Source organism: Melozone crissalis, unplaced genomic scaffold (genome assembly GCF_028551555.1).
Source record: "Melozone crissalis strain CALT ecotype California unplaced genomic scaffold, PUWL_Pcris_2 ptg000081l_1, whole genome shotgun sequence".
Lineage (NCBI taxonomy): Eukaryota > Metazoa > Chordata > Aves > Passeriformes > Passerellidae > Melozone > Melozone crissalis.
Genome location: NW_026535858.1, coordinates 4264152 through 4335024, shown reverse-complemented (window position 1 = coordinate 4335024; position 70873 = coordinate 4264152). Strand labels below are relative to the sequence as shown.

The window sequence follows — 70873 nt, the reverse complement described above, 5'->3', positions numbered from 1 at the left end:
TTCTAATAATCACAAGTTATAAAACCCTCTAATGTCCATACCCAACCTACTTAATGGGGCCAAATTTGTGGCCTGTCAAAACTTGGTAGGATGGAAGAGCCGACAGGAATTGACTTGAAACAAGATTGCTTTTATAGCTGGAGAGAAAAACATTCATTTCACAAGACCCCTGCAAATTTTCCATACTTCATATTTAACAGGCAGCACACACAGCAAACCAAAATGATTTAATGACATTTTAAAGTCAACCCAGTTTTGGAATGCTGAGGTATAGATCTGCTTCCTAGGACTTGAAATTCATCTGGAATGGCCTTTTTCTGGCTGTGGTGCTCCTTATCCATATGTTCCTAGCATACTGCACAGTGCACATAGCCCTTCTCTGATGTTAGTACTCTGCAGGCTCCTCTGCTGTGAGGGTAACATTTACCTTGGCTGCATTATTGCTCCTTTACTTGCCTTGGGAACACATTTACAGAGAGCTTCTTTATAGATTTTCTGCCACCTATTAGAATAGGGAATGTGAGTCCATTTTCTTTATGCAGATTGTCCCTCTCATTTGGATTCAGGTGCCCTTCACTCTGAAAGAGTAGGGTCAGCTCTTTAACACAGAGAAAGTGCAAGGCTGTACTTCTCAATCCAGACTGGATGAGATCTGGGCTGCACCAGGGGAGGTTTCCATTGGATATCGGGGAAAATTTCATCACTGAAAGGGTTGTCAAGCGCTGAACAGGCTGCCCTGGAATGGTGGATTCACCATCCCTGGAGGGATTTGACCCTGTAAATGTGGAGTTCTGGGATGTGGTTTAGCAGTGAACTTGGCAGTGCTGTGGAAATGGTCAGACTTGACGATCTTAAGGGTCTTTTCCAACCTAAATGATTCTGTGATTCTATTCTGTGTGAACAAGGGGATGGACTGGGATAGATCATTAGAGCTTAATGACCCCTTGATTAATTTGTTGTTGACATTTACTCAGAGGAAGCAGCAGAACAGAGAAGAGAGCCATAATCAAGGGGAAGGGAGTCTCTGGAGACTGTCTGGGGCTTGGTGTGCATAAACAAAGTTAGTCCAAGCTTTCAATGGTTACGCTAAACAGCTGCTTCATTATTTATGTAAAAGTAGTAGCGTATGACGACTCGGATTCTTGGAAGGAAATCTTTTTTCTTTTCCTAAAGACATGCCTCTGGATTCCTGCAAGTCATATTTATATCCTTAAGGGATTTCCTCAAATGCCTTCCCATGGCAATCTACTTTCCATAAAGGCTCGATCTGATGAACCACTCAATTACAGTGGGTCACTGTAGTGATGTAATGACAATATCAGGCACAGACACTTACACGAGGCAGTTTCATCTCAGACAAGTAGAAAAATTATAGTCATATGAGCTGAATTTCCAGTTATTTCAGTCACAGTGCTTAATTCTGGAGTCTCTTTTATCCTCTTGGTGAAATTTTCTAGGTGGAGCTTGACACAGTTGCAAACAGTGCAGTCAACACCAGGGTCTGTGCACCACTGGTAGAGCTGCTGGAAAGTTCCCTGCACTACTGAAGAATTCCAAGATGGTCTAAACAACATCTGCTTCCCAAATTTGTCTGTTGCCAATGCCAGCAGTAAGCCCCTTCCTACCCAACCCACTGTGGGTACCCCCCAGGCTACTCTGTGACCATGGCTGCAAGGTGAACAATACAAAGCCTTGAGCATCTGCTCCCTGTCTCTGCCCCTGGCCAGGAGAGAGTTTTGTAATCCACACACTCGTGGTGATGCCTCTTGGGATTTGGGCACAGTCTGTGAAACTACATCAAGATCTTTGCTTCCTTGCTGCCAACTCTCCCCATTCTCATCTTCTCATCTTTGGGAATGTTGCTGCCATTTGGACTCTTTTCTGAGTATCTGACTGCTCAAGTCCCCTTTGACCTCACACATCAAACATTTCTGCTTCATTCCTGCACTTCAGAATGTATGGGAGAACTCAAAGAATTGTCCAGAGTGCCAGAATTATGGACAGAGAGCCACAGAATGGCCATCACAGCTTCTTACTGACTCTCAAACACATGGCAGTGTCTAAAGAAACATTCACACAACTTTCTCCTGCTCAGTAATTCCATGGCAAGGTGGCCTCAGAGTTAATAACTGCTTTGCTTTTCCATGGGAGCAAAATTCATTAGCATAAAAAAAAGACTGCCAGACAAACAGCCCCTCAACACTTACTGCCCCGGCACTAAATTTTGTAGTTCATTCATTAGCAGGTACACATGAGTCACGAATCCAGAATGCAGAGATTGTCTGTGAGGTGCTGCACAAAAAAAGTAACAGAAAGGTGTCTTCTACTGCCCTGAAACATCCCTGCCTAGTGATCACAAACTACATTCCAAAAAGCTGACACTTCCTCCTCCACGTTTCTGCTGTGTTTGCTCTAGGAAAGATCCAGCCCTCACAAAGACCTGGGGATGCCACCATAACATACATCTGTTATTAGTGCAGATGAAAGCAATCAGGAAAAATGTAAATTGTTATAAAAGTGCCAGACATTCAATAACAAACTGTTACAGCACTCAAATGACAGGAAAGCTCTGGCCTCAAGCAATCTGATTGAGCTTTGAAGGCTAATAAAGCTTCAGAACTGGTCCTGCTTTGTGTACTGGTGTTGGAACAGATGACCTCAAGAGATTTTTCTTGGCCTAACTTACACAATTTTATGAAATTGTAGTTAGCAAAGTGAAATACAAATAGTCTTGAACTTTTACACAGTATTAATTTACTCCTTTGAACTGTTACTTGTATATATGATACAATTAATTCCATGAGCAATGTAAAAGCCTTCATTAGATGTGCTGCATCACAAAAATTTATGTATCATCTAAGGAATCAAATCCCCAGTAAAGAAATTAATATAGCCCATTACACCCTAATGCACAAAGAAATCAGATATTTCATCCAAAATCTTTATAACCACAGTCTTTTTATCATCATGTGCAACTCACAGACTCTCCTGTCTGGAGATGGCGGTTTAATAGTACTTCTTGGATCTGGACCTGTTCTTGCTTCTCTGGACCTTGCTTTCTTCTGAACTAGGGATGCATCTCCACCAGTATTTGGGTTATACCTTCAAAACAAAGCTCCTGATTGTCTCCCTTACCATGCTTTGGTTTGTGGTACAAACAAGTTGTGGAGCAGCAGAAGTAACTCCATTTGGAGTGAGTGAAGCCATGTGAATATTGGAGTGAACATATCTAGAAAGGCATTTCCTGGTGAGTTCTAGAACACTGATGCTGTAGAGCTGAGCTGTCTTTTTCAATATTGCACATCAAGCAGTACTGAAAAATAATCCTGTGCTTTACCTAAAGGGTGAGTAAATCTGATCCATACAATACTGAGGATGGGCAGAGAAGCTGAATGTCTTGGCCCACCCAGCTAACAGCAGAGCACTGGCACAGCAGCTGACAGAAAGCCCAACTCCCTCCTCCCCTCCCTCCTTAGGCATCAAGATGGAACTGGAATGTCAGTGAATGAGAACTAATGCAAGCTCCTGCTCAGGAGGACACGAGTTCTCTGAGTGCCCCAGCACGGAAGGAAGAATTTATGGCTTTCTTACAACCTCTGACACCCTATCTGCAACTTTGAGAGATGACTGCTGTAGCTTGTCCTAATGCCCACCCCCTGGCTTGCTCAGGAATTCACAGTTTCACTGCTGGGTCTATATAATACCTTAAATATTGGCAATCCAGTCTCCATCCAGCAGTTAAAGCAAGTCTGGAGTGTACTGTAGTAAAGCAAACAGCTGCACCCTACACAGAACAGTCCAGGCCTGGAAATGAAGCACTGAAATGAATCTCTCCAGTGCATCTTTACTGCACAGGGAGATGGCTCCAGGAAGACTCAATACACAAAAGCATTATTTTTTGATGGAAGGATATTACTCAGCATTTAGAAAAGCAGTGCTAACTGGTTTTCCTGTGCTCCACCACTTGTAAGCACCATGGGCCCAGCTGTCCCTCCCACACAGCTTTATGTAGCATTCTATGTATTATTTATCCTTGGAAGATGCAGAGTCACACAGAAGTCAAAACTTATTTGCATTTCAGTTATGGAATAAGCTATTGATTCTATTGCATCAAAGTTATTTCTGTTTTTTCAGCAGTACTATGATCCGCACACAATGAAAATAAATTTTAAAAATAAAAAATGAAGTTCCAATTAAAATAGAGTTAAGATAGCTCCCCCAAAATGTATCAGAGTTCTGTATTGATTTCATGGCCTGTTACTTTTAAAGTGACTGCTTTTAAAACTTTTGCACACAGTTGCCTCAGCATTACAAAAGCACTGCCAAGTGTAGAAGCATGGAATTAGTGTACTTATGCTAAAGAAAATTAAGGCAGAATGCCCATCTTCTTAACTTTATGTTTCTTTAACAGACACTCATTCTTTATATTTCCCTTTCAAATGTAAGAAAGCTTGAAAGACTTAAACCAGGTTTCATTTAATAAGAGAAAATAAGAAGCCTGCCACACAGAAAATTACCAAATTACGCTCAGTTTAGGGGTTCCACTCTTCTCTTTTGCCTCAGGCTTTTGGGACATTAAGGCCATGAGATAAATCCTGGTCAGTGCTTTTTTCTAAGTAGCAGAAATGAGAGTTTATTAGCATCACAGTGGTTGCCTCAATAATGACAAAACAGTTGCTCATTACTGCTCATTAGATTCATATTAGATTCATTTGCAATAGCAATACATCTTCTATTCATACTGGATGGCAAAACAACAGATATGATTTGACACCTGCTGTAGTACAGAATTCATTAGAAAGTAATAATACAAATAGGATTTCAATGGATGGACTTAGTCTTATGTCTCTGATGGGTCTAAAATTTGTCATTTAATGTAGAATTTATATAGGATAAATATCACAGCAGGCAGTCAGCTTCTCCAAATCATGTGCTCCAATAAAATATCACACACAGAAGCAGAGAAGCAAAGAGCAGACAGACACACAAACAAGCAAATTAACAGTGCCATATGCAGGAACAGACATTAACTGTTTCTTTTGATATCCCTAATAGATAAATGTAGTTACTAATTTCTAGAGTCACAGAGAAGTGCAGAAAGCTGCATTTTCATCAAAAGATTAAGTCAACAAGTAAACAAGTTCGATTTTCCCTTGAAAACTTCTGGGACAAACAGCCCAGGATGCTCCTGAAACACTTGTTAAGTGCCATTGTCTTAATTTACTTGCATAGTGCAAAACCATTATTGTGTCTCTATGCCTTGGAAGCACCAAACTAATAACAGTGTTTAAATGAGCTGAAAATCTCTTCTTTTTCCTAGAAAATCCTATCAGGAAAAGACAAAATTATCTCCAAACTCATCAGTTCTTGCCTCCTTTTTTTCCTGTGCAAGGGATGAAAGTACATGGAAGTAAAAGGTCTCCACATCATAAAGCAGAGAGAGACAGGCTGATTGCACAATGTAGCCCTGCATATCATAAAATAATTCATATTATAATAAATTCAGCCTCATTATTACCTTTCCTGGTATTTCTGAAGGTACAAAACAAATATCCTGCTTTTGTCCTCTGCCCAGCTCTTAATTCAACTATCAAGTTAATTAATTCCCTACTATTTACAGCTTATGCAAAGGAGTGTGTTCCTATCCCCCAGCACACCTAACATCTGAAAAAACCATAATTTTGCTTATTCTGCCTCTGGCAAGAAACTTCTTCACAACTCCTTATCAAATCTGTTTCTTACATGAACTGCTTCCCAGCAGATGGGCTCCTTTTCCACTCAATCTAGCTCTGCTCTCCACAGAAAAACTGGGTATGGCCATTGCTCTCTGCATTGTTTGACATAAATCTCATTATTTAACCCTCAAGGACTGTAAAGATGAATTCTCAATTGAAGGCTACCACATAGGTATTGTGAATTTCATAATAAAACACTTCATCTGATACAATCTAGAATCAGACCTGCCCTTTCTACCCTTCTAAAATCACAGTACCAGCCCATGGTCCTCCTGTGCTTCTCCTCTTTTTCCTCCTAACCAGCAGTTTTCAAAGACACAGACTTATATTTTATACCCTAAAATTCTGTTTTATTTCTCTAACCAATACCACAGTACCTCACAACTTCATATTCTTCAGTAAATTGTTTAAGGACAGTTCTCTTTTAGTTTTGTTGCTCATTAAATTGGTAATACTGAATTAAACAGGGTTTCAATAGGTCCAGTTTTCTCAGGAGCTGTAGAAAATGTACAGTACTATTTAAAGGTTATTTCAATGTGTAACCTCCTATCCCTGCTCCTTATAAAGCAGAATTTATGGAAAATTCACCTACAATTACTGTGAGGAGTATTAAAAACTAACAGACTTGTCTTGGTTCAGCCAACCATCAGAACAGCAGTTCCAAGCCTGGACTTTCAAGAGCCACTATAAACACAAAAGAGAAGGAGGGAAAAATAAATAAAGTCACACACGTAGGGTAAACCTCACTTGAATAAAGCAACTGCTTTTAAAAATCAGCTGCTAAGAAAATGACCAGCCTGATTATTGAAATGAGAGCCACAAACCATCAAATGATCCCATTTCTCCTCCCAGAACGGTGATTCTGCACAAGGAGTTTACAGCGTGCAGTGGGAAGTGGAGCATGGTGAGGCTCAGACAGTGCCCATCCCATCCCATCCCATCCCATCCCATCCCATCCCATCCCATCCCATCCCATCCCAGTTTTGTCAGATCTTTCATACACTCTGTTTGTCACTTCACCACTGGTTTTAATTTTTTAATTGAAAAAGACCCCAAAACACACCTCAAACCAAAAAACCAGAACACAACAACATATAGAAAAGAGTCTCAACAATCAGGAAAGCCAATGGCTCCTTGATTTCTCCTGGGAAAGAAGGCATTGGCACCTTGCCTCTTTTTTCTGGTTGGGATTTGAGAAATAACAATGCAAATATATTAATATTGCATGGTCAGGGCTACTTTCTATTAATATGCCATTAATATAACCAAACCTTTGCACTACATTTAAAGATCATGAAGATCAATATTTATACTGAGGTCAGGGAAAAAATCAATCTTGCAGTAAAATGAGTCATATTTAATATATCCTATCAGCATAATTAAGTTTATATATAAAAAGTAGCATTGATATGTGAATAAAGAATGCCATGACAGATGAGTTTCCCTTCTTGAACAACTTCATGTGGATAATCTCAGAAATGGAAAGATTTCCATGGATAAAATGAAAGAAATAGGAAATTATTCCTATAAGGTTAGGCAGTGGCCAAACCAGGATTAGGATCCCAGGAATTACTCCCAGGAGGGGAATCTTCCTGATCCCCTTCTCTGCTCTGAGCACTAGACAGTCTGCTCTCCCTGCAAACACAACCCATTCCCACAACACCAATAAACTTACATTACCTCTTCACACATTTCTGAAAGAAAATAAAAATGGGTAAGAAAACACTTTTTCTTCAGTGCTCAGCAATAATTGCTTTCTAAAGGCACGAGCAATAAAACCTCTGACATCCAAGAGATGAGAACATGCCCAGGCTCTGACCACCTTTGCAGTTCTAGTGACAGGAACAGGGAGTAGCAGCTCATCCCAACAGCCGTGAAAATGATGAGAGAGCAGCATTTTAAAATTAAAATAATTCCTCAGTGAGAAGAATCCTGACCCTGACTGGGCACATTCTGTGGCTCATTCAAGAGCCAGGCATTCCTTCTTACCTTTTTCAGGGCTTTTGGGTGCTTTTGTTGCCAGGAAGTTTGCCTTCCTTGTAATGGTTTCCTGTTCTGGTGTGTTCAGGGTGTAGAACTGAGTTCAGGGTGTAGAACTGAGTTCAGGGTGTAGAACTGGCTCACAACTCCATGGGATGGGTAGCAAGGGGAGTGCTAAAGGAAGGTGAGTTCCAGAGGCTGAAGTGGCCCCTCTTGAAATGTGGGAGTCATTCATTCAGGCTACTTTACACTAAAGCGAATGTCACCTATTGCCACTGTCATTGTACTTTAATAGCACTTCTCAAATAATCTTTGTTTATTTCAAATGAAAGTTCCCAGATCTCCAATCTTTTGTATTTTCTTTAAAGAGAGAACTAATTTCTTACCTGCCTTTTTCAAGTCTCTCCTTCTTTCTTCTGATCTTCTGAACACATAAACACCTCTAATAGGTTGGACTTACCGTGAGATGCAAAGTACAAGAACTGTCTGAATGAAAAGCCTTAATCAGTCATGGGTTTGGTAAATGATGTCTCCATGCCATCCATATTGAGTGTCCATTACTGCTGGACATAGCACATTAACTGACTCATTAGCTATTGCAAACCATATGGACATAGGTTTGGGTGGGTTGCTCTGAGGTGAGCTTGCTAATTATTGTAATTACGTGATCTCAATCACGGGGTCAGCCACACAAAATAGAGTCAGGAGGCTCTGAAATGGGTGTCAGTGCACCCAGCAATGACTGAGCTGAGCAACACGGCCCCTGGGTGCTGGAGCTGCCTGGATACTGCAAGAAGGAATTACTCCCAAAGTTCTGAGGAGCTGGCAGGGAGCAGCAGCAATGGAGCGAGCCCGGCAGGAGCCCGGGATCTGCACAGGGACACAAATAGATCTCCCAGCACAAACTGGGAAGCACTTCTGAAACGTGATGCCTCCTTGTCAATGCTCTTAATACCGAGATGTTACATCTCTGGAGTAAATTTAGCCATGATATTTTAAGCATCAGTGAGATCTGGAGCAAAGCAGGGGAATTGAATGTGGGAGTGCCAAAATGTCAGTGTTAAATACCACAAAAGCATCACAATGCAGTGGTGAGAGAAGCTACAAGTGCTCACCTACTGTAGGAAACTTAAGGGGCTTTGTGCATGTGACACTGCAAGATTTCATATAATTGACTGCAATCTTTTGTATTCAAGCTTAGGTTTGAGCAAGGAGTAGAAAAAATTAAAATAAATGGAAGATGGACCAAATGTTTAATTTACGGTGCTTTAAGACAAAGACAGAAAGAAATACAGCTTCAGGACAGGTTTGCTGTCTTATTAAACACTTAAAACACTGCCTCCCTGAGAATCTTTAAATGAAGCCCATGATAAGCCAGCACAGCTGATTGTTACTCTCCAGAACATGTGCTTGAAAGACTTTGATATTGGTGGGATTTGTGCATTTTTACTCTTATTATTCATTCACATTTTACTCTTATTATTCATTCACATTCCTCCTACCAGGATTTTTGAATTTGGCAGGAGTGGTAGCTGTACCACCTTGAAGGGAAATTGCTTCCATGATAATTAGGCTTTCCTGAAAAACCCAAACCCCCACATCTGTAGTTGTTATGGTCATTCATCCCCTTTATCACATCTCCAAACTGCTAATTTGTAGCAAATGTGAAGAGGGCACTCGGCTTTATTTGATCAGCCGAAATGAAGAACAGTTTGGGAAGGTTTCTAATTGGTTGATTACAAGCAGGGGGAAAGAAAAAAGCCCCACCTCCATTTCAGTCCAACAGGAAAAGAGGATTTCTTAGGCCCACCCACAAAACACGTGCGTGTGCTATTTAACAGGGCCAAAGGGGCTAAGCAGATTAGAGCTTGTCTCAGTAAAGTCTTTAGTCTTTATTAATTTTTAAAACTATGTATGTATCAATTTAATTTTGAAGTGTCTGAAAGCAAACTATCAAAGCTTTGCTGGTAACACACACCTTTTTGTGGGCCTGCTGGTTATGGCTGTTTATTAACATAGATCTGGATTTAAAATAGAAGCTCATTCTTCAGGAATGGCCTGGTATGTGCAGGAACTTTTCTTTTAATATTTTCTTTTTAAATATGAGTCATATGACTAGTTTCTATTACATTCCTGTGTGGTTGTCTTTGAATGATTTTAACTTTTTGTGACTGATGAAAGCTTGAAAATCTTTAACTTTGCATCTATTCTCTCATTAAAAAAAGAAAAACCCAAACAAAACAAAAACCAAAAAACAAACAACCACACAAGCCCTCAGGTATTTCTCACAACTTGTAGGATAAATACCTTAAACCCTCTTATACCACACGTTAACATTGAATTGCACAAGTTGTGATAGAGCTCTAAGTTATTAAAGATGGTTCACTGTTCCTCAGAACTCCATGAATTATTCATACTTAACTTGTTTGGTTTTGTTTTTTTCCTCTACCTCATCTGACTTCTTTCACTTTCTTATGAAACTTTGTCACTTTCTAGGGAAACTTTGTGGGCAGGGAGAACCTGGAAGCAGGAAGCCCTTTGATAATGCTTTCATTTCACTTTAATCATGTGGATACCTCTTTGCAACAGATGAGCAAAGACGTTTTCTCCTTAAACAGAGATTTGTCCTCTGATTCCCAGGCAACTATTTTGAGGTAATTTTCTTCTGGGAAGATCCTTTACCCAGGTAACACATAACTCTGATAATGGTGATGGTTTCTTTGATGCTGAATTGGGCATCTGTGGTTGCTTTTTTAAATGAGCCAAACAACCCCAACACCACCCTCCTACAGTCTGTTTTGGCAATTGTTGCAAAGGGGAAAAACTCCACAAAATGCTTTATGAAAATTTTTAATTTGTTCCCTTTATGGCTGAGCTTGCTGCTGGTGATTCTTCAGCTGGTCTTTTTAGTTATGATAAAACCACAGAGCCTGCAAGACTGATGAAGCCAAAAGGCTTAATTATGTTACATAAAAGCTTAATTTACTGATGGCAATGCAGGCTTTGCAGTTGTAATATGTGTTACTACTTTTAAGTTTACTTGCAAATTATGTGGTTGCTGAAGTTTTGGATTTTGATTGTTCTTTTTAAGAAGACACGGGTCTTTTAAAAAAAAAGGCTTAAACTTTCAAGTTTTGTACCCTTTTTTTCTGGAAAAGGACTAGTAGTCGTGGTGTGGCGTTTCCCCCTCAGGTCTGCCTAGGTGGTGCGCACCTGGGTGAAGGGACCCTATCAATAAAGCAAAACTTGCACAAAATGGTGGCTTATGATCAAAGCTATGCCCTGGGATCTTGGGGATTTAAAACTCACCTCACTCACAGTGTCCTTTACTGCAATTTACAAGGGGATGGGCCTGATGGATTCCTGGCTCAGCAGCATCTCTCGTCTGTCCCTGCCTGGAACCAGCCTGAGGTGGCCATTACCTCTTCCACTGCGCTGTTCTGGGTGAGTAGGTGTGTTTTAGGTGGAAATGGTTACCCCTGACCGCTGCCAGGAAGATCCTGAGGGAAAACCGACGTGGCCTGAGGGAAGCATGGGACCGCGACAGTTCTGTGACTCCGCTGCACCTCCCCAACGCGCCTGGAGAACAGTTCGGCGGGTTTTTTTACTCCAAATCGTGGCAGCTGAGATTTTCTTTTTTTACCTCAGGCAGGAGACGGTCTGATCTCCTACTTCTCAGTGCACGAAATAATTTTTTATAAGTTCCTCCCTCGCGAAGCGCAGCCTCAGAAGCGGGAGAGCGGGAACGCCTGGGGCTGATGGCAGCGGACGCCATCTCCCTCACGATCTCCCTGCTCCATCTCTCTCCTTCTCCGTTCCCCTTAACGTCCCTGCTCCTCCGCGTCTCTTCTCCCGGAGCGAGTAGCCGGAACTCCCGGGACACACCGACTTTTCGGTCACCATCTCCCCGCTCCGTGCCCCCGAGGGGAGGCGGTGGCTGTGGCGCCGCCTCAGGGCGGGGCTGAGGGGAGGCGGGAATGGCGCGCGCCCCGCCCCGCCGCGCTGAGGGCCGTGAGGGGGCGGCTGCGGGAGTCCCCGGCCCGGCCGGGGCTGCCCCGGCCCTGCCCCGGGTTTCCCCGCCTCGGGTTTCTCGGCGGGAAGACGGCGTCCCGCCAGCCATTCCTCCTCCTCCGGCTGCTGCGGAAGTGCCCGGCTGGGAAGTTTGCGGCCGGCGGCGAGGGGAGGCCGGGGGGGTTCTGTGGAGGTGGGTGAAGGGGAGCGGGCTGAGAGACATCGCCCCCCGTCCCTGCTCCGTGCTGGCGGGCAGAGCGCATCGAGGGATGTTGTTACCACCTTCTGGCAGCAATCTTTCAACAAGCTTTCTCTTTCGTTTTCCCCTCCCTCAAGGTACCATGCCGCCCAAAGGTCCCGGCAAAGGCAAGCTGCCAGTCCCGCTCCCTAAAGACATGATCCTGAAAGACACCGAAGGAAAAACCTGGAGGCTGGGCAATCAGATCGGCCAGGGAGGATTTGGCCTGATCTATTTAGGTAAAATACTGCTGGTAATTAAGAGCGTGACTTGCAAATTTTTTTGTAACTTCTTGAACTGGAAAAGGCAGTAATTTTAAAAAGCGTGGTTTACATGCTGTTGGTGATCCTTGTTCAGGTGTGGTTTTCTGAGCTGTTGCTCCTGCTCCATTCCTGCTCGTGATGCAGAGTGTTCTCCATGGCCTGTCCAGCTCGTTTTGCTGGATGCTAACACGATTTTGTATGGATCTTGAGTGGGGTAACCCACGTGCCGCTGTGTCAAAGCACCGCCAGGTGATGTTTTTCAAAGTAAAAGTGCTTTTCTTAGGCACGGTTTTGGCCTTATGTCGCCTCATGCTCTGTAGCCCTCTTTCAGTTTCTGCTTGGGAAGTGTTATTTTCTGGCCAAGAGTAAATTAGTTTGGATCCAGGAAATGAAACAGTAACAATACTTAGCTGGGTGCTGCCTCTGAATTCACATCTTTTCAGCAGAGGTGGAAACAGTGTTCTGTATTTGCTCTGGCCTAGATAAGTTTCTGTGACTCCTTCAGAAGAAGCTACTGCATTTCAGTTTGTGCTCTGTGAGGAGTGAATAGCTCTGAAAGGCAGTTTGTAAAGCATTCTGGGTCACTGCAGAGGGTGTAATGTATGTTGCTGTTGCTAGTCTCTGAAAAAGAACAAATCCTGTGTCCAAGGCAGTTATTATGAGCTTGGTTTTTCTTTTTTTTCATGGCAGCATATAGAAACTAGTTCACAGTGTCTGTTTGGAGCTAAGTTGAGCTTGTATAGAGCAGTGAGGAATCACCTAGAAGCAGTTTACTGCATTGTCCCTGAAGCCTGTAACTATTTGAGTTACAATAATATTAACTATATTTGGAATATTGAGGCTTAAAACTTATTAAGCAAGTCACTCCTATACACAATCCAGCTTCCTTTTATGCAGAAATCAACTACAGATACAGTAGTAGTACATCCAAGAGGTTCCTGTGGTGAAGTTTCTGGTTTGGTTTCCTCTGGAATTTCTATAGTTCACACTGTTCCTCACTGCTCTCTGCTGACAGAGCCAGTGGGAATGACAGAGGTTTCAGGTAACAGAGTTGTCAAAGGGTAGGGCACTTGTTGAAGTATTTTCTTTTTCCTTTTGGTACATCTTACTACCTTGTTATGACCACCTTTGAAGCATTAGTTGGTTACATTTGAGAGGTGCTGTGAGCTGGGCATGTGAGAGAGGTTGCCATGAGAAAATGGACCTTAGCATGGGCTAAGAAGTAAAGGTGTCTCTGGGACCTTCCATTCCAAGATAAAGGACAGGGAGATGGGAACCTGCAGAAGTCTCCCACAGACAGAAAGGTGTAATGCTGTGTTCCTGAATCCCTCAGAATGTGGCTCTGTCATTCCCTGCTGCAGCCAAATCACACTGGACCTTGAGGGTGGCTTAGCACGTGGGATTCAGACAGTTCCAGACAGATTTGAGTTTTCTGCCTGATCACAGAGCCCACCAAGGTGGTTTCTTATACTAAGGTGTTTGTTTGTTGCAGTTTGGCTCCCACTGAACTGAGGGGGAGAGCAGTCAGTGGATTAGAATGAGAGTCAGGGACTCTTGGTTTTACTATTCTGTTTTTTGTAAGTGACAGCATGGCTGAGGAAATGCAGCTGCCACTTTTGTAATGGTATTTGTGTTCATTTAATCCCTTCTTTCAGCAGGAACAGTGAATGCTACCTGCAGCACTGCACTGAAGGCTCAGTTCCCCTTGTAGCTCATCAATTAAAGAGAAAATGGACATTCATCCCTAAGTATTGACACTGAAGCTTTCTCTTTTTGTTGTCCACCTCTTGATCTCTGATGTGTTTATATTAAAGTTTACCATTCAGCAGCTTCTTGATGCTACAAAATTCAGCTGTCTTTGAGAACCAGGGGGAGTGACAAGTTTTTGTGGTTAAGATACAGGTGTTTGAAGACACCCCCTTTGCTCTGTGCTGTTCAGACCTGTTTCAGAACTTCCACAGCAAGGTGTGAGAGCACCACTGACTTTGAGAGAAGGAGCTGTAGAGAGGTGGGGGACAGGAGGTTCGATTGCCTGCCAGGTATGAAGAGCACAGCCCTTTTACTAAAGTAAAGGTTAACTTTGCCAGCTATATCTTTTAATAAGTACTTTTACAGTAGCAGTGTAAAGATTTTGATGTGGTTGTTACAGCTTAATTTCCCATTAAGGGTATTCCATACTCCATTAATCTATAACAACGTTCTTGAGAAATTTTACAGTATCTCTGCAAAATCTATTTATTGAGGGTGCATTTTGTGGAAGAAGGTTCTGTTCACTAAATCAAAGCTGCTGAAAGCCATTTACTGACCCTGAGTCCCAGATGCAAATGTAGAGCTTCAGAACTTCTAATTGTGTGCATGAAAGTTACCATGATCTTCAGGTTCTGCCCTGTCTCACATATGCTTTCCCTTGTTTTCTGATTATTCTGACTCTTTCAAATCTGTTCCAAATTTTTGTGTTGCTGGTGCTAATTTGCTCTCAGGTAGAGCTGTTCCCCCTTTGGTAAGGGGAGCAGAATGAAGAGCACCTGTGGAAGGCTGGGACATTGGTGCTTTCACAACTCTGGTTTGTAGCCCTGTGGAGAGCAGTGGAAAATGAACCAAGAGCTGAGGAGCTTTACATTCTCTCATTTATCTCTCTGATCACAGCCAGTAATTAACACCAATCTTTGTATAAATCATTCTCTAGTCCTGCTGCAAGCACTCTATTAATGCACAATTTGGACTGAAAATTTAAGTGCAGAAAGGTCACACAGTGTTTTGTTAAGGTTCCTCTGTCACGTGGAGCCTGCTGCATCCAGTGCTATCTACTTGCAGGCTTCTTTCTCATTGAAAGGGATGGTTCTGATAAACAAAAATATTTTTTAAAATTTATGTACAAATGTTTGTTAGATGGTGGTTTTTATGTCAGAACTTACCACATTGTAAATGTGTTTTAATTTTATGAAGCTCAGGAAAGTAAGTATTGATAAAGTCATCATTGAACTGTACCCTGCTTGGAGATCAGTGTAGCCAGTGCACTTTCCTTTCCTTTTGAGGTTTTTTTCTCACATTTTCAAGGAAGAGAAAAATTTTTTTCCTGAGCAGTGATTAAATGAGTGAATATTGTCTTTTAATACCAGCAGTACAGGGAGCCCTGCTACTGGAGGAGGTAAGGAAGATGTCTGCTAGGTCCTGTTCTTTTAAGCTGGGGTCATAGTGCAGTCTAACTGCAGATATTCTGGGAATCAGGCTGAGGTGGGAAAGAGAGTTTGTTTCTGTTTCAGACTAATTTCCATGGATAATTTGTATAGTTGTGAGCAGGGATGTACCTGTGTCAAGGAAGAGAAGCATCGATGGAAGCACACTTGGTCCTGTTGTTCATTCCTTTGTTTGCTTGGGAAGCTGCTTTAGTAACTGCTTCTGGAGAAACAAAGTCCTTCAGCAGTTGCCTAAATTAAAATAATTCAGCAAATTAATTAAAAATGCAGTAAAATTATACCAAAAGATAAATTCAGCATGGCTTTTATTAGCTCAATGGAAGGACAGATCATAATAGCAAAGCCCTGCAATTAAAAGCACTAGCAGGTAACTCAGGTTAGGGATGGATTTTTCTCAACTTCAAGGTGAAAAAATAGCTGCAGGTGTGAAAATAAATTTGTTAGTAGACAAACACCACTTCAGGTAGGGTCTTTTTGTCTAGTCACTAATAATAACTATACAAATAGAGATACTGCAAGTGCCCTGTGTGTAGACAGACTAAATCATAAACTTAGTATGATTTTGCTACTCAGAGGCTACTTAGGGCTGCCTGACCTGCACTATCTCAAAAAGAGAAAATATTCCTTACCTTTACTAGTTCTTGCTGGTGAGTCCTTCCTCTGGAATCTTCCCCATTTCTTTTTTTCTTTTGGTCCCCTGTAAGCTGAAAGTCTTCACTTGGAATGTGTAACTCATTTTTGCACAGTAGTGGAGAGCTGTTACAAAGCCTGCAGAGGTCATTGCTCTTACACTGCAGTGTTCTGCCACATCATGTGTTGGGAACCTTCTTCCATATGCTGAGTAATGCTGGGAGGTCAGGAGAGCAGTTTTGATGGAATTTATTTATTATTTACCTTCAGTGGGGGATGGAGGAGGAGCTTTGGAGGACAGCTCAGGTACCTGTTGCCTCACAGAGGGCACTCCTTCCGTTGTCTTTGGCACCTGTACCCTGCTGAAACTGGCATTGTATCTTCTGAGTGGGCACCATGTCAGACCAGCAGATGGGCTGCAGCAGAATCTTGCCAGAAAACAGTTTGTGCATCAAGTTTTAAATATTGGAGGCCTGGGCTCCCATCTGAGAGTTCTGTAAGAGCAGGCCATGCAAAGCTTTTCTGCCTGGGGTTAAAGGATGTGTCATCCCTATTCCAGCTTGAAGTAATTAACTTTGAAAGTCAAACAATTGGCTTCCATTAATGTGGCATACAGAAACTCTGGTGAGTCAGGATTAGGCTTTCACAGAAACACAAGTAAGAAATGTTGTGAAATTGCCTTACCAGTACTGAATGCTCTTAACTTGGAGGCATTTGGAGTTACCTGCAAAACAGTAGAGCAGTTGAACATTATTTTGTCCCAAAATCAGTTTAGTTAGGTCCTGCAGAAGGTGGGTCTAGTGGAGGGTTATGTATCTGTAATCTGTATAAAACCTCTCTACACACTTAAAGCTAAAGGAATAAGAATCTTGAGTAAAACCTGGTCAAAACCCTGCTCAGCAAAGTGTCTGTCCAGGAAAAGATGCTGCTTCTATAAAGTAACAGAGAAGCAGATCTTCCTTAGGCTGCAATGAAAGCAGGGTGTAAACACCCTTCAAACATGGAATGTTTCAATTTTTGGGAGATATTGGATATTGTAGTGTCAGGGAGGGGGAGGCAATGTGCTTTGTTTGCCTTGGCACCTTCCCTATGTAGGAAATAGATGAAGTTGTATCTAATTGCAAATGCTGTTTTTTATTGTGTACATTTTGTTTTTAGTAATTCTAGTGCTGCAGCTTGGGTCTTTTTTATCATAAGATGCTCTGAGCAACACTCCTTCCCTGCTCTTACCCAGTGAATTTAACAGCTCTTGGCTTGAACAGAGTCAGAACTTCTCCAGCTTTTTTATAGGTAGCCTGTAACTTGAGAAATGTGATATTTTTGAGATTGGTTTCAATTTCTGCAAAAACTAAGCTGATATATCACTCCTCAGGATTAGCTAATGAATGAGACAAAGCAAAAATAAAATAGTAGCAACTAGAGAACTTCTGAAAATACTTTTATTTGTGTTTCCCAAACAAATCCATCCTCAAAATATCCAACAGTGGCAAAGACACCAGCTGTGGACAGGAGCAGGGCTGTTTCTCCAAACTGCCAAATCAATGCTGTTTTCTTTTCCACTGTGTAAACTTTGTCAACAAAAGTGGTTCTGTGAGAGCCATTGAAAATATTTCACCATATTCCAAATGTGACTGCCACAAATTAACTGCTGAAACTACAGCAAGCACGTTTGAACTGGCAGAGGGAATTGGCACGTTCCTCTGTCAGGCTGCAATTGTGCTGTGTGCTCGTCGGAAATGGCAGTTCAGCCACAAACACCCTTTTGTTACCATTGCTGGTGACCATTTAGAGAGTGCCATTAATTAAGGATGTGGCACTCAGCACCAAAAAGGATGAAATTCATGGTTAAGGTGGATGGTAAGGCCATAACTGCTGTGCTGGGTGAAACCAGGGAATCCTGGGCATGGGTTAATTCCAGGCGAGGTTTATGTGCAGGCACAGCAGTTGGGAATCATGGCTGGGATGTGAATCTTCCTGCCCTGCTTTATTTCAGAGGGCATTTTAAAGCTGTGTGCCCCACTCTGGTGTGCTGGCTGTGACTGGATTGAAGGGGAGGGAGGAAAAGCAGAGCTGTGTCCTTTGCCCTCTGCAAATGTTTTGTGAGACTCCTCTTGGCATGAGGTGAAAGCAGCCCCAGCCTCCTTCACAGCTACATCCTGCACCAGTGCTCCCAGTCATGCAGACAATGGTTTGGGGGGTGTGTGTCTGCAGCAACACCCCCTCCCCAAATGTCAGGGGTTGTGCATCTCTGGTTGGCAAAAGCAGCAGAAGCTGGGAACTTGTGCACTTGTTATGCTATTTTAAGGGCTTTTTTGCAAACATAATCTCACCATATAGTGCTCCTGGTACCCTCTGTGAGTGCTTATCTGCCATCAGGGACCTCCTGCCTATCAGCACTGCTCTCCTGCAGAGTCTCTGCTCACTGTCCTGCAGTCTGCATTTACTGATTGTAATATTATAAATAGCCATGTGCTACCACACAGAACGAGGCTAGCACATGGCTAATTATGAGTGTACAGTAATTAACTATGAGCTAAACTCGCAGGAGAGTATGTGGTGCTGGTCTATGAGGTATGTAATCAGACTGTTTGTTAAACCTTGGGAGCCTTTCCAGTCTGTTAAATAACTATACATAGTAATGAGACAATTTTTAAAAAAACATTTATGTTTATTTATGGACAAAAAAATAGTCTGTCTTTTTTCTGAGCTGTGACTGGAGTATTGCTGGTTGGCATCTGAAAGGGTAATTAAAGTGGAGTAACAAAAGGTGCACCTACAACTTCTGCTCACCTGTATGGGTGAGACTGATTGTCCCAGCATTGTCTGTGTCAGAGCTTTAGTGCTATTTGTGGGGACTGTAGTGCCTTGTTCCATGCATGTGCAGTAAAAATACCTTTTCTCCTTTTGTACACTTGAATGGAACTCATTTTGTGGGGCACCTGTTCCAGTGTCCTGTTGAGCTATGACTTTTCTCCCTTTTCACTTTGTAACCATTGCTGGTTGTGTTTGGGTGTGTTTTCCTTCAGGATGTGTGACTTTCAGTGTGACTCCAGAAGCATCCAAGCCAGCACAGTGTAAGAACCACGGGGGTGAAGCCCTTTTGCTGGGCTACCTCCTGTTAATTGCTCCTCTTCATTACCCTGACAGCTGTTACTCTGTTCCAGATTACCATGAACGAGGCCTCTTTTATAAAATGTCAAGAAGTCTTCAGGGAAGTTAGATCAGCCTCTTTCAAATACATTTAAATTTGATACTTGCCTGCACCTATCAAACCTCTGTTAAGTAACTTGGTATTGAATTACATTTTCTTATCCAGAGGTTCTTTTCTGATCTGTGCCAGTAAAATGAGCACATCAGATTCTGTTTGGGTGATGTGATGTTGTTGAATGCAGTGATAACATATGGGATGTGCTCCTTTTACTAATGTCTTCTATGAACATATATTCTATATGTGGCAGAGAAAAAGGAAAGATATAAATGCCTGTGCCTTAATTCCCACTTCAGTACAAAAATATGGTAAGAGCAAAGTGTACCAAAACTTCCCTTCTAGTAGATTTAATGTGTGTTCTGGATGTGACTGTTACTTGTGTGAGTCTATGGACAGTTCACACCTTCCAATGCTACTGTTTTAATATTTGAATTTTATTTTAATGTGTTATTAGCACAGCAGCATTCACATGGGGAAGTGTCAGTGGGGAGCCTGTGGGTGTTTGGGGTGTGTACCCTGCCAGATTCATCCCAGATGCTGAATAGAACTGAAGGAAGATGGCAGCTGAAGGAAGCTGTTCATTGTAGAAGTGTTTTTATGCCTTGACCATCAAAAACAGTAAGCTTGGATGGTTTGATTAGATCCAAGTTTACTAGATTTTTATTATGCGGATAAAAGGGCTCTATTTTTGTGTGTGCTCATGGTTGAAGTGTTTCACACCTGGACTGTTGTTGGCATTTGATCATTATCAGAAGTTTGAAAGGGACACTTATTTCCTAGGAATTGTATTCTTTTTGCCTTTCTTCAGTGATGATTCTAAAAGATGATTTAGTCTCATTAAATTTTAATCCCAGTGTAGCTCTATGTAGCCTCAGTAGTATCAGAGAGAGCTGATAGTTCTCTCAGGGTCAGAAGAAAATGGGATTGCATTGTCTGTGCACAGAGGTTCTGTCTCCTGGGCTGTAATTGGCACATGTGGTCAATTATTGTTTTGAAATCTCTACTTGCACTGAGAGGCACAATCCCTCAGCTCCCCTTTAGGCAGATGGTGGCTGTGCTATCCCCAACTTAGGCCAGTGTCTAAATAATGCCAGAATAGAAATCAAGGTTCTAGGGCCAAATTAATTTGTGTTGGAGGAAAGCAGACAATCCTGTCTAGAGGCATAATGTAGGTCAGAACTTTAAAGTGGTGTCTTTGTCACGACAGCAGATTGACAGCAGCCCAATACAGTGGTTTTCCAATTGGCTGGAATGGCTTAAACAGGGTTCTGTCCTAATGGAATGGCTCATTGTGGTGCCAATGTGCACTGAGGACATCCTGCTTACTCCTTAATTAACATCCAGGGGACACTTCTGAGAACAGGGCTTCAAATTGCTTCTCTACTTGTTGATTAAAACTTCTCTCTGTGTGTTGGTTTTGTTTTGTATTTCTTTGAACTTGGCAAAGCTCTGACCTTTAAAAGCAGGAATTCAGACTATCTTTTGGTGTGTATTTTTGGTTGCCTGACTCGGTGTTAGCACAGTCTTTATTTGCAATTACATTTTGTTGCATACAGCTTGATCTCCATATCTTTGTTCCTTTACAGCATCCCCTCAAATTCAGGTTCCTGTAGAAGATGATGCAGTGCATGTCATTAAAGTGGTAACGTGCAGATCTCATTTCTAAATTATTAACTTGCATGCAGTTCTTTCTCTTAATTATCCACCCTTATTTTCAGCATTTGGTCTTTATTGCATGCTTGTTGCTTTTGGTGCTCTGGGTTTTTTATATCCTTTGCCTGCTTGGGGATATATTTGGCATTTCCATGACACACAGTATTTCCTTGACTTGATTTTTTTCCTTGATTACAACCCTTCAACAGTTTAGTAAGGAAAATTAGACTATGATCTCAAACACACCTGATCTCAAATATTTCTGAAAATAGTGTCTTAAATAATATCTAAAAGAATCTGTGTTGTTTATGAAAATGCATTGCCAAGCAACTTTTCTTTTTAGCTACCTAAATTAAATTTCAGGTGCCATGGGATCTGGGAGATAAAAGGGGTTTCATTCTCTTGGTATTTCTTATATGCTTCTCTTAAGAAACTGTTGTCTTTCTAAGGCCTTTTATGGTACTAACTTTATTTGTTTCTCAACAGGAATATCTTGAAAATGGCCCCTTGTTTTCTGAGCTGAAGTTTTACCAGAGGGCAGCAAAACAAGAGCATAGTAAGTAATGTCTGAGGTAGAGGTAAGGACAAGTCTGGGTTTAACTACCTTTGTTAAGAACTGTTGCTTTAGAGCTTGAAAGCCAGAACCAGTGGCAGCTCATGCTGTGCTAGTTCTGGATTGCTGTAGGTTTTGTTATTTGGGTCTTGGTCTTGTCCTTTCTGGTCAGAGGAGAGAACAGAAGCCAAGCAGCCAGAACAGGGCCACATTTATTGTCTGTACACCAAGGAATGGACTCCAGAGACAGGCCAGCCCTAGGACAGAGAAAACACCCCACACCTGGAGTTCTCAGCTGCCTTTAACTCAATGTTATGTTCTTCTTGTTATTGCAGTAAGAAAATGGATGAATCTCAAAAAAATAAGATGTTTAGGAATTCCAGTGTTTTGGGGATCAGGCCTGGCTGAGTACAAGGGAAAAAGGTAATGAGATAAATGGTAATTAAGCCTCAGATTGGCTGATGACCCATTTTCAAAAATGGAGATTTAGTCCTTTCAATCTAACTCAAACTTGCAGTCATGTCTGAAAGGATTCCTCCCTTTTCTGTGTTTTCTCATAGCTACAGGTTCATGGTCATGGAGAGACTGGGGCAAGACCTCCAAAGAATCTTTGAAGATTGTGGCAGCAGGTTTAAGAAGGAGATTGTTCTGCAGCTTGGGGCACGGATGGTAGGCACAGAGAGAGGAAATTGCTGTGTCTCAAATTTGCTGAGTTCAACTAGAGAATTGTCTTGCTCATACAGCTCCTTTAGGTGGCTGCTGAGTTTAGAATTAAATGTGTAAATGCTATGTATTTTCTTATTTCTCTGGGGTTTTTTAGGGAAAAAGGTACTTAGTAGAAAATCAAGACTCCCCTACAGACTGAAATTTGGTCAAACCAATTTTTTTTCTAATGGGTTAAAACACAGACCATCCACTTCAACCTGTGTGTCTAGACCGAGATGTGTAAGCCTATTCTCGTGTTTCAGCATGTATTGATTTTTTTTCAGTGTCTGAAGGGTATTGTATTAGACATCCATATTTGTCAAAGTTCACAATTGCATGCCTGAATGCCAAATTTTCACTGTGTTTGCTGAACACACTGATCATACAGGCCAGGATTTGGCCAGTCTGCAAATACCAGTTTTGTTCTCAGATGGGTGTCACTGGCACATTCCAGAAAGTTACATATGTGACAGAAAGTTACATAAGTGCTCCTTTGTAACATAATTTGTGTTGTGAAATACTGTGAATACTGCTATGGCTGAGCAGAGGTGGACAGAAAATGGAGTAGAGGCAATGGTCTCAAGTTAGAGAAGAGGAACTCTTAGACTGGATGCATCCAAAGCATCTCTTTAACCTAAATAGAATATTTTTAAAAAAATTGAAGGCCTTTCATAGTCACATAATTCATAAACTTGTAACACTCCAAAACTCAGGATTGGCTTGTCCTTTGGATGAGTTGCCAAGTGCAAATGGGTTTTTTAATAATTAGAGGAGCTGGAGGTGTTGATGCAGGGGGCTGTGACATGAGATGCTGGTCATGTCATAGCTGGCAGGATCAAATGTATGCCAGACCTTTAGAGCTGATGGAATGTGATCTTTGCAAGAGCTTGGTGTTCTCAGCATCTCCTCTGGTGTTTGTAAAGTACTGGGTTCATTCTGGCTCTGTGATTTAGGAGCTGGTACTCAGGGAGTTCCATAGGGATATCTCAAGCAGAGTATGGCTTGTTTCTGCTTTGCCATCATTAGTCCCAGCAAAATTTGTCAGCTCAGTCTATGCAGCTCCTGGTTCCCCTGTCTAAGTAAGATCTATTTGGGGGCAGAGTGAAGAAGATGATGATGATGATGTTCTCTCTGTTCTGAACTCTTTCCTAGTTGGATACTTTGGAGTACATACATGAAAATGAGTATGTCCATGGGGACATTAAAGCAGCAAATCTTCTGCTGGGCTACAGCAATCCACACAAGGTGAGCATGTTTACTTATCTGCACCTTTACTGTGTTTATAACCATTGAAAAGTTTTAAGTTTTGCAAATGTTTTGCTTTCCCAATTCACATATTAAAAGGAGTTTATGCATGAACATTCACATCCCCTCACAGCAGATCTGAGAGTGGCTCTGTGGAGCTTGAGGGCTGAGAAAGAAGCAGGACAAAGCTGGGCTTTGTTCCCTCTGTGTTCTGGTGACTGGGATAGTGCTATGGATGAGTAAACTAATGAAGAGGATAAATTGTGGGACCTAATTGCTGCTCTAGGTTATACCAGTAAAGGATTGGATGTGGCCCATTGTACTTTCATTCTGGGAAGTTCTAGATTTCTAATATTGCCATGAATTGTTTCCATGCCCTAACTCACTGTAGTGGATAGAACAGGTAAGTAGGATTAAAGTTGCTATTCTCTAGCACTCTGAAGCCAGCCTTGAAATGGAAGCGTTTGGGTGAAAAGTTTTAAAACAAATCTTTTGGTCCTGTCTATTCCACGTGCTCTTCTGATGTCTTTTTTTCTTCAGGTAATAAAATCTAAGTATGCTTTTTTAATTGGAAAAAAAATCATTTAGGAAAAAAGGACATCTCCAACTTCACTTAAATATAATTAGCTGTAAGCAATACTTCTTTCAATTTTGGTTTCTCTGCTGCTGTGATAAAGAACCAGATCTTGCAAAGCAGCTCACTGCCATTGGAGGTGAACCATTTGAGTATATCTCCTCTTTTTAAAAGCTTCAACTTAAATGGCTGAGTCAAATTTAACTTGTCAGCTTTCTGAAAGACATCATTTGAAACACAGCATGGCTGTTTAAGACAACCCTGGTTTATACAGTGGGAGCAGCCAGTGCATAATCACAGTTTATGGTGTTCTGCTGAATCCAGAGGAGGAGGCTCTTTAGAGCCAAATTGATTTGCAACCATTAGCATAACTCAAATGACTTTTCTTTTGTCTTGGCTATTGTATATTTTTATGAGAGCAAGAAATGCTGCTGTTTTTCAAATTGCAATCACTTTGGAAGTGTCCACTTCCAGCAATCATAAAATGTTAAGACTTAGAGCTGACTTGGGATTGGGCAGGTTGCTGGGTGATTTTATGATTTGTTTCATGTGTTATTTGTATGAAGATTGTGCTGCACTTGTAATTTGTTTAATGATAGTAAATTAATTGACAGGTTAAAAAAAAGGTACTTGTGAGTTACTGGACAGAGGTTTTAGTGTTTATTTTCTAGGGTTTATTAAATAAAAGAAATCAGTAAATCTCCAGTTTGAGCAGCTCCTAACTCAACATGTACAAAGTGTACATCACTGCTGGGAGGTTTGCTGCAAAATTTTGTTTCACCAAAATTTATCTTCCATTGAAATTATTCTATAAAACTTTTTAAAAAGTTCCCATTCTAGTTCAGAAGTGCTAATGGGGAGAATTTCTAATATTTGCTTGCATTTCTATGGTCTGAATTAAATTTTCATTCCTGTATGTGTGAAGTGTTTGTGCCACCTTTCTCACTCTGCCAACACAGTGAATAACTTGATTGCCTTGGTCTTGGTTGTTTTTTTTTTTTTAAAGTAAAATGATCAACCTAATCTCATAAATAGGGAGTGAGAGCATCTAGCCTGTGGCAAACTCCAACTCAGGAGTACAAGCCCAGGGGCTTCTCTAGCTCCAGTGGGAGTTGGCATAATAAAACTGCCTGACCTAATGATTTCTGTTATGAGGTTTTTCAAAAATTTAATGCCAGTGGGTTCTTTCTCTTTAGGGTCTAGGATTTTAAGAGAAAATATATTGTAAGTGTAGAATGTTGTAAGTATAGAATTAAAGAAACTTATTTTTAAAAGAAACCAAAAACTCATCTCTTAAAAATAATATTAATCTCTATTCAAAATATAATTCTGTATTCTGTTTTGGTAAAGAGATAAATCTCTGTTCAAAAAAGCAGGTGTACCTGTATACTAAAGTTTATCTTTTTTTGCAACTGCAGAAAGTCAGTGACAAATTTGCATCTAGGAACACACATCAGCAGTCACTAAATGACAGAAAAAAATGCAATTTTCCTGTGTTAGACTTCCTGCTGCTGGTCTCTCTCTCTCTTCTGTAAATTAACTTGGTGAATTTACACCAAAGCAAATAAATAAGAGTCCCCTTTCTCAAAGGGCATATGAAATCCATACTGCTATCCCCTGCTTTCTGTGGCACGGCAGAGAAACAAATAAAGTCAAGGTGCTGTCAGTGTGTGACCTCCAGATGATGGTTAGAACCAGGGAGAGGCTCCAGTGAGTGCCCTCAGAGAGCTGCAGATGTGCTCACAGGGGCAGCAGGGCCATCCCTGAGTTCCAGGTCACAGGATCAATTCTGCACTCAGTGGCTCTGAGCAGGGACTGCCAGAGCAGCACTGATGGACTGAGGGACTGCACAGCCCATGAATCTCACACAGGCCTCAAAGGAAACCTGGAGTCATCAGAACTATCAATTACAGGTGAAGCACAGCCTCAGGGCTGGGGAGAGTTAAAGATGACTCATTGCACGGTCCAAAATGTTTGTATGATAAAGCAGAACAAGCAGCATCTATAGACCCTGAAAGAAATTTAAATCCCTCCTTCTCATTTAAATGGTGATGCTATTAAGAGGGGCAAGTGGTCACCAGATAAGAGCTTAAAATCTGCATTTTAAATAAATGAGATTTGGGAGAGCACCTCGTGCAATCATCTTGTAGCATTTTTCCCCATGGGTTTTATGGGCAGACATGTTGCAGACTCAAGTTTGGGTTTAAAAGCTGTGAATTTTAATTGTATGTGCACCTCAGTCCTGATTTTAAATGTTTCTTAGACCAAGTCAGTTACATTATAGAACTCTGACTTGATTATCGGAGATAGAAAAATACAAAATTGTTTCAGAAGATACAGAAATCATGCATTGATCTTTTGGGAAAAAGTTGCATGAAAGCAATTCTGATTTCAAGCTGTTTTTCATTGTGAGGTGAATCATCACGATTCCTGCTTTTTAGTCCACTGGGACAGACTTGCTGAAGTGCAGGTGAATTGAGAAACAATCAGATCTTCTCTGTTCTCCTCCAGGGCAGAGATGCCCTGTGCCCCTTCCCCTCTCTCTGCTGGTAACCACAATGGACCTGAGTCTGCCTTTACCCTTCTTGTAGCCCAGTGCCCAGCTGAACCTGACAGCACTCTGGCCATTAGCAACCAATCTGCCTCTTATTAGCAGGTATCTACTTAATTATTTACAGGCATGACGTAACCTAGGAATGGAAACACAGAGAAAATCACTGTACTTCATCCTCCCAGCAATAAATCTCCTGCTCTGTCCTTCAAGATAAAGGGAATACCATGAAAATCCAGAGGGCCAGGCTAATAACTGCCCAGCTCAGTGCAGTTAAATATCATCATGGGTCCAGGCTGTAAGAATTGTGTGTGTTTAGCAGATATTTAGCACTTCAGACACCAAGCACTGTGAGGGAGTCGTGCACAGAAAGGGCAGGGAATGGCTGAAACTGTGGCTGGCTTCTCGTGCTCACAAATAATTATTTGTGCCTGTGATGATTCACTTGACCAAGAGCACATTTATGTGTGCATGAAATTAAAGGTGAAGACTTTAGAAATCTGGCTCATGGTTGAGAACAAAAATCTATTAATGACAGACTGTGCTAAGCACTGCAGAGCCTTTTGCAGATAGGGCTACTATGTAAAGAAGAGAAACCTGAACAAAAACAAGAGTTAAAATAAGTGAGTGGGAAGGAGTGTACACTGTGCCACAGCTAAACCCAGCTGTTCTGGGCTTTTCCCTGCTACATTTTCATAATCCACAGCACCTTTTCTTATTCCAGTGTCCTGTTTGTCTTGGTTGCTCTGCTCTGTTTTGTTCTTTTTTTTTTTTTTTGTTCCTTGTTTGCTTTTCCCCAAAAAAAGCATGCAGATAAAAAATATTTATGGTATTGAAACACATACTAAAACTGCCTTAATTTTTGCCAGTATTCTCTAACACGCTTTTCCCCTTCCCCATACCCTTAAAAAATCCACAACAACTATAAACTCTAAATGAGCTACCTCTACCATGTTCTGAGCAAATTTGGAAGGGCATGCAGTATTACATTATCAAAAAGTGACAACTAGCTATAAAGAACTATATATCTTTTTAATGATGAAAGGGTTATAATGAGAATTGATGAAATGAAATTAATGGTAATTTAAAATAACATAGTCATTCTGATAATGGTTGTGGCAAGGTTGTAACAGTGCCTTGCTGGTTTTGTACAAGCTGAAGGGGGATTGATTTTTGTGGGTGGCCAAGAGGCTTTGCCTTGAGGGGCTGCCATGTTTGTGGACAAAATCTGATGTGAAAATTAAGGAAGTGATAAATGGCCCAGCCAGAAAGAAGCTGACCTGGTACACTCATGGCCAACTTTTGAGGAGACCTGCTGTGATCAGATGTCAGGATCACCCTGCATGTGAGTGCCTTTAGGAAGCAGTTGCTTCTTTATTTCCAGGTCTTTCCATCTTCAGTCAGTGCAGGATAACCTAAAGTTCCTTCTCGCTGTAGGGGGTTTTCAGTATAAATTGAAAACTGCTCTGCTGATATGGCTACTGAGGGTGTTTTATGCAAATCCATTGGTTAAAAATGTGCTGCATTACGGAGCTACCTTAAAAATAAAAAATTACAAAGTGATTTTGTAATTACAAAGTGTGATAGGATAAGTGGTGGGGGGGGGTTAAGTTTGCCTAGCAAATATTTGTGGCTGCTTTCTGGGTGGCCTGGTGTTGGTATAGTTTGAAAGATCACCAAGGCTGGGCTGTCATATGGGAGTCTCTATCACATAAGCTGGCATGCCCGGCCCAAACCAGAGAGCTGCCACAGGTGCTGTGGGTGTATTTTCTTTCCTAACAGTTGAAGTCTTATTTTAATGTAGGCACAGCCTTAATTTTTAAAGGTATTTGATCTTCCTGTCTGTGTCAGAAACCTGTAGTCAAGCAGAACACAAAGCACAGTGCTGAGTCTGGAAGAATGCACCTCCTAGGCTCTTCTCTCCTTCCCAGCCCACAAAGGAGGCAGCAGACTCACAGAACTTGGTTTTTAGGGTAATTTGAGTGAGTTCTCTGGCTGTGGGCTCAGTTAGGGCAGACCAGAGCATCAGGAATGCACCAGAGAACGGATGCAGGAGAAAATCAAATCAGTCAGCCCAACCAAGCTGATGCCCTGTCCCAGATTTTGTAGCCATCCACGCCTCTGGTCTTTGATCTTGTATCCCAGTTTGGCTGGGCTGTCAGGTGAGAAACATCATCAATAATCTTAAAAGCGACCCCCCTGCAGGAAGTGAGGGCTGCAGCCTGGCTTACACGCTCCAGATAAGCTCAGATCCTGCAGCAGAAACAGTAAAACCAAGAGACCAGCAATCCCAGGATTTGAAGCTGCCTGCAGCACAAACAGGAATCAGAAGTTGAACAGAATGTGGTACAAAGTAATGTGTTACATTTTCTTGAGGCTTTTTTGTTTGTTTGTTTTTGCCTTTTCCAGGACTGACATAATTAAATAGCAAGTGAGTGCCAGGAAAGTTTGTTTTAGACTTTTTTAGGATAAACTGTTTTGTAGCCAAAGAGGAAACTAAACTAGCGTTCAAATAAGATGTTTTTCTTTATCATATAATCAGATTTAGTTGCAGTGATCTCTATGCCTTCAGATGATTTTCAGCTTTTGCCCCAAAAGTCTGTGGATGGAATGCTGATTGTGGCACTATTGCAGTACACGCAATTTGGGCCAAATGTTTTTCTCTTACATTGATTTAACCCCATGTATTTGCTTCAGAGTAACTGAGAGACCACAGTTTGGTTCTGTGGCTTTTTAAAATGCTTTCTAAATTCAGGAGTGGTTCACTGGGTTGGGGAGGGCTGGTTTGCTTTGTTTCAGCCTACTTTGAATAGTTTATATAGGAAGTTAGTGACAGTGGCATTCCAAAGGGCTGGATTGCAGGTGGGCCAGTGCCCAGCAGCTCCAGTCCAGCTGGGGAAGCTGCTGCCTCTTCCTCTGGCTTTGAAGGTGCACAGAAGAGTTGATTTGGAGGAGTCTCAGCTGCTGGAAAACCCAAATGGGGAAGGGAGGGAGTGTGTCTGCTGAAGTGAGGGGAGGAAGGGGTCCCATAAGCAACGTGAGGCTGCATGAAAGGCATATTGCAGTTTATGATGTCTGGATGCCCACCTGGAGAGCAGAGAGCTCAGGAACAAAATGAAATGACTGAAATCCTGCTCGACTCTGAAATAAGATAAGAGTATAGTAGTGGAAGGATTTAAATGGGGAGGGCAGCTGTTATAGCCCCCAGTTGTACATATTTTATCCTGAGGCACCATTTGGTTTAATAAAATTTAGATCTAAGGCTGTCCTTAACCTATCAGTTTCTTAAGACTTAATTATAAAGGTTATACTTTCAAAGGACAAAAGCATTATTCATTTGTCTGTTCATGTCTTCCAGGTTTATCTTGCAGATTATGGACTTTGCTACAGATATTGTCCCAATGGGAACCACAAACAGTATCAGGAAAATCCTAGGAAGGGCCATAATGGGACAATAGAGTTTACCAGCATAGATGCCCACAAGGGAGTAGGTAGGTTTCTTTTTTTTTATTTCAGATGAGTGATTACAGAATGAGTAATCAGGCTGTGAGTGCTGCTGTACACAGGAGAAGCAGTGTTGGGGATTGCTCAGCCCCTGGTGTGGTGACCTCCTCGTGTGCCTGGGAATGCTTCCCCAGGGCTGGGGGAAGGGCAGCAGGAGCAGCCCTGGGAGGCTCTGCACACACAGCACTGGAGCAGCCCAGGACAGCCCTGAGAAGAGCTCAGCATCAAACTTCACTGGTTTGTGTTGGGAGGGCTGCTTTGTGCTCGCTGTGCCCTGCAGAGGCAGCATTTGCTAATGCTGCATTGTCAAGGAAAAGGGTTTGGAGTCTGCACTGTCCTTTAGGGAGAGCTGTGGCCGAGTGTCACCATCTGGGTTATGGGAGGGTATTTCAAGATGACATTCCTTCTGCAAGGAGAAAAACCTTTTCTCAAGCCATAAAGTGTTAACTTTTTGAAATCTTTTTCCAGTAGCCTTTCATATATCTTACTTATTTAAACTCACTTTGATGGTATTGGAAACACATTTGCAGGTAAATTACATACATAGTCCTTTTATTGGATATTGATTGTACTGCCTTGCATTCCAAGGCAGACTTAATTCAACAATTCCCTAATTAGTTAAAGTCATAACCTATGTCTTGTATTCATTTACCATTAATTAAACCTTAGCTGTTTATTACGCTGCAGTCCAAATCCAATAGCAGACCCATAGAGCCATGGAAAAAGGACTGGGAGGTCAATATTGAAAATATATGGTGTAAAGTCCCACTGATGGCTGCATTGTTCACAATCAATATGGTCAATGCAACACAACTTTCTTAGTTGCTATGTCAGCAAGACAAAAAGTCAATTCTAATGTTATGCTAGTGAAAAAAATGGTGATTATTGAAAAACTTTGACTCTTGCTACAAAAGAGTGTTTTTGTTAACTTTTCTTTCCCCTCCTTCACCCCCAAGATCAGCTCAAGCAGGAGGGATGGTTTGCTGCTGCCAGCTTGGTGAGCATCAGTGTCACCAGTGATAACTGCAGGAATTTGTGCTTGTTAATAGCTGCTGAACTGTTACCTTAAACTAATACTTTCTAACGAGTTTTAGTTGGCACAAACAACTGTATATTATTGCTTTTTCTATTAAAAGGACCATTGACCATGTAATGTAGAGGGTCTTGATAATTTGCTGGAGCTGTTAAAACCTGCAGTCGTTTAACTCTGGTCATTAGGAAAAATGAAATAAGACTGGCAAGTATTTCCTACTAAGACAACTGCACCATTTCACCTGCTAGAAAATATTTTGTGAGGAGAGCATCTGTTTTGGACTCTTGTGGCCCTCCCAAGCGTGCAGGCTGTTTTCTGGAGACCTGACTCTGCCTGCTGTGCTGGTAGAGTGAGTGGTGTGGCTGTACATTGGTATTCAATGTGGATGCTCTTTGAAGGGTAGGTGGAAGCTGGGATATTTGGGATTTGGCTGTTGGGGAGTTATAGCAGCCAGTTTGGTAGTGTTTGTGGATGGATATGTGGTTACAGGACAGAGAATTCCTTCTATTTGAAAGTGCAGGGAAACTTTACAGGTGTGCAGAGGAAGCCTGAGGTAAGTTTTGCAATCTGTGTCTTGGAAAACCTCCTCAAAGAGCTAAAGTTGTGATGGAATTTGTTAAAATCAGAGGACTTGACAAAACAAAATATTCAGAAAGATAGTTTGAGGGAGCTTACCCCCCCTCTTACACTTGAAAAGTGTTTCCTTGATAGCTGCAAACAGAAAATCCACTGATTTTTTTTTTTTTTTTTGTGCTCCTGCCGGAAGAGAGTGCAGAACATGACATGGGATCTGGTATGTTACAGAGCATCCAAACTCTTCACATGGAATGCCAGCTCTGACCTTGTGATGTCCTGCTTTTGTGTGGGACAGAGTTCATTGCATGCCAGCAGCTGGTGCAGTGCTGTGGTTGGGTTTAGGGTGACAGTGACACTGACAGCACAGGGATGCTGTAGTTGGTGCTGAGCAGGGCTTCCCTTCAGGCAAGGACTGGTGAGTTCCCCGTGCCCTGGCACTGAGGAGCTGCCCAGGGAGCTGTGAGGGGCCTGGCCAGGACAGCTGAGCTGGCCAGAGGGATGTTCCATACTGGGATAACAGGGATAAACTGGGGGGTGGCCAGGAGGGGCCAATCGCTGCTCAGGTGCTGCTGAACAATTCTGTTGTGCATCACTTCTTTGTCAGGGGGTTTGTTCCTTTCTTTACCTTCCTTTTCATTATTAATATTTTTAAAATTTTAGTTCAAGTATTAAGCTGTTGTTGTCTCAACCCATGGATTTTAACTTTTTTTTCCCTGATTCTCCTCCCTGTCCCTCCAGGAAGGGGGAGGGAGTGAATGTTTGTGTGGTACTTTAATTGGTGGCTGGGGTTAAACCAGGACAAACAGCCTGAATCCAGGAAATCAAACTGCCAGAGTTTCCCCACTTGCAGCAGAGCTCTCCACATCCCAGGGAAATCTGCATCTGCAGGGACTTCTGTTGGAGATTGCAGGGGCTCAGCTGGCACAACACAGCAATGGGTTCCCTGCTCTCCTGGTGTGAGGCTGAGAGGCACAGACACGGCTTAGGATGCTGAAAGACTTCCAGCAGTTGGGGCAAAGGGTTTCTTTGCTCAGCAATCTCCTGGATTCCCTGCTCATGGTGCAGTCTCAGCACAATCTCCTGTACAAAGTGAGGTGGGGTGTTCTGAAAAGTCTTTAAAGACTGTGGGCAAATGGAAGGTGCAGAGACAGCCTTCATTCTGGTGTCACCCAGCTTTTCAGAGCGGAAGGCTTTGTTATTTCAATGCTTCAGGAACATAATTCTCATTTTAAAATGTTATTTTATAGAAATGAGATCCTTTCCAGAGGGCATTTCCTGCATGTGTGTAGCAACATAAGTATCTCAGCCCCCCGAGCAGCATCAGTGGCTGTGCTGAGCCAGACAAATGAGAATATTTTGACTTGTTCATGAAGCAGCTGCTGAATACATGCAGTGATTTGAGGGACATGCTGAAGCTTTAACAAAATTAGGAATTTGAAGTTTTGATTCAAAAGTGCCTCTTGGCAATGCTTGGAGCTGATACCCTCCTTGCACAGAGCCAGTCAAATGCATTCCCTTCCCAGTAATTTAGGTCAGTGCTGGAGTTTCTGTGGTTGAATGGAGATTTAATGGGAGGTTATTGCCCAGGATCTCCATGGAGCTCACCAGGAGTAGAGTGTGCAGTGCACTGAGATCCAGGAAGGTTCCTACCAGTGCAGGGAAGCACTTTGGGCTGCTGGGACTGGTCTGTGTTCTCCTGACAGCCTCTGGAAAGGCCAGCTGGGATGGATGTGCTGTTCCTGTGGAGCTGCATCCTTGAGCTGTGTGTGGAGTTCTGGAACCAAGTAGGGCCCAGCCTGGCCTCTGCACAGGATCCAACCTGCACCATCAGCATTCCTGGATGTGTGGCAGGGTCCCATCCCAGGGTGTGGGTATTTGAAATTAAAACCCTTTTTATTCTGATGCAGATTTCTCAGGGTACAACTGCATCATTGGTTTTAGTGTCTCATTGGAGTGTACTCACTGTATTCATTTTTAAAGACCAGCCTGTATAAACAGTATTGCATTTTGGCTTGTTGATTGATAATTAGTGAGAATTATATCTGTACTCAGTGTACATTTAAAAAGTTGTTACATAGTTAGTGTTAAAAAGTAATATTTGGATCAATGGCTCCTATGGATTTTTGTAGATTTTCTCCTCACTGAGGCATGCAGTCAATACCTAATTTCTCTGGAGATTTACTGCACTTAACATATTGAGGTTCTTTTAAATACTCCAGTCCTGTGCATTGAGTGTGTAAGCCCAGTTTTAATTTGCTATCATTGATGAACATAAGAGTATGAAGTATCTATGCTGAATTCCCTCCAGCATATATTTGTGTTTGCCATCGATTCCAAGCTGAGTCCTCTCCCTTCTCCCAGCATTTCACAGGAACTCTGAGTGGTGTTGCCATCTCTTGCATCAGTAGAGACCCCACTGCAGTCTGTGCAGGACTGATCTGTACATCTGCAGCAGTAGAAGCTGCTTCCCCCAGGAGTGGGGACTTTGGGCAGGCTTCTCTGTGCCCCTCACAGGGGCTGTGAGCTCCTTGGGCTCCTTGAGCTCCATCAGACACTGGCTTTGTCCAGGGCAGTGCCAGCCTTGGGCTGCTGGCAGGGAAAGCCCTGCAGCCCCTGTGCTGGATTTCCCCACTGCTCAGGCAGAGCTGTTCAGTGGTATTAAAACCACAGCTCAGTGCTTGGCCATTTTTCCTGTTCTGCTGACTAAAATATGTGCAGGGTTCATTTTGTGAGGAAGGATGTGCAGGAATATAAACACCTATGCCTGGAAACACATTCTTTGGGAGCCTGCTTCCAGGGAACAGAGCTCTGAGTGCCTCTGGATCAAGAGGTTGATTTGGCATCTGTCCATGCATAGTTAGGATTCAGAGGGAGCCTGCAGGACTTTTTTCTTTTTTTTGTCGGTCAAATGAATTATTGATCTGCTGCAGTTTGATATGTGTTTCCCAAAGACTGTGTACAGGACAAACTGTAAATCCTAAATAATAAAAGGAAAATATAACCACTCTGGCAAAAAATGGGTGGAACTTTGCAGTGGGAAATAAATAAAAAGATGCTTTAGTTCCTGAGAGTTGTATTAGAAATGTGTGCCCAGCAGAGGAAGGAGCAGGAGGTGGTTTTAAGTGAAAGAAGAGTCACTAGCAAGGAAAAGATTGGATGGGCTTCTACAGCCACCTCTGGAAGCTGCCAGGAATGTTCAGAAGCAGCAAAAATAAGAAGAGAAGCATTTACAACTCTGTCACATCTGAGGACCGTGCCTGGGGAAGGGCTGTTGTTCTCTACACCAGGAATTCAGACAGGTAGTGAATCTCAGCTGCTTGCCCACCCCCACTTGTCAGGCCCTTACCTTTGTGATTCTTTTTTCTGCCACACAGATGTGAAAGAAGAGTTAAACTTCTGCCACATGTCCTTACTGCAAGCCTGGAACCTTTTGCTTCCGACCAGGTACCGGCATCTCCTGCCACCACCGTTGTACCTGCCACCAGATCTCATGGTGACAATTGCCCTGCACCTCCCAGCCTTCCCATCCATGAGCTTCTCCCATCAGAGCAGAACCCCAACCCTCTTTCTTTCAGCACATCCCATTCCATCAGTCCTGATTCCCTCCTGACAGCTCTGCTGTGTGTTCCGTGTCCATTCATCCCATCAAGTGTCTGTAGGATCCCAGTTTGGGACAGAGTGTCCCAGGCTGGCACAGGAGGTGTCCCTCTCTGCCATGTCACAGGCTGGCTTCTCTGGAAGAGCTGTGGTGGTGCCATGGGTTTTTCTTTCCAGCAGTCCATGGTGGTGGTAATTGTCAGGGAGTCCTTGAGCACTGTGCCAATTTGAGGAGAGCAGAGCTGGTTCCTGCCTGGCTTTTGCACTGTCTGAGGCTGGATAACTCTGTGGAATGGCCTCCAAGCACTAAAATGTATCATTAATTTAATGTATTTCCCTAAGCTCTTCTGTGGAGCCGCCCACTATTCCATTGGTCATCATCCTGCTGCAGGAGCTCCTCAGACTGGCCAGGACCTGGGGGAAGCAACACTTTCTTATCTGCTTTTTGGGGTTTTTTTGTCTTCTCATTCTCCTACTCCTAATAGCGGCACAGATTTCTGTCAAGTCTTATATTTGTCTGGTTTTTAATCATCTCAGCCTTGAGTTAAGTTCTATCACTTTGTGGTGATACATTTTAATCACAATTGCATTTCACCATGATCATGTTAACCCTCCTTTCCTTTAATGGCTTTTGCATTGCTGGCTGTGGTGTGAGTTCCTTTGCTTGTGAGTTACCATAAATTGGTGTCCTGTAATGCCAGTGAGAATTGGAGGTGCCACTGCCCATCCATGCAATATGAGCAACCAAAATGATCCAAATCATTTTCATGTTTATGAAAAGCTTCTAATCCAAAACATCACTAATAGTGAAATTATCATGTAGCAGTGCTAATTAAAAATAAGAGAATATTTCATCTGTCACTTGTTAAATCTTTACAAAAGGCTGGAGAAAATCAGCTAAACAGAGGCCATAGAGAAACCTCCCATTTTTACTTCTGTTTCAGAGGAGTTCCTGGGAGCAGTGGAGTTTTGGGAGCATATTGTGGCTGTTGTGATATTCCTGATCTATTTGGAAATAATAATCTGAATATAAATTAGAGTGCAGATAGCTGCCAAATTCAGTGTACAGAGATAAATCATCTGTTTTCTTCTAAGGTGAATTGCTTCAGTTATTCTGAGTTATTGGAGCCTGTGCCTGTGTGTTGAGTATGGTTGTGGTATATTTAAAACTCTGATTTCATTGATGTGGTCGTGAGTTCATCAGCTTCAGTGGAGTTCCTGATTTATCTTGGCAGGACTGAGAGCAGAATTAGGCCTTAAATCTCCAAATTAAAAAATTAAACTTTAAAGACATTGTGAAATAAAATACCACCAATATGTTCCCATTAAATACTATTTCACATGAGACTAAAATAATAGTAAGAAAATCCTGTGAGTAGAAAAGCAGAAATCAAACATCTATTAAAAAAAGAAGAAAAAAAGGCAAGTTTTTTTAGCAGAGAAGTAAGAATTTGATTTAAATAAGTACTGGTTGGAGTGTACACTCTTGTAACTGTGACAAGTTATCAAGCAGAATTGTTTTATTTTCACCTGGCTGTCATATTTAAAGTGAAGGCAGATTGATTTCTCTCCGTGATGTTTATCAAGAATTCCTGTAATCTTCAATTGTGGGAGCAGATTTATTTTTGCAAGTAAACATATCATTGAAATTTATCTATTAGTGCTGGATTTGACATGAAAATCTAATAATTCTATTGTCCATAGATAATAGTAACTCGTTAAAGATTAATCAATTACTTTTTAACAAGAATCTAAATGATTTAAAAGCTTGAGGGATTTCGCTTATATGCAGCAGAGGGAAATAAGCAACTACAGGCAGAGAATCAAATGCTGACATTTTCAAGTGGTTCTACAGAACCTCCATGTAAATGTCTGCATTTAGCAGCCCTTGTGGTGTCCTGGGAGATGGAGGGATGGGGACTGACTTACTGTCTCCTGTGGGACATTTCCTGCTGCTGCTGGGCAGAGGTGCTTTGGCTCCACAGACCTTTTTGTTGTCCCTGTGCTTGCTGTGGCTTTGGGCAGGTGTCAGCCAAGGCTTTTGCTTTGTTGTGGCTTTGTCCCAGGAGCTGCAGGTGAGAGGGAACACCATTAGTCACAGCCAAACTGTGAAGAAACTTTAATCTCTGGGATTGTTGTGTCAGAAAATGGCTTTTCTTGGGGTAACTTCTGAAATCTGCTTGGTTTGCTGTTATTTATAGATGCACATCAATGAATCCCCCCCATGGAAAAAAGCTGTTCATTGGAATTCTTACAATTTTCCTCAAAAGGCCACTTTCTGTAGCCTCTCTCACCCAAACAGGTGCCAGAAAGGCATTGTGAAAATTAGAGGATCTGCAGTCAAAAATGTTGGCTTATATGGATCGAATCTGGAATTGCCATAATGGAAAAAAGAGTTGTGAACACGTGTGTGTGAATGGAATTGTTCCACAGTTACTGGGAGATTTATGGCCAGAGAAATCACTACAGAACAGCAAGTGGTAGAGATTGTGTTTTTATTTTAATATGGGAGCCAAGTCTTGCATTAGGACGTTGCTGAATCCAGGGCAGGAAATAAACAACGCCCAAGGGACAGCGCAGCGGTGTCGGATCCAGGGCCTTTAATAATCCCGAGCCTAAGAGCAGTTAGGACAGGGAATGTATAAAAACTAATCTGCTGCTTTTACAGTAATGTGTGTACAGCAGCGAGGGACAGTTATGATGTGTTGGCACCGTGGCTTTTAGCAGATGACTTCTTAAATTAAAAGATAAGTTCACTGAGTGACTTTCTGGAATTTATTTAATGAAGGCTCATAAAATATGATATCTGTTTACAGCTGGATTAACAGCACAGTGCTCAGCTACTGGTCTTTACGCTGGATAAAAAGTGCCAAACAAGTCTGAACTCTTTTTTCCTTCTTGGAAAGCACAAATTCATTTTGGAAAAGCATAAATTTAACTTCTACATCTGTCTGTCTTTAATCATGACAAGCAGTTTCTGGTTTTCTAGATTCCATGTGGCTTTGACGTGCAAACTGTAGGCTGCAAGTCAAAGAAATCCTGCATACTCCTGCTTGTTCAGTTTTAGCAAGTTTCCTCTGGGAAGCAGCAAGCACTAGCAATTCTGTTGATATTGCACTTTTCCCCTCCCTCTTTCTCTAGAAAGATTAAACTTCAGTTTATCTGTGTAGATGATGCTCAGAGACAGGGTTAATTTTTGTTTTAATTTTGTCTCCTGTATTTGTGTCTGCCTGGGGTGTGCAGAGAGTAAGTTGTTCCTGAAATAATTTCCCTTTTGGAAGCAGCAGTGGGAAGTTCACCCAGGACTTTGCTGAGCAGCGAGTGCACTTTGGGCAGTGCAGAGCTCGGCAGGCGCTGCTGGAGCCGGGAGCAGGCTCTGGTGAGGCAGTGCACACTAGATGGCACTTTTGTCCCAGCATCCGAGTTCAAACGGCTCCACGGGAGAACAGGAAAGGCCATCAGTGTTTAGTCTGCTCTCACAGAGTCCCCGCATGACCAATGTGGACCCCATGGACTTCCTGGAACATGTGTTAGCAATTTAGCAGCAGACATTTATTTCTTTGTTTTACTGCTTGGCTCTTTGAGAAAGTGTTGGTACTCAGTTATGGGCTGTCTGGATCATGTCAGAGGCCATGGGGATCAAGTCCATGTGACAGGCCAGACTGAGGAAGGATGGAGTTGGAGGAGGTGAGGAAGCTGACCCTCACTTGAGCAGGAACAAGTCACTGCCTGTCTGTGGCCTGTGGCCAAATGCCGGGGCGGTTCAGGTCTAATACAGCTGAACAAACAAAACACTTTGCCCATTTGGCTTCTTCATATTTCATCAGCACCAGTTCAATCAAAGTCTTTTCTATTTCCTAAGAAGAGGTTCCTATTCTTAATTGTATTTCTTTTTTTTCCTCTTTCCCTCTCCCCCTTTCCCACATTTTAGCCCCATCCAGGCGAGGTGACCTTGAAATCCTTGGCTACTGCATGCTGCACTGGCTGTGTGGGAAGCTGCCCTGGGAGCAGAACCTCAAGGACCCTGTAGCTGTCCAGAGTGCGAAAACAAAGTAAGGACAAACCCCCCCACACATGGACACACCAGCCTGGAGCCCTGCAGCATCCTCACTGCTTCCCAGCTCTGGGAAACACAGCTTTCCATGCTGTAGAACAGCACCTTAGGAGAAAGCTAAAACAATTTTCCTTAATTAAGAGAGATGTTGGAAGCAGTTAAAATGGGAACTTTATGTGCATGTCTACTCTCCTTTGCATGTTTATGTCTGTGCTGCTGTGAGGAGAGGATGGATTCCAGTGCACAGTACACGGCATTTTGTCTGCTGTGTATTTTTCCAGTACTCTTTTTTTCCCAAGAAATCATTTGTAAATTAGCATGGGCCTTGGTGCACATACAGAAGGTTGTTGTGTGCTTCCATTAAACTTCACGGGCGCTTTGTAGAGACCGTAGTACAAACATCTCTTGGAGGTTTTTCCATATGTGCACTCAATTTATTTAACTTTCTATATGATACTGTTTTTCAGATGTTATTCTGTAGGTTTTTTAATGTTACATAAGCTACTGCCATTACAAACAATTAAATTCCAAAACACTAAGGAACTTGGTGAAAATATTTCCTTTTTCCCAGCATGACTTGGAGCTCACTGGAGCAACAGTGCATCAGTGTTTTCTTCCTCTGCCCTCCCGGCTGGGACAGGAGGGAGTTAACTGCACAGGGTACCTGTAGCAGGCTCCACAGCAAAGTTTCCCAGAGCTGGAGCATCCCAATAGCAGGAGCAGCAAACTTTTAAGTAGGCCAGGTCACAGCTGAGGTGCCTGCTTTGGCTGGCTGATCCCCGAAATCAGCGTGGGGCAGGGAAGGGTGGCTGCAGCTGGGGATGTTGACACCCTCTGCTGTGTTTAATATTTCTCCTTTAGAAGTTCTGATCATTACACAGCCCCCTGCAAGGTAACACTTATACAATTCAATGGGAAATCAATTTAATCAATCAAGCTGCTCCACTGACTCTTCCCTTTCTGTTAACCCTTGGATGGCTCACGTTTCCAGGATGCTGAGCAAAAGGAGGCTTCAAGGAAATGCACAGAAAATTACACAATTTCTCTTATCAGAAATATCTTCCTACTCTAATGAATTGCATTCCTAGAATTAGGTATCTTGCCCGGGTTATCCCTCTTATCTGTCTTAATTTTCAGCTTCCTCTGGGTGCTGAACTGCCTAAGATGAGAGCTGGTGTTATTCCTGTTTTTAGGAATTGATGCTGAGCTTCTTTGCTGTTTCTGGATGGACAGGAATTCCACCTGTGGCCCTGCTGTTTATGAAGTGTGGGGGACATTGGGTGATGTGACCTCCCCGTCCCCTTGTGGCCCTGCCGTGCCTGGGTGTAACTTTGGCAGCCACGTGCTCCATGGCAGAGGGGACCTGATGCTAAATGATAGGAAAGCAGAGCAGAACTGCTGCTTAAATTCCAAAATAGAAATTGGAATCATCAATCTGAAATCAGAACAAGCCATTTGGCTCAAAGGGCTTTTGTTTTTCCTTCTAGAAAGCTTAAAATATGTGCAAATTGAAACCTAAAGTGCAGTTTTAGGTGCCAGCCTGATTTTGGTGAAACCAGCTGTGTGCAAAGAGTTAAAAATGGAGCTGGTGAGGGGAGATGTGGGCTCAAAAGCAGTCCTGTGAATCATTAGCTATCCTGGAGGTCCACTCCCTTTGGAGCTGAGACTTGCTGTCTTCCTAAATCCCAAATGAGGAATCACCTGCTCCGAAAGCGCATTAAACTGTTGCACTCTGGTGTTGTTTCAGACTTATGGATGAGCTCCCAGATTCAGTGCTGAGGTGGGATCCTCCTGGAAGCAGCTGCAGTAAGTGTACTTGCACCTGTACCCTCTGGCTCTTCAGCCTCTTCCTAAACACAGCTCAGTGTCTGACTCTGGGGGGGAGCAGAAGAGAAGGAAAGTAACACAAATGGAACAAAGTCTTTGAAAAAAAAGAATCTTGCTCAGTCTGTGCTGCATCCCATGGAGTGACATAAGGGATCTTGGCCATGTGTAATCCAAGGTGTTGGGAAGCAGTGACTATCTTGGAAACAGAAGTAGCTGTTAGCATGGAAATAGTAAGCAACTGTCTACCAAAGGTTTATTGCTCATTGCTCAGAGTTTGAAAAAGCAAATGGATGCACAGTTTGTCTTGTCTTGTTTCTTCCTTCCCTGAAATACAAAAGTAACCCAGGGAAAACACCAAAGGTCAGTATCTATTTTTGATTTATTCCCTTATTTTCCTAGCACTTTTGTATTGGAATTACTGGAATGCAGTGTGTATTAGGTGAAATTTATTCATGATGTGTATACATATTTAATAAATCTTTCCTGCTGGGATTTGACCAGATGCTAATATCTGGTGTAGCACTTCAGTTTTAGGATACACTTGGGTCTTCAACTGAAAGAAAAGTTTGAACCCCCCATATGTTTTTCCTACTAGCATTATTTCTGCCCATTCAATGGTTTCCCTGGTTTTTGAACCACTTGATGGAAAAATGTTGCTGCTGTTGGACTGTTTTTGGGATGCAATCAGAAAAACAATACTAGTGTTTGAAGAAAAAAAAAAAAGTTGTATTTTTCCAAAACATTCCCAGTATAGTATTTAGGCAGATTAAAATAATACTGTTCAGAGTAATATTTGAGGGGGTATTGTGATCTATCAGAGACTTTCTTCTTTTACACAGAACTATCAATCCTTGCTGGTAAAGTGTTTTAAATTTTATCCTTGGATAGCTGTCAGTGCTGTGGGAATTAGTGCATGAACATAACGAGATGGAGCACTTCAAGCCTGGCTTGTTAATCCAAGTCTGTCTTTTCCTTTTCTCCTCCCAAAAAGACAAGACGTTGTCAGTTCTGTGTTTTGAGTGTGCCTTCAGCTGAAATTGTGTTGTCTCGTTTGGCATCCGTGTTGGAATGAGATCCTTTCTGAACTTCTGGGGTTGCACTCGGTGAAATTCACACTCTGATCTGCTCTGCAGGTGAAATAGCCAAGTTCCTGGCCTCTGTTTCTGGCTTAGCTTATGCTGAGAAGCCCAAGTATCACGTGCTGAAGAAGATCCTGCTGGATGGGCTGGAGTCGAGCGGGATGCGCTACGACGGCCCCCTGGAATTTTCCACAGCAGCAGCAGCGTGCGCACGGAATCACCTCGCTGCCAAGCTGTCCAGGGTGAGTGAGACAGCTCTGGGAGCACTCCTGGCAGCTCCTGCCTCTTGCCTTCCCTCTTGGACAGGAGGAAATAGTTAAAGCTCTCAAAATGAGACTGACACAGCAGTTCTTCTGCCTTAAATACAGCATGTTTGTTAATTCCTGTTTCCCCTGGCTTTGCTAAAAAGTGGAATGTCAACCCTCAAGGAGGAAGAACTGCCATGAGTCCTTTTGACCCACAGGCTCTCACTTCAAAGCAGTAGGTCTGTGGAGAATGATTTACTTTCAGGATAATGGGGAAGTCAAGGACTTTGTTCACTAACATCTTGAAGACAGGCCTGAATGCCAGGTTTTTCCTTCGTCCCAGATTAAAAGCAAAGTTACCTTTATTAGTGCCAGCATTTAATTCATTTTCTTGCTTTCAGGCTGTTCTTTGTCATTTGCCTTTATCCTCCTGCAGCCCCAGTGTGGAGGAGATGTTCCTGTGGCTTTAGCTGTGCTGTTGGTGTGCACTGGCACAGGGTTTTCCAAGTGACACAGCTCTCCTGTGCCATTTTCCTGCAGTGCTGTAAGTTAATAAAGCCCAGCTTCCCTAAGCAGAGAGGGAGGTAATTAGCAGTTTTGCTGGGAAATGTCAGTGCCGTTGTTCCTGTGGAAGTGCCCGCGTGCAGCAGCCCCGTGTGGGGCTCTGGGGCCTGTGCAATAAGGCAGGGTCAGGGTCCCATCCATTTTTAATATTCCTGGTGAACTTTGGACCATCACAAGTGTACGTGAGCCAAGAATGCAGGATGCAAACTAATGTGACTGATAGGCTGCGAGATGAATGGTGATTCAAGTATCAGTGCACAGATGGTTCTGATTTGCTGAGTTTTGTAGCTGCTGCAACTGAAGACATAAAATATCCTTCTAGTCATAAATTAGCTCTTTGGAAGCAAAACCTTGGCACCAGAGCTTTACAACCTTCAATTAGTAGGGAAAGAAGTATTTGAATGACTGTGGTATTGACATCTGTAGGCCTGCATAGTAATCATTCCTAATAGAAGAGAATATCTGTTTGAGGGGGTTTTGCATGGCTAATTAACCACCAGTGAGAATATGTAATTTTTTCATGATCTCCTGATTGTCACCTTTCTCTCATGATACAATTAGATTTTATTGTAGCAAGTGCCTCACGAGCCAATTGTCAGCACTATTTACGTATTGTGGAAGGCAGAACAAAAGTTCATGTTTAATGAAAAGGTACTGGGTTTTGATCTTGGTAATTACAGATACTTACTTTAGCACTTTTATTGACTTTTCTGGTTTTACCCCCTTTTTTCTTTTAACAAAACCAAAAGCTATTTTGGTGACTGGACTAGTGTGGCTGTGATGGTGACCACTGTGCCCCCACTCATTTGAGAAGTTCTTTTAAGTTTGCACTGTTTTGTGAACTGACTCTGAGCATCAGGTAGCTGTTAACTGATCTCCAGCTGATCGTGCTGGATCTCTGTTTCACAGCAGTCTTTGATTTCTCAGAGTCAGACACTAAATAGTAAATCTGTTTCCTTCTTAAGCCTGGACAAAAGCTCGACAGTCTGTAGCATAAAAGATGATTCCAACCTTGCAGGCTGCAGGAGCTGCTGCAGCACTGGATATTTGCAGGTCACACCCCCCCTGGAAAATCCCTGGCTGAGGAGTGAATGGTTGTCACCATTCCTGTGCTGCAGGACTCAGTGGGATTGGGTGTGATGGCCAGGAACAGGATCAGGGGAATGCTTGGGTGTTACTAAATCTTGGCACCTGTCAGCACTTTCTCAGGGAAATCTGTAATGCTGAGTGTCTCACTGCTTGGAGCAGTGAGAACACCAGGATCACCTGTGTATGACTGCAGCCTGCTCCTTCAGCCAGTTCTGCTGCTGACACGAGCCAGTTTCCTCTAGGCACTCGCTGCTAAACAGCTGCAGAAAGGCAATTTTAGGTTATCCAAAGGATTTAAGGAGTACTTAAATACAAGTAGAGAGGGCAGGTAACTGAATTCTCTTGAAATTTATTGCTATTTTCAGCAAATGCAATGTTTCAGTGGCCTGGTGCCCTTGGTGCTGCAACCCTGCCAGTGCTGGGTGACAGGCAGCTCTTCCCAAAGCATCTCTTCATGGCACTGCCTGGAGTCATCCTAGGCCTGACTCTTTTCATCTCAGTGTTCCCTTTCCCTCTCTCCTTTTCTTCACCAAACACTTCTTCCATTGAAGAGAGAACCTTGGAACAGTGGGAGCCACTGCAAACAGGCCTCTGTCTCCTCACTTGTTGCTTGTGAGCAGGATCTGACTGCAGCTGATCTGATTCCTTCTGTACCACTTTGGTGCACAGGAAATGAGGAGATTTGGGGTTAATTCCCCTCCGAAGAGCCATGAACACCTGTCCCAGAGGCTCCTGTAGCATCAGCTCCTTGATGATTTGAAGGGGCTTGCATGGATTTTAGGATATTGCTCCTGTGTAGAATCTGAGTCTAATCTTGAGGTGCCATAAGAATTGTAGCAGTGGCTATATCCTGATTCTTGGTTCCAATGGCACACCAAAGATAGGTGATAAAATATTATTTGCATTAATTCCCATATTTGTTTACCACGTTTTTTGTCTCTGGATAAATATTTTCAGCTTTTCCTCTTACAGTGAAAGTGCTGATGTTAGGAAAGTGGGGTGAAAGTGGGTGGAAAGCCAGGTTACTGCTTGCTTGATCTTGTAGAAATCAGACTAAAAAACAATTGCATTAATACCAACTTGTAATTTCATTAGGATGAAATATGGTCATTTTCAGATGTAAATCCACTTATTTTCACTTCTGGAATTTTTAAGTGAAAACTTGGTTTTGCTGTAAGTCCTGTTTGGAAAGTGATGCAGTTGTTTAAGATGTGTATATATGGTGAAGATCATTCTTTTTCTGTATGAATCTGGGCCTTTTTTCACCGTACAAAATGCTTACTGTGCACCCCAGGTTCGCCTCCCAAAGCCTCCAGCAAAAGCAGCTCAGCAGAAGGGAAAAAAGCCACAAGGTGAAGAAGCTGCCTATCAAAACCAAGGCACACAGCTCCTGGAAGAAGGAAAGCCAAGCACACGGAGCAGGAGGCGTCCCCAGGCAGAGCTGCAGCAGGTGAGGATCTGGGGGTGGCAGCAGCACCCAGCTCTCCCTGCTCATTAGCTCCATGTCCATCTCGTGGGGTGGGTGAGGAGGAACAGGGCTGGAAAAGAGCCACAGGCTCTGTCACAGACTCCAGGAGCTGGCAGATCCTTGCTGCCTTCCAGTATTCCAAAGAGGAACCTGAGTCTCTGGCAGCCCAGGGCATAAGTGCCAGGAGGGCAGTGCCTGAGCTGCCCCAAGCCTGGCACCTCCAAGTGCTGGACAGGACCTGGGCTAACTCTGAACTCACTGAATTCCTTTCAGCACACACAGTTACTGTCTGTACCTCAGTGGGCTCCCTTGGCCAGGCCTTCCCTAAAGCCAGAGCAGCAGAAGGAAGACATGGGGCAAGAGGAGCAATCCAGCTACCTGAGCAGGCCCCAGACCCGGGGAACACGCCGGCAGCTCCACGTGGAAGAGAAACCACTTCCATTTTACACTACACAGCAGGAGCCTGAGCACCCAAAAAAGGTGAGGGGTTTGGTGTTACATACAGCAGTGCTTGAGAAGGAAAGATCAGCTTTTCTAAAAACAAGAGTTCCAAAAGCCCCTTGAGGGCTCAACTACATGTACACAAACTCTGTTTGCCACGAACACTAAAGGTTTGTGGGCAATTGCCTGTATGCACTATTGGCCAGCTACCACTGCAGTTTGTGTAGCTGCAGAGCAAAGCCCTGCACAAGGATGCAAATTGTTATTTCCCAACTCTTCTGTCTCCCTTTGTGGACCCTGTTGTTTGCTTGGTGGAAACTTGGTTCAGTAGTTTCCTTCTGTGTGTAGTGGAAAACTTCATAGCACTCATTACTTAAGTCTTTAAATTCTGAGTTTTACTTCAGAGGATTTTAGCAGTTAACAACCTCACCTTGAATATTATTGTTTATTTAGTGCATAAAAGGGCTGAATGAATAGTTTCAGTCTTACTCTTCAATCATACAGGGAAAAAAGGCAAAAAATGAATCAGTTTTAGTACAAATAATACAGCACCACATCCATCTCAGTGTGCTTCTGTTCTCTGGAGCTCTGGTGATTTTAGTGAGTGGATTCCACCCTGGTTTCCTACCATGTAAACAAATAACTTGGTTAAATGAGGACAGCTTCTAATGAGCACAAAAATGCAACTTTAAAGGTAGCTTTATGATTAATCCAAAATTCTTTGCTTCAAGCAGTCTGACCATCACTGCCTGGAGACTCCGGTACAAGCTGGGAGAGGGAAGCAGCAAAAGCACAGCTGTACCTGAGAGCACCAGGCAGGACAGTGGTGAGCAGAACCATCCTGGGAGATGTTTTGGCTGCCAGCAGGGGAGATGGTGTCTGACAAGTCAAACACAACTTTGAAATAGGAAAACATTCCACTGTTACTTCCTAGTCCTCAAATGTAAAGTTTTTGCAGAAAAGGGACCAAGCACTGGGCTGGTGGTTAGATGATATTTGTGTTTGGATTTAGTTTTTCTAATGGAAATGCTGCTATTCCAATAGGATTAAATGTGCTGTTTCTTTGTAGAACCATTCTGCATAATAGGGGGCACGTTAAATGGGTGTCAGATAACATTTAAGCCAGCCAAATGAGAAAGTGGAGAAGGAAAAAAGGGAGGATTCTCTTAGCTTCATTTTGCAGAATTCCTCTCACTGATTCAGGAGATTGGTAATGGAAAGCTCTGTAGGAAACCAGAGCTGTCCCTAGCACTAAGGGACAGTTGAAAAGAGTCTTGGCTAAGAGAAAAGTGGGATTGTGGTGTTTGGGGATCCCTTTCAGAGGTGGAGGACAATGCTGGCCAAGGACAGAGTTGCTGCTGTAGATGTAGAACAGCCCTGGCACCCCTGGCCAGCCACACAAGCCCCACTCTACAAGTTTACGTTCCTTGTGATGGGCAGAAGTTTGACTTCACTGTGAAATGAAAAATTTACACAAATCAAACCAGCACCTTCACCTTTTAAAATCATGTCTTCAGTTTCCAGGATAAATCTTTATTACACAGGAGAGACTGACTCTATTAAACATTTCTGGACACAAGTCAAAGATAAAGAAGAATTTCAGCTGTAGAGTTCAATAGTAAATATGGATATGTCTCTTTAGGAGGTGTTTAACCATGCCTTATGTTACACACTTACCATACAATATCCATACAAGTATCAATTCCAGAGGTAAGACTCTGTAAGGATTGCAATGCGTTCGCTAGGATAACCTAAATACCTCAATGGCATCTCTGATTTTCTGATTCACATCTCACTTCATATTAGCTTTATAATCACAGCTATTTTTCCCCTGCAGGAAGACACTGCAAGAGAGCTGCCACCATTTGACCCCTACAGAATACTCTCAGAATCCCGAAAGGAACACTATCACCTTGTAACTCCAGCTCCTGCAGCAGCATCCCAGCCTGGTGCTGACACCACTCATCCCTCTCTCTCTGCTGTGTTTAAGCTTGCATTTGCTGATCAAACCTACCCCTACACTGCAGCTGTTCTGGTGCTTCTGGTGCTCATTGTCCTGTCCTTGTATCTGCTTTGATGTTGCTGTTCCTGTGTCTTCAGTGGGAGTGCAGTGGCGCTCCCACAATGCAGCTTTTAGAGTTTCTTCATTGAAGATTTTAGTGTCAGGGGCTTGAAAAAGAAGTTTTTAAATAATCCTGTCAGTACATGTCTTGTACAGGCAAGTTCTCATCTGCACTCAATAGTTATGGATTCTCTGAACTATTTGTGTTGGCTTCTATTTTAAATGTTGAGATTTTTTTTTTTGTTTGTAACTGAACCTTTTGTTACGACATTAAAAAAGTATTAAATACAATGGAGTATGGTCTTTAATTACTCTGGCATTAGTGTGGGGCTGTCTTTATACTGTGTCAGAAAACTTTCAGTTAAGCATTGATGCATTTGCCTTTCCTACTCTAGTTCATTCCTACTCCTTGGCTTTCCTTACCTTATTACAATAGGGACATTCACCAAAGATGACATTAAAGCTCTGTCTGCTGGTAGGAAGTCCTTGTAGCCACTGCAACACAAGAAGTGGGTTAAAAGTCACATTGGTTTCATCTCCAATTTAAGAAACATCTATTAATTACCAGAGTTCAGCTGATGAACATGCCAAGTCAGCCTGTGGTTTCCTTTGCCAGAGAGCTCACGTAGGAATTGTGGGGTGACAGGACACACGACTGCCACAATGTTCCTCATGGGCTCTTGCTTAATGCAGAATGTAAGTGACAGTGCTTGTTGTGCAGAAGGTGCCAGCAGCTGCTGGCAGCTGTGCCCCATGTCCCTTTACCTCATAGAGACAGGCCTGGTGGAAGGGCTGCCCGCAGCGGGGATCGTCGCACACGTGGTCGGGCGCGCTGCCCTCCAGCCGGTAGGCGTAGCAGATCCCACAGTCCTTGGCAAAGTCCTGCAACAACAGCACGGCTGAAAGGCAGGCTGGGCTGCCCACACACAAACAGCTTCACCTGTGGTTTTGCTCTGGCAGTTTTTGTTGGCTGGAATTACTGGTTTTTTGCCTTTAAGACATCCATGTTTATGTCACAATGGCTTAGAGTGACACTGGGTTCCAGGTATGCAAGACTTGACTGGGTTATATTTCATCCCTTACTGAATTACATCTCATTCAACAAGCATTTTCATACCTTTGGGCACTTTTTGTTTATTAACCACTCTGATTTGTCATTAGACACAGATCAGATCTTAATTTAGAAGCTTCCTGAGTGAAAGCAAAGCTCGTAATCCAGTGTTAAAGCATTGTCAGAAATTAGTTCCCAGTTTGTTTGAAATGCACCAGTATTTGGATGGCCTCTTGTCCCCTCTAAGCAGCTCCACCTAATTAGAACTGAAGTCATCAACATCCATAACAGAATGCTTGGATTTTCCACATCTCATTAGCCACTGTGGAACATCCTCTTTTCCTTTTAATAGTGGAGCCTGTTATGAATGCCCTCACTGCTATGAAGGCCACAGGGAAGTGTGCACCTCTAATCAAAGGTTAACAAGCTCTGACAACTGTTGCTTGAAGTTCAGAAGTCCTTGTGACAATGAATTAATCCAATTACCTCTCAAAAGTCCCTGATTGTCCCTGGCTCTTAGAAAGTGACCATTTAAATGTGACTTATTCAGCAATAACGACTGATCATTAACCAAAACCAACTTACGCTTTTTTCCAACACAGCACGAGATGGAAACTCAATTCCTAGGAGCTCTCTCAAGTTCTGTAACAAACTGACATCTGGGTCCCTGTGGGTAGGAGAGGGGAGAGAAAAACCCGCGTGAGGAATGGCAACACCACTTGGGTTTCCAGCCTGCTCTACCAGGGACACTCACCACAAGTGCATGTTGTTGTTGAGTTTGGTTCTCAGGGGGTTCACTTCTGCAAACAGACAGGAATAATGGCATCACCCCAGTGAGCCTCCCAGGCTCCAGGTGGGGATTGGGCTCAGAGATCTGAGTCCAGAGGAGAAACCAGTGGAATTTGATGCCTTACCATGATCTGCCCCAAGGAAATAACACTCTGGAAGCATGTTTGGATGGCGAGGATCAACCTCTATGTTCACTGAGACATTGTTCCCTGCGAGGAGAAAGAAAGGCCATGGGGAAGCTTTGCAGTCAAGGATTTGAAAAGGGAACCATTTTTAAAGGCAGTTTTAAATTGGTTAACTCAGGCTGGGTTTTGTTAGGATAAATAATAACAAAGTTGGGAGGTGTCCAAATGACTGTACAAAATATCAGTATATAGCAAATACTTAATTTCCACAAACTGTAATTAAAAGTAGCAACTGATTAATTAAACCTGACAGGCTTGTGTTTCTTTCTTTTAGACTTGGCTTAACCTTTACACTTACTCAGAAAGAAACATAATCAACCCAAGCTAGATGACAACATCCATCCAAAATCTTGGTGAAAATTTAAAGGTAGAGACATGTAACTCACTAATTCATTTTTATCTTTTATAGTCAAAAAGAGAAGCCCAAACCCAACATTAAGCAGCAGAAGTCAGTCCCCTCCCCAGCAAATTCCAGGACTGAGACAACAAAGCTGTATTTTTGAAACAGCAAATATTTGGCTTTACAAGATCCCCCAGCATCCCTGGAAGGGGATGTTCCTCAGAGGGAAGCAGCTCCAAAACATCACAGCAGAGTCTCCTCTGAACAAGCCCAGGTAAAACCCAACCTTTTCTGTAATTAAAGCTGTGTTAAGCTCTCATCCTGGAAGAGGTGGGAATGAATGAAATCAAAGTTCAGTGGCAGCTGAAGGTTCTCTGTGCCTGACAACAAAGGGCTCAAAGCCCTGTCCCTCCTCTGCTCAGCTGCTCCAAGGCACTTTTCGAGGCTTTTCTTCCCTTTTCCTTGGCCTGTGGCAAAGGGCAGCAGGACCAGGACAAAGCCCCCCTGCCTGCACACAAAGTGGTGCCTGCCCCACACCATTCCAGCCACTTGCTGAACTTTTCCTGTCCTTCCCTCCAGCTCCTTCCTCCCTCCCTCTACAGCTGTCAGGGACAACGTGGGTCCACTCTGTATTCTCACATTTCAATTTGCTATTGGTGATGTGGATTTTGTATAATTATAAAATTCCTTATCCTATGTATGTTAAGACCTTAAAATGCCAGACATCAGGATATAAACTGAAGTACATTTTACAACTGAGGTCTTGACAGGGAAGCCTCATTTCTTTTTATTTCTGTCCTTTCCCTTTGCCTCCTTTAACTCTCTTTTTCCCCTTGGGCTGCACTCTAAAATTCCTTCCACTCCAGGACAGGATGAATCTAAAGTTTAAAACTCTGGAATATGTGACTGAGGTAAGGGCTTCACCTAAGCTGTTTTTTTACAAATACTGATTTTTCTAAGGTTAACATGTAAGTGCTCAGCTTGACAGTTCCATGTTCTTAATTCACAAATACACAACGTTTTCCTGCAGAAATTTTCCTTTATCTGACACCAGAAAGTTGTAATGATTTTCCCAAACAGAATCAGCATTTTGTTATAGAAAGTTATTTTTTTAATATGCAAAAGAGGAGTTCTATCTTTTGTTTTAAGTGCTACTTTTCCTTTCCCAAACCCAAAGAAGCACCATCTGATGAGACAAGCAAAACAAACCAGCTCCCTGAGTTTTACTTCTCAAATCCACTGTATCCCTTTAAATCTTTTCCTACCTATTGCAATTCTCCTGGTTGTAGCGCTCCGTGTGGGATTTTCTGGCTCCAGCACCCACGTCTTCCCATCGATTTCATCAAGGGCATCCCAGAATTCCTTCAGGGACTCCAGTGCTGCCAGGAACTGGTTGTAAATGTCTATTAAGGAGTTCTAAGAAAACAAGAAATTTAAAGAGATTTCACTGAGTTTCCACCAGCAGCCTGAGAGTGTATTTTAAAACCAATTTATTCATTTAAGGAGTGTTGAAATCCATGTGTGTGTCTCAGTGTATTGTGATAGCATAAAACATGGAATATCACCTAACAACCTGATCATTATCTCAAAATTAAGCAGTACAAAAACAGGTGCTTAAGATCAGCTTTCAAACCCTGTAAATAAGGCACAAAAAGGAGAAACCATCTAATAAGCAGAGGATTACACGTGGGGGATTTCAATATTTGAGAGTGGATTACATGGAATCAGAAATATCTTTCATTAGACAGGACAATATATAGGATAACAATGCTAAAGAAATCTTTTGAAATTATCAGTGGGCAAAAAGAAGTCACCATTTCCCCAGGAAAAGACTTCTGCAAGAAGAGAAAACACTTGGTGGTCAAGGGAATCCTTTGCAGGTGCAGATGCCCATTGAGGGACAGATGTCAAATATTTTGAGGTTCAAAAGAAAAAGCAAATTAAACATTATTTTCTCAGGCAGGTATTTTTCTATGAATTAAACAAAATACAGAAAGAATGGTTTCCTTTAATCTGTAGTGATTATATTCTCCTTTCTCACCTGGACAAAGAGCATCAAATTATCTGAGTGTTCTCAGATGAAGAAATAGAATTTTTCTACATAATAACTTTTTATATTTTGTGCATGTGTATTTTAGAAAGAAACGGCGTAGCTTGGAAATAAAATGCTACATTTTTTCCTGCTGTTGTTAAATTATATTAAAGTAGGAAAGCACCTAAGCAGAGAAGTGTGAATTCTGCCTATCTCAAAATGTAACGCTTATTATCTTTAAAAGCATTTTGTTACTTTTATAATACCTGAAGTGATATAATAGTGTCAGTCACTTAACCACATCTTAGAGTATAGTATCTTCATCTTAAGTACTATTATTTCCAGTATTTTAATAATTTTCACACAGTCCTGAAATGTGATCTTTTGTGCTCTGATGACACTTAAATTAATAGCATAATTTTCTGGTACTTGCAACAGTTGCTTTCCATTTTGATTTTTTACATTTTTCTATATCACATACAGATAAATCCTCTAATAATCATTTTTATCTTTATCTTCTGGGAATTCAAAGGGTTTCACTAGAAAAAAGAAACATCAAGGGATTATAACCCACAGATAAGTTTTAAAATCCAATTAATTTTAATACTAATTGTAATTTTTCAATGATGTTCCTTAAAAAGGTAGTTAAATCTTTTTCTTTTTTTTTCTACACTGTTCATTTGATCTTATTTGCATGCTTCACTGATGTTGCCAGCTGTCTCCTGCTCTATACATAAATGCATCTATAGCTATTTAAATACATCACCTGCTTGTCATGCAAACCATGAAAACTCTAAGATTCCTTTTTATCTGATTACCAACTAATTTTTGGTCACTGCCCAGCATTTTTAGAACAGCCTGAGATCACACTTTTCTTTGGTCTAAATTACACCAAGACCATTGTTAATAATGTCAAACAGCACAACTCTGTTTGCTGGCCCCCCTTGTACAATTGTATTAGAATTTGTGAGAAATATGTCAAAATTCCTTAGAAAACAAGACATTTCTCATTCAGGCTGTCAGTGCTGCTCATTCTCTCTCACAAAGCCAAACTGGTTCATCCATCCTCCATAAACACCCCGGCTTTGGTGGGTCCCAGGAACTGTGACCCCAATGTCACCTCTGTTATCAGATCCATGGATCCCACATCCACTCCCACCACTGACTTTGTCCAGGGAAAATCAGATACTCTGGACCTCCAAGGGGAATACACCTTCTCTTTTACCAGGAAAGGATGATGAGCTTTCTCAACCTCTTTATTTCCATTTCTGTCCTCTGCACTCTCATCTCCCCCTCAGCACCAGGACCTCCTCATGCCAATTCCCTTCTTCCTTCAATTCAAACATTCTCCCAAGCCCACCCTTACTGCCTATACACCATTCCCTCCAATCTAAGGAATAAGAAAAAATGGGAAAAAAATCTCCCTCTACTCTTGGTTCTTATTTCTAGAGCCACAGAGGCTGGGAAGAATAAAGACAAAATCTCGAGTCTGTGCCTGCCAAAAAACCAATGAAGCCTTTCAGGAACTTCTAAGAAGTGCTGTAACCTATATGGCTGTTCTGCCAAATTTCAAGCATCTGCTCCAAATCCTGGATGAACTAAATAGTCATCAAATGGTAGTAAAAAAAGTTCCAATTAAGATAAATACAGAACAACTGATTGCAACTTATTTTTCAAAAACAGATAAAAATGTAATCTTTATTTTGATATTTTTTGGCTAAAATTCTTCCTAAGAGAAAATTTGCTTATCCAAAATTAAAACAACTGCAAAGCCCCCAATAAGAAAGGTGAAATAGCCTAAACTATAGGTACCATTACCTTTTTGCCCTTCATGAATTAATAAATCAAATACAATTTAATAAAGCAAACAGTCATTAAATGGAAAAGGGACCACCTAAAGAATTTATGATTCCTTAGATTTGTTTGGAAACGGTTCCTCATCTACAGCATTTAACAATTTCCCCTCTCTTTAACAGAAATCAAGCCAAGACACAAGCCTGAAATCTTTATAAAGTGTCTTGTCAACCATCTCCATTTTCTGCATTTACAGCTGGTGCCTATGAAGTTCCTTTGCCAAGAAAAAGCACAATTAAGATGCTTTTTATTGTGTTTTCATCTAAATAACCCACGAATAATCTCATTCCCAGCACTCCACCTTCTGCACCTTGCATTCCTGTTTCCTTGCTGGCTGCTGCACGACCTCATTAGTCATTAATTTCCACTCCCATGACCTTCATGTAGCCAGCCAGGTGGGCAGTGGTCAGTCTGGAAACCTCACCCTGACAGGAGACACCCTGATTCCGCAGAACTGCGCCTCCAGCGCGTGCTAAAACTGGAGACAGCACATTTATCTGCTTCCTTAGAAAAAGGCTATAACAGAAATAAGTAGATGTTCTTGCACTTGTCATTGAGAAGCACTCTGCATTTATTTGGCACTTAGAGCAGGAGCAGCAGCAGCAGCATTGCCCTTGGTGCTGATTTCTTACTACTCTAAAACGTCTCCTCTGAGCCAGAATCCACTGGCTGTTGCTGCTCATGCTGTGAGACACCTGCACTGGCTACTGGGCTTGTCATGACGCACAAAACCCCACCATCTTCAGCTTGACATTGTGCAAGTTATAATTATTCATCCAAATGAATATGTCAGAGCAGCAGCAGCAGACCTCTCATCAGAGCAAAAGAAAAATACATCAAAACATTATCAACCCAGCAGGAAGACAGGGACCATAAGGAAAATTACCCATTTTTAATATGGATGCCATAAAGCCATGTCTATTATTATACGGAAGGGGAAAAAAAAAAATAAGAAAAAAAGCCCCAACAACCCCTCAAGTTTAAAATCCATGAGCCTGAAATAGGCAGCAGCACACACAGGGGGTGGGAAAGAAAAATCAATTACCTGCAATCTATTTATATTTTCTTTCATAGGAGTTTATATTCTAATGGTGCCATTGCACCAATTTAGTTAAGCCTTGGCAATTTATACTTTAAAGGTGTAATATTAAAAGTTTAAGACCAATTGCTACCAAAACACCACGTTATTTCACTAGAGAAGGGGTGTAGCCTGTTCTTTTTTCCTTTTAGGAACCAAAATTTTCATGCACTTGAATACCTGCTGAATTCTGCTGCCAGTGGTGTTGCAGCATTATCTAAGCTTAACCCATATTTTATCACGGTGTGAGGGCTGCTCGCCACAGTGATTCCCACACATTTGGAAAATAAACACAATTTACACAATTACCAAAGCCATTTGTCCCCACAAGTGTTAGGTTCATGTCACCCCCACACAAAAGGTCAATTTGCAAAAGCTGCTGTACAGCTGAAGCATTTCTGTCTGCTGGTATTTGGTTCAGGATTAGAGCAGGCTTTTTGCAGCTGGAATTAGTGTCTCATGATTTCAGAACAGGCTCTTCCCTTACACACAAACACCTTTTGTTCATGTTCTCAAATAGTCCCCAGGTAATTCTAACTGGAAGAAGATTTTAAGCATCAGAGAGTTGTATTTTTAAGAGAGGATTTTTCCTTGGCTGTAGTGCCAGTATCAGTATATCCACCCCCATTTTTAACTTGTCAAAGGCTGCTCCATGTCAGGATTTTCCAGAACATTTTATTAAAACACAAGTCCATCTTTAAAATTACTAACAGTAAACACAGAGAAGCAGTCACTGTCAGGGATGCTTGAAATGTTGTTAATTTCAGGCAACATAAATTGCAAGGCTGTAAATTAATAAAACACTGTTCAAAATATGTATTAAGTTTGAGGTTAAAAACAGCACTTGAAATCCTGGCCAGAGTGTAGGGACTCCAGTAAAATTCAAGGGAAAACATTTATTTAAACTGCTCCAAACCATATCAGAGAATCAAAACTAAACTTACATAAATAAATACATTTGTCATTTGCAGTGGTTGATCATTGCAGTTATTTCCTCTCAATATTAGTGGGTCTGAGGTAACACACAGAACCTTGAGTTCTGCAGAAAAATTACATGCCCAGCTTAAATTCATCCTGCTGCAACCTCCCAGCCATGTTCCCCATGTAAGTTGTTATTTATTGCTGGGTAGAAACCCTTGTGAGAGTTAAAATTACAGGTGCAATCATTTATGTAAAAACTATTTTCTCAATTTAATGAAATATCAATTATTTTCCATATTCAAATTAGCTTGTATCTGAGCAGTGACATTTAAATTCATTTAGTAAAGCACACATGCACTATTCAGGAAGAAAGGTACATGAAATAATGTGAAACACCCACAAAAGACAGTGTGGTTCTTCATAGCAGCAATATCAGTTAAACTAAGAAATTAGAATTTCATTAAATACTTTCCTAGATTGATTATAACTGGAAAGGTTTTATTAAGTTATGAAAGCTCTATAGGATAACAAACTGGGGAAAACTCTATAGGACAACCAACTCCTCTTTTCAACATCTGTCAGCTTTAGAGGGTGTTTCTTTTCTAGAAACAATAATTTTTTCTACATTTCACTTTCTTTGCACTTTCCCACCATAATTCCTAGAGAATTTTCTGTCATATGAACAGCTTAAAAAAACCCCAACCAGTACATACAGCATGCAAGATAAGTCTCATGGCAAGGAAGATATTTACTGTGACAAGGAATATGGAATTCATTGCTATTACATTTTCATGAGCATGTACAGAAATAAAATGCACACAGGGAGAAAAGCTGGAGTTAAAAACCAAAGCCAACCCCTTGTTACCACCCCTCCATTGCATATGTATTTTTATTTTAAAAAGCTGCCTAGTCCAGCAGTTACCTGTGGCATCCAGGAAACAGCAAATGGAACAGGAAAATCCACGAGGCAATCTGGTGGTTCTGTGGGATACTGAGGGAGGGAAAGAAAATACAGTTTGGGATTTTTTTCTCTTAGTGATTTAAAGTCAGACTGATATTCAGCTGCCAAATTTGATAACAAAATATGAGCACTTCAAGCATCTTGAGAACTTGGCTCTGAGAGGAAACAGTATGTAAAGCATTTTCAGGAATAATTATGAATGTTAATTATCATTTAAAGAAGAAAGTCACATGTAAATGTTTTATATATCAGTATTTAGTAAAGGCAGGAGAATCCCAATTTTCTGTGCTCAGTGGTCACAAAGGAACATTAAAGAAACCTTAAGAAACAAAGCATGAAATATTTTTTAAAATTTCTCCTCAATTATACATATTAGAAACCAAAGTTTAAAAATCAAACAACCCTTCCATGAGTCAAGAACTAATTTTCATTTAAGCTGAACTATTTGTTATGAATGGTAACATTTTGTTTTTTAAAACTAAAAGTAATGCAGAGTACTCAAGTATTTAAAAAGAAATGAGTGAACACTGACCCAAAATAATAAAAAATCCTCAATCCAAATTAAGAGATAAGAATAAGAAAATTTTTTAAAAGACTGTATTAAAAAAAACCAAAACAAACTATAAAAGTTTTGACAGCTTATTACAGTTACAGTCAAATGTGTGTGTCAGAAATCATCCTTTCTTAGGCCAATTTAAGCAATTATTAAATACAATATTTATGTTGGTTTTCTGAGCATGCAGCTAACTTTATCTAGAGAAAGCATTTTCATAGCCCTTGCCAGATCATTCAGATAATTACCAAAGTGTCTTAATTACTACACATCAGGCAAATCCTTCCAGTGGCCTGTTTGAAGCCTTGGGGTCTGAAATGCTCCTGCACTGATCTTAATCAAAGAAACAGCATAACAGAAATAAACACACTTTTATTAAAGCATCTTATCAAAAGAAATGCCTTCCCAAAAAAGACTTCAGCCAAGTCTCCTCAAATGCAGTGTCTGTGTGTATGAAGGCAAATCAAATCCCCAGGTCACCAGAACAGTATTTCACACACAAATTTTGTCTGGCAAGTTTAAATGCCAGACATGGTTTACAAAGGACAAGAAATTGATCCTTCATCATCAAAAACACTTGAAAACAAAATGAAAAAAATGAAAACAAAAAGGATGATTACTTATTAAAACAGGCAAGTCTGATAATCTAATCTTTTTGTTACATATATATTTAATTGTTACATGGTGTTTTTTCTGCTATGAGGAGCTTTCAGCAATTTTATTACTATCAAACGAGGAATATTCAGCTATTTTATTACTATCAAAAAACCCCCACAAGTTTGCACAAGGACAGAAATTGGGAATCTCCATTCCCTCAGGACACTGCTAAGTTAATGCTGAACAGAACCAGTGCTAGTGTGACCATGGCAGCTGCTTGGGAAAAATGAATATTCCACTTGAATTTTTTTCTGCATTTTTACACTTTCAAACAGTGAAAATACTTTACTTCTGTTGTCCTAAGAGCAAAAAAGCCTCAGGGCAACAGGTTGCACCAAATTTCTAGTGTCACACAAAGCATATTTATCCCTTATAAACAACACAACCTGGTTCCTCTCCTTGCACATTACATAGCCCATAATTGCACTTCCAGATGGATTTTTCCATCAGTGTATTTAATAATGGACTGACTAGCAAATTAATTATGCACTCATTACTCTGCATGGAGGACAGTTCTACTCTTTCTAAAAATCCACTGGAGCAACACTCATTCCCAAACAGTATTTTTTCCCCTACAAAGGTAAAGCTTGTTCATGTTATGGAAGACTAAAAAAATTTTAAAAAACCTCCTGGTTTGTAAAGGAATACAGGATGCCTGTGAAGGTGGGATTCCATCCTACAATACCACGTCCCTTCCTCGTGCTTTCAAGATTATAACTTGAGGTGATGGATCACAGATAGTCCCAAACAAAACATCCAGACACTTTTAGATCCCTTTTTCCCCTGCACTGATTTTCTGAAGACAACAATTATTGCCAGGCAATTGCCACCACACAGCCTGGATATTCACAGTCTCTGGTGGGAGATTTATGCCTTGAAATGAGATATTCTATGAAGAAATGTTGTAATTTGAGTTCAGTGATAAGTACCAGGAAGAATTAAATTTTTTCTGTTTCTGCAAATGCCATGGGTTTGATTTGCAAGTACTGTCAAAATGAGACATTTATTTAGACTAAAAAGAAATAATTTTTCTGACTGACTTCAGTTTTTCATAAATCTTTACATCTCTGACTTTAACAGCAAGACTTGTTAATAACCAACCCAACATCCTCTAATTCTTGTTCTGTGCACAGTCTCTGGATGGAGTGATAATGAAGGAAAGTCTCCCAGATGGCTTTGTCAGTAATCCAGTAAAATGAGTACAGTATCAGAGTGTTTTTCATGTGATGCACAGATGCATCTTACAGATAACCATAATCCAATATTAATTTTAAATATAGCTAGTCTGAAAACTCAAGCAAAAAAAGAAAAAAATTTAACTGACCTATTACTTTGCAGAACAGACACACCAGCAAGCAAACCAACCCTCTAAAATCCTAATGAATTAAGAAAAATCAATATATTGCAAGGAAGCCTCAAGATATCTTGTCCCACATCAATTTACCTTTGCATTTAACTTGAGAGCGATGAGATGCTGCCGACCACAAGAATCTTCAGCTTTTAACTTGACTGTGCTCAGCCCAGTGTCCACATAGGCCACTCTGGAAGAGAGAAGAAAACTCTGAGAGCCCTGCAGTTTGCAATACCCTGATTAGTGTGTTACAAATATTAATCAGAAGGAGCCCTATATGCCAAGCATTTCTCTGCTGCAGATTTACTGCTGTTAATACACCAGGCTGGTGCTTAATGCAGCCATATATCTCAGGGTTATTTACAGAGTGTGTCAGGGCTCACGCTGTGGTCAGTGAGCACCGGGTTGCATTTTCCATCAGCGGAACCTTTGACACACACAGCGTGTTCCTGTCAGCCTCTGCCTATGTACACATTAAACTTCCTGTCAAATCTTTGATCCATTTCTGCAGTTTCTTACTCTATCAGACTTTTATGCTCTTGATTTGCTTTTCTCTTCAATGAAGTTCTATTTTATTATCAATGCTATTATTGTGGGAAATTCGGTGCATATTGGTTCATATTCCAAAATTGATTTTCTGCAGAAAATAGTACCTGAACAGGTACAAAATGAGTTATTTATGATGATTTGCCTTCATTTCATGACAGTTTTACACTGTATTCATGCACCCTAACAAGCAGAAAGTACATACTAAATGTGAAAAAGTTTTAAAACTTCTGACTCTTTGTTTAAGATGTCACTGGTTTGTGTCTCCCACCACAATGAAGATGGATACAATTGTAAAATATATTGTTCTCTACAGGTGGATTTTGCTTAGTGGCATCAACAATTGCCAAAAAGGTTCAAACCTCCCCATATATTTACCAGTAAACTGGGCATGTGGATATTTTGGCATTTTTACTATGTCATTCCTGTGTAAAGATAAAAAGCAGTCCAAGGTAATTGCACAACTTATCACCCAGACTGATGGAAAGGCCTAACAGAGTTCAGAGGGAGCATCTGCTTGCTGGCCTAAGCAACATTTATTTTTTTTAAACCACTACATACTAGAAAAATCACATGGTTCTCTCAAGTGAAGCTGGCAACAGGGTTGTAGAGGCTTGTGGAAGAAAAAGCAGATGGACACTAAACAGTTGCACATCCCTAGGAAGGAAGTGAAAAGAAGAAAATTTTCTACATAAATGAAATAGCCTCAATAGGAGGGAACTGAAAAATACTCATGGAAAAAGCAGTAGTGGTAGTAAGAAGGGAGAGAGAGATTATTTCATGTTTAATGCTGATTAATCCAATATTAAAGAGACCTGCAGATTTCTGGGAGTATTTCTCCACAACAGCTGAAAGAAAAGACAAGTCTTGATAAAAGTGCAATTCAACTGGAGCCAGTTAAACTTTATATACTTGGAAAGAATTAGAGGATTCTTCCTTGAACTGGGGGGGAAAAAATCATTACTCCTGCTTTGTTCCAACTTTACCTCAAAAGTGTATCAGAGTTCTATAAAGATAAGAAACCACCTCTATGCCACCCCTCCATCTGCTGCTTCCTGGGCTGGGGGATTCCTAAAGCAGCAGCTAAGGCCCAGCATGGATACTGCAGTGAAAAACGCAGCAGTGTCCACAGCAAAGCACAACTGCTGCCTGCAAAGAGCCACAGCAAAGGAAAGCAAAAATTAAAGGGATGCTACCAAGGTGTCTGGGATTTTACCTGTTCTGACAATCATCTTGTTTGGACCACTTCAATCTTGATTTATAAGATAAGTATGGATTCTTTTAGTTTAAAGTCACACTTTTTGTATAAACATATAAGGATTTGTGTACATAGGTGATATTTCACTTATACAGACTTTTAGTCCTCTGTAGGCTCTGTCATTTTATCACAGAAAAAAAATTAAAAAAAGGAATAAAAAGAATTAGCATAAAGATGGAAAGCCTTAGGTAAATCTCTGAAGTCCAGCATAACACACAAATGACTGAGAGCACAGGAGCAGGCAGGATTCCCTGGAAATGGAGAAGGCAAGAGCACAACATACTTTGTATGAAATAAATGGGAAAGTATCAGGCATAAGAGCTTTGAGATTTGAGACAACATGGACTTAAGAGATACTGGCAACCTTTTTGAATCCCCATGAGGGTTATAAGAGGTTTTTTATAGTTGATAATTTGCCTTCCACTGCCACTGGCTCAACCAGCTTGATTAAGGGGAAGTATTAGAAGAGCCTGTCCTGTAACTTTACTCCTACAGTAGTATCTCTCTCTCCCCAGTTCAAATCTTTCAATTTTTTTTTTCTCAGTTAGATTTGGTTGCAGTCAGCTTCCAGCATGACCCAAAACTTGCTAGGAATGAGTAAATCTGGGGTACACAACAAACAAGGTTTTTTTCCTAAGAAAAATCCTTAACTAAAGCTCAAGGTGTGAGCAGTGGTTGCTCCTCACTGGCAGCACCAAACACAGGCAGCTCTGCTGAAAGATCACTGCAGGATGTTCTTAACTGCCATGCAAATAAAGCATCACCTACAACTCAACATCAGCCTCAGTTAAGAGGCTTCCTTAGAGAGTCACTTCAGTGCTAAAAGCACTCTGGAATCAAAGGTGTGACTTGCTAATGGACTCCACATGGCCTGTCCAGGTCATTCTCCTTCCAAGCCAGAGTAAACCTGATGTGATTCTCTATGTGCAGCATAGTCCCTTGATCAGGGACTGATTTCCCCAAACCTTCTTCAAGATTTTGGGGTTTGTTTTTTTTTTCCACTGGTGTTTTATTTTTTATCCATTTTGGGAGAGCAAACATAATTGAAAATTTACTTCTCATGGGTTTAGGAAATTTTACCTAATATTCTCAGACTCGAGTCTGTGAAATTTGAGTATGGCACAATCACATATTAGCAATGGCAACCACTGACAAAAGCTTCAGCTGATTTCTCAAGGGTGCTTTCAATCTTTAAATAAAAGTGGGCTTTGAAATTCCCACTTAGTGTTAATCACATGTTGTTTATCTACATAGAAATCAGGTGGGAAAACTCAAAACTCTTCTTACACCTAAGGCTTCTTTATTTCATTTAGCACAAGATACAACTGTTAAAGTTTTGGGTTGAGAGCTTTTCATATTCTCCCCTCCACTCATGAATTTTTGGGGTAGATTTAACTTTCTGTGGAATAAACGATAAATTCCTCTAAGAAGATCCTTGTGCTGAAAGAGCAGGTTCTTTAAAAGTTATTATGCTAATGCAAAAAAAAGTATGAAATGTTTTTATGAAAGCATAAAGGTAAATGATGATCAACCATAGGGTTAGTCACAACCAGCTGTACAAAATAGGGAAAAGAGAACTATAAATATTAACATTAAATATGTTTAATATACCAGTAGTTTATAGGTCAAAGAAGAAATGATTTCTTAGTAGTGTATCACCTTTCAGTTCAGTTATTTGGGACAGAAAACATGCCTAGAGTTGATACAGGTTTGTTGGGTGTTTTTAATTTAAAAACAAAGCAAAATCAGTTTCTGAATAGGGTGAATGAACAGAACAAGTACATTTGATGTGTTCAGCTCACAAATACAAAAGAGCTACAGATATTCTAAAGATGATGTTTGTTAAGAGCTAAAACAATCATACCTATTCCAGCCCAGTATTTCTAGATCTCTGACAAGGCAGGAGTAGTATTCTGGAGGCCTTGGGATGTGCAGGTCTTGTGTGTTCTTTAAAGCAATTTCCTGTTTAAAAGAACATTAAAAACATCATTAAGAGCAATTTCAATATTTTTGCATCTATTTAGCCATGTGATTTTTGCAATTCATTTGGAAATATTAAGCTTATGTAAAATTAACTGTACACTGCATTTGTTTTGTTATAGCCTCCAGCTAAAGCAGACAAAGAAGCTGTTTGGTAAATTACTTCAGATACTGGTAATGAAAACATCTGCAATTTAAAAAAAAACCCACAGATGTTGACAACGGAGTCTTCAGATGCAAATATCAAATGTGCCTCTTTTTCAGCTAATAAATCTGAAGTCAAGCATCTTGACTGAAAGAACATTTCAGAGGAAGGTTCTATTAAGCCCACAGCTGTCTCCTGGGCTCCAATGCCACAAAAGACAACACATCTATGATATTCCCCATATTTTTAATATTTATATATATATATATATACTTTATATAGCAATCAAAAAACAAAATCAGTTTCACAGTTTTAACATCACAGGATCTCTTGGAGTAAGTTTTGGTACAAACACTCATCAAGAATGTAGTAATGTTTCAAAAAGAACTTTTTATCAAAAAGTTAATGCTACTGTGAAAAATAAGCCCTAACCACGTGTATCAGTTGTGTTGTGCTATTTGTTCTTTGAAAGTGCATTTGAGCTAAAATTATGCTTTACAGAACACACATATTTATGACAGTTAGAATTAAATTATTTACAATAATTTAAAATAAAATAAATTTAAATGAAAATATAACTTGTAAGACAAGTTTAACAATCATTCCTGCCCAGGTCTTCTTTACTGTGGTCAGTGTTTTCATTCTCTGCAGTAACCGAGAATCACTATTTTGTTATTTTGAATTAATTATACTTGCACTGCATTTTCATTTTCTGAGTGCTTGTGTACATAGGCAAATAGACTGGAATAACTATTGTAAACCTTTCCAAAACAGACATTCTTATTTAGGCCTATTCCAAGCATAGCAGAGCAGCAGTGTAATGCCAGGAGGAATTTCTGCTGTGGCTTTGAAGAATACTTCCTGTGTTTTATTCCTCAAGTAAATTAGGTTGGATGAAGCATTCATCAGCAAGAATGCTCACAGAATAGTGTTTTACTAATAGATAAGAATTCCCAGTTATATGTTTATTAAAGAGTTTGATACTCTTCAACCCCAGACCTGCAAAACTTTTAAAAGAATAAACAGCAGCCTCTGAAATATTAGGGAAAAAAAAAAAAGCTTTCTGCATTTATTTGTCAAATTGTTAGTGAGGTGAAAGCACCTTCAGCAATCCACTGATTGTAGAGCCCATTGTATAATTACAGGCCTGCTTTACCATCCAGACAATAACAGGAATTCCAAGAACATCACTGTAAAGAGGATGGCTCTACACTGAGATCCCTTGCTGGGATTTTAAATTTTTTATAGCACTCCAACTTCTAAAGAATAAAGTCACTTAAATCCTAAAGGATATTTATACAGCTATTACACAAAGAGCATATACACAAAATCACCTCTTCGTAATAAATAAATAAAAAAAATTCTATATATCTATGGGACAGTAATCTATAAAACACTGAAAGTGAAACCCAAAGCTCTAAGAGCATCCCATGTCCCACACACATATTCTGCCACTCACCAAAACAGTTTTCAGCTCCACCATAAAGCTGACAAGGTCTGGGCAGCTGTGCAGCCTCTGGAGGAGAGAGGATTAGGTGATTTTCTGCAACTTCTGGTGCTTCAGCCCAACTGTTTTTCTGGTATTGTCAAACCAAACATAAAAAAACCCCAAGTGCATTCCACATGTTTAAATTTTCCAGTTACAGAAGAGAAGTTCCAGGAAACTTTACTGAGAATGAAACATCCCCGGGCAGCACTCATTTATGGATTTATTGAGATACAGTGTCTCAAGCAGCACCTGAGGCAAAGGCTCCTCCTTGGAAACAAAGTATTCCTTGGGACTCCAAATATGCTGTATCCTCACTCCAAAGCTTCCTTTGGATACTGAGATGTAATTTAGATCCCAAGAATGAACTGAGTCTATTAATAATTAACGTGAATTCTCTCCTTTGCATTGTGAACAACTTGTAAAAAAGTAAACACATTTTTAAAAAAGACAAAATCTGTTCTACTTAAGAGACTAAAGAAAAATTTCAGTAAAATGTCATAAGTCAATTATTTAAAATTGTTATAGCCTGATCAATAAAAATAAATATTTACTAAATTCCATCAGTTTCTCATTATATTTACTTGTAAATCCTCATGCATTTAAAAATGAATCATGGCTCTAGGGTGAAAGGAAGGTTCTTCAACCCTTTTAGAATAGGTGTGCGAGCACAAGATGTCACAGAGTCATTACAAACAAATACTTAAGGCTGTTTAATAATAATAATAACAATAATAATAATATTTAAATAAGTGGTTTTAAACTTGTATACCTGCTTCAAAATGTGCCGGTAGCCGTGCAGGATCCTCTTCAGCCGCCAGCTGCACTCTATCCTGGACAAACAGAGTTTGTGCACATTTCAAACTCACACTACATCATCTTTCAAAGGCAGAAAGCCTTCTAAACACAACAGCTTTTCTTGGAGAAAAACAAAGGAAGGAAACAATACTTCAAAACTCTGTTAAAAGTTACTCAAAACTTCCAAATGTCACCATGCCAAAGCCCATTAAAAATTAAGCACCAATCTGCAAAAGCCTGCTCTGTGCTGAAAACAAAAACATCATTCTTGCAAGCGAGTGTAACTTCATAAAACACACTAATATTTAAAAGTGATAACCTGCAAATGTCAAAGTTACTTGTAATGCAGTTTTAATTACCCAGCCTAGAATGCAATAAAGCCATGGAATGCCACATCTGCTCCCAGTTTGGGGCTGGCCCAGGCAGAGCTGTGGAATGCAAAGTTAAAGCTCATCCATGGAGATGGATTTGCCTCTTTCAACCCACTTCCCCCAGACTGCTGGGATAAACACAGAAATGAGAACAGGGCTTCTAAAGAAAGTTGGGTCACACCAATTAATAGAAACAGCAAACAGAAAAGAAAGTTAAAAAGCTCTATTAACCATCACTGCTTAAATTGCTTACATAATTGCTTAAATTTACAACTTTGCACTGAATTAGCTGTTTCCCAAATGGTGACATAGAAATGATCTATAAATACAAATTATATAAAAAAATATATTTTTTCCCAAGTACATTGCTTCATATATGTAAATACAACCAATTAATTACAACATGTTTCAAAGTTAATTAACAACAAAATATTTTGATATAGGCAATGCTTATTGTCAGCATTTAGTAACACTGATGTTGTGCAATTTTTCAGCAAGGTTAAGCTGAAACCAGTGAGAATTAATTAATAACACTGATATTGGAAAAAAAATAACTCATTTTCATATCCATTACTGCTTTTATCAAAATTAACTTTGTTACATCACACATAGAAATTACTAGCATAAATTCTCTTACCTGGCATTTTTCAATTGCAAATCTACTGGTAGCAGTATCCTGATGTGGAAGTTTCTACCCTTGAAAAGAAGTATTTAGTTAATAGGAAGGTCAGAAAAGAAAAATATTAGACACTTGTGGGAATGATTCCCCATCAGATCAGCTACTAAGAAAGAAAATTTGTCTTTTCTGTCTTTCAGGAATATTATTCAGAATCTCTTTCCTTAGGGATAAAAAGCAGTATGAGTGACAGGCACAAATAATGTTGATTTTAATTCTTAAGCTGAAGTACTCTTGACCTTTAATTCACAATATTCAGTAAAAACTCTGTAGTACATCACTTTTCATAAAGCAAACATAACACCTTTCAGGAGAAAAATAAACCTTACCCAAATCTGGACAAGACAAAAACATATAATTTAATCCAAAACATGCTACTGTACATGAAAGTTTGTCTCCAACTCCAGTAAGACAAAACAGATGCTTATCATAAAAGCAACTACACTAAAAAGAACCTTGGGCACTGATCCACAGCACATTTCAGCAGAGTTTTACAAACTGTAAACAAAAGCAGCCCCAAGTACATAAATTTAATTTTATTCTTGTTAGTGCAATCCACATGAGGCAACTTCTAAATGCCCCCTACTTGTATTTTCAGTCCTTATTGAGGTTCTCCTTCTACTTTCTTAATAAAACTGAAATAAAGTCGGTGAAGCCTCGAAGCAAAGGGGGCAAATAACTTATCTTAAAACTTTTATTCCAGACCCTACCCCAGCTCAGGACACCTTGAAGTTGGGGGTACTGGGTCCCCAGCACAAGCAAGGCATGGACATGCTGGAGTTAATCCAGGGAGGGTGTCCAAGGGCTCAAAGCATCTCTCATGCCAGGAGAGCCTGAGGGAGCTTGGACTATTTAACCTGGAGAAAAGAGGGATCATGGATGGCTACAGAAGGTACAGCCAGTTCTGAGAGACACACACTGACAGGTGACAGAAATACAGGAAATATCATCTAAACGGAATGGAAAAAAACCCTTAAATAGTTAAGGGGGGATCAGAAACTGCAAGAAGCCATCTAAGAGGTTGCACACTCTTGGTCGGAGCTATTCACAACGCGGCTGCAAATGGTCTGAAGCAACCACTTAAGGCAGAGGACCTCCAGACGTTTCTTTCAATCTCAGTGTCAATTACATTTTTGACAATGCTAGTGGACACAGCCCACGTCTTTTGCCATCTACTTAGAGGAGTAAAGCCCCACGCTATTTCTAAATTAAAATGCACCCGTTCAGAGCTCTGTGTATGTGATATTTTAAGGAGCCACAGCTGCACAGTGTCAGTGCAGGCAAAGCCGGGCTCCTCACGCTGCCTCAGGCGCTGCTCTGCCCCTGCACCGCGCTTTCCACATCCCGAAGGACGATGCAGCCGCTTCAGCTGAAGCCTCAAAAGTAAATGAAAGGAAAACACCCACCATCAGTCATTTATGTCAACTTTTACCACAGGCCATGAACGCGGGCACATTCAGCCTTGCCCCAAAACCACTTTTGTCAGCACAACTAACCCAGCCCAGAAGGCAGCAGGAAGCCATTCCCGGGGCAAACCCGCGGGACGGCGGCGGGAAACGGCACTCCCCAATTCACATTGCCGGCGGCTCAGTCAGGAACCCCGGCAGGGTTGAACCCCTCAGAGCCGGCAGGGCGGGAAGCGCTTCCCCCTCAGAGCCAGGCGCGGCACGGCGGGAAGCGGTCTCCCTCCCAAGACCCAGCAGAGCGGGAAGCACCCCCCCCTCCACCTCGGAGTAAGGCCCGCCGGCCAAGCGACGCCCGGGCCGCGGTACCTGGGCCGTGACAAAGCCCTCGTAGGCGGTGCCGTGGCGGTCCTGCGGCAGCAGCAGCGGGCATTGCCGGAGCAGAGCCCGCGGCCCGGCCATGTTCCCGCCCGGCGCCGCCGCCGTTCGAACACGAGGCCCCGCCCCAGCCCGCGGGCGGCGCACGCGCCTGAGGGGAAGGGAGGCAAGGGGCGGGCGCGTGAGGGGCGGCGCGCCACGCTGAGGGGAGCGCACCTGAGGACAGGGGCGTGCCGCTGAGGGGAGCGCACCTGAGGGGACGAGCGTGTCACTGAGGGGAGGAGCGCACCTAAGACGAGAGCACCCGAGGAGAAGAGCACACCTGAGGGGGGAGTACACCTCAGAGGAGGGTTGTGTCGCTGAAGGGAGCACACCTGAGGAGGGGGGAGCGTACCTGAAGGGTGAGGTGCCGCTGAGGGGAGCGCACCTGAGGGGGAGCACACGTGAGGTGAGGGTTGTGCCGCTAAGAGAAGTACCCCTGAGGGGACGAACACACCTGAGGGGACAAGCGTGTCTCTGAGGGGAGGAGCGCACCTGAGAGGAGAGGAGCACACCTGAGAGGAGGATTGTGTGGCTGAGGGGAGTACACCTAAGAAAGGGGAAACTCACCTGAGGGGGAAATACACCTGAGGTGAGGGTTGTGTCGCTGAGGGGAGTACACCTGAGGGGGGGAACACACTTGAGGGGACAAGCGTGTCACTGAGGAGAGGAGCGCACCTGAAAGGAGGTTTGCGTAGCTGAGGGGAGTACAGGTGAGGAGGGGGGAGCGTACATGAGGGGTGAGGTGCCACTGAGGGGAGCGCACCTGAGGGGGAGCACACCTGAGGTGAGGGTTGTGCCGCTGAGGGGAGTACCACACCTGAGGGGACAAGCGTGTCACTAAGGGGAGGAGCGCACCTGAGAGTAGGATTGTGTCGCTGAGGGGAGCACAGCTGAGGGGGAGCACACCTGAGGGAAAAGCACACCTGAGGTGAGGGTTGTGTCGCTGAGGGGAGCACAGCTGAGGAGGGGGGAGCGTACCTGAGGGGTGAGGTGCGTGTCACTGAGGGGAGCGCACCTGAGGGGGGGAACACACCTGAGGGGACAGGCGTGTCAATGAGGGGAGGAGAGCACCTTAAAGGAGGGTTGTATGCGCTCTGAGGGGAGCGTCCCTGAGGGGGGAGCACACCTGAGGGAAAAGCACACCTGAGGTGAGGGTTGTGTGGCTGAAGGGAGTACACCTGAGGGGACAAGCGTGTGACTGAGGGGAGGAGCACACCTGAGGTGAGGGTTGTGTCGCTGAGGGGAGCACACCTGAGGAGGGGGGAGCTCACCGGAGGGGGGAGCACACCTGAGGGAAGGAACGCACTCGAGGGGTGAGGTTCGTGCCACTGAGGGGAGCGCACCTGAGGGGAGAGACAAACACCTGAGGGGAGAAGCGCACCCTCAGGGGAGGCGCGTGCGGGAAACTCTGAGGGAGAGCCCCCGCGGCTTCCAGAGCTCCTGAGGGGCAGCTTCCAGAATCCCGAGGAGCAGCCCTGTTTTCTCCCACAGCAAGGACGGGCTCCTGCTACTTTGAGGAGCGTCTTTTCCAGAGTGCTGAAGGAGCACCGCTGCCCTAGAGCAGAGCCGGGAGTTCCTCGCTATTTAGCACATCCTGAAGGAACTGGATTAAGTAAGGACTAGCTGTTAAGTAAGGATTAATATTATGTAAGGGTCATAGTAAAGGTCATTGATATTAAGTAAAGGTCAGCTGACTGGGTCATGGAGATTTTTGTGCCACCCAGGACAAGGGGTTATTCGATTTATGCATTTTTTTTTTTTAGGGGTCAACATTTCCTACCATAACGCTTTTAGGGTCACAATAGCTCTTCTGCCCTCTCACACAGGTACTGGGATAAAAACCTTCCTCTCCTTTCTGGGTGGGTTGCTGCCAGAACCTGGCAGCCACAATATGTGGGAAAGCCTGAGGAGAGAAAACATTGGGGTTTTTGCATGT

General features: G+C 41.9%; 2 protein-coding genes across 6 annotated transcripts; one reads left to right on the top strand and one right to left on the bottom strand.

The window, feature by feature from the left end:
• The first annotated feature begins 11823 nt into the window (after positions 1-11823).
• On the top strand, positions 11824-48304 carry VRK2 (VRK serine/threonine kinase 2). Of its 3 annotated transcripts, XM_054290495.1 has the most exons (15): positions 11824-11919; positions 12063-12203; positions 20849-20904; positions 21402-21471; positions 21804-21891; positions 22029-22137; positions 23326-23418; positions 29902-30034; positions 39185-39305; positions 41055-41113; positions 42268-42455; positions 45406-45561; positions 45853-46059; positions 46755-46846; positions 47858-47932. In XM_054290495.1, exons 2-14 carry the CDS (start codon positions 12068-12070, stop codon positions 46824-46826), a joined length of 1488 nt encoding a protein of 495 aa, XP_054146470.1. In that variant the 5' UTR covers positions 11824-11919; positions 12063-12067; the 3' UTR covers positions 46827-46846; positions 47858-47932. The 3 variants fall into 3 exon arrangements, with proteins under 3 accessions (XP_054146470.1, XP_054146468.1, XP_054146469.1); XM_054290493.1 differs by lacking the exon at positions 46755-46846 and having other exon boundaries at positions 47858-48304; XM_054290494.1 differs by having other exon boundaries at positions 46755-47931.
• Positions 48140-68979, bottom strand: FANCL (FA complementation group L). Of its 3 annotated transcripts, XM_054290497.1 has the most exons (16): positions 68887-68979; positions 67076-67134; positions 66042-66102; positions 65243-65299; positions 63523-63620; positions 59948-60044; positions 57239-57323; positions 56016-56056; positions 55884-55886; positions 51713-51863; positions 50048-50131; positions 49888-49933; positions 49719-49800; positions 48848-48964; positions 48506-48577; positions 48140-48189 (listed from the first exon to the last, which is right to left on the bottom strand). In XM_054290497.1, the coding sequence occupies exons 1-16, from the start codon at positions 68977-68979 to the stop codon at positions 48154-48156; spliced, it is 1182 nt and encodes a 393-aa protein (XP_054146472.1). In that variant the 3' UTR covers positions 48140-48153. The 3 variants fall into 3 exon arrangements, with proteins under 3 accessions (XP_054146472.1, XP_054146473.1, XP_054146471.1); XM_054290498.1 differs by lacking the exons at positions 55884-55886; positions 56016-56056 and adding an exon at positions 54528-54536 and having other exon boundaries at positions 57249-57323; XM_054290496.1 differs by lacking the exons at positions 55884-55886; positions 56016-56056 and having other exon boundaries at positions 57255-57323.
• Positions 68980-70873: the final 1894 nt, after the last annotated feature.

Excerpts from the sequence above, each read along its gene's own strand:
- VRK2 (XM_054290493.1), top strand. The coding sequence starts at position 12,068 with ATGCCGCCCAAAGGTCCCGGCAAAGGCAAGCTGCCAGTCCCGCTCCCT. Across the intron at positions 12,204-20,848 it reads ATTTGGCCTGATCTATTTAG|CATCCCCTCAAATTCAGGTT; the intron begins GTAAAATACTGC and ends GTTCCTTTACAG. Across the intron at positions 22,138-23,325 it reads TGCAGCTTGGGGCACGGATG|TTGGATACTTTGGAGTACAT; the intron begins GTAGGCACAGAG and ends ACTCTTTCCTAG.
- FANCL (XM_054290497.1), bottom strand. The coding sequence starts at position 68,979 with ATGGCCGGGCCGCGGGCTCTGCTCCGGCAATGCCCGCTGCTGCTGCCG. Across the intron at positions 65,300-66,041 it reads ACCGGCACATTTTGAAGCAG|AGGCTGCACAGCTGCCCAGA; the intron begins GTATACAAGTTT and ends TCTCTCCTCCAG. Across the intron at positions 49,934-50,047 it reads TTTCCTTGGGGCAGATCATG|AAGTGAACCCCCTGAGAACC; the intron begins GTAAGGCATCAA and ends GTCTGTTTGCAG.